General features: G+C 34.4%; 1 protein-coding gene across 1 annotated transcript; it reads left to right on the top strand.

Moving 5' to 3' along the window:
* The first annotated feature begins 46,148 nt into the window (after positions 1 to 46,148).
* LOC144963740 (uncharacterized) lies at positions 46,149 to 49,423 on the top strand. Its single transcript, XM_078897687.1, has 2 exons — positions 46,149 to 46,355; positions 46,946 to 49,423. Exons 1-2 carry the CDS (start codon positions 46,160 to 46,162, stop codon positions 47,827 to 47,829), a joined length of 1,080 nt encoding a protein of 359 aa, XP_078753813.1. The 5' UTR covers positions 46,149 to 46,159; the 3' UTR covers positions 47,830 to 49,423.
* The last annotated feature ends 15,577 nt before the right edge of the window (positions 49,424 to 65,000 follow it).

The following is a 65,000-nucleotide window of genomic DNA, read 5'->3' on the forward strand; positions in this document are numbered from 1 at the left end:
TATAAACTCACTTTTTTCTACTACTACTACTACTACTACTACTAAAAATATTTATACTATTTACTCACTACATACTACTATCCCTACTATACTACTACAAACTACTACTACTACTACTACGCTACTACTACTACTACTACTACTACTACTCCTATTACTATTATTTTTACTATTACTACTGCTAGGTTCTTCTTTGCACCATCTCAACCTTTTCTTGTTTTTATTAGTTAAATGGTCCCACACGGTGTTGGCATATTCCACGACAAGTCTTACCAGAGTCGTGTACCATTCCTCGTTTAAACGATAACCATGAATCTTTCCAATGAAAAAAAGTCTATGCTGCAGAAATAAAGAATATTCTTTTTACCTTGCCAGCAGTAGGATCTGTTTACAAAGAATTAAATACATGATGAATTCTTTGTATATCGCTTCTTTTATTTTGTGGGGTTCCGGATTATACTTTAAGTATATATTATTGGGCCAAAACGTCAGTCGTTTGAAATAAGGCCTAGGCAAGAAAATGACGAATTACAAATTCCTAAATATTAAAAAAAAACCTACTTTTTAAGCGTGTGCAGCCCCACATTTTCATATTTTATATAAAAAATGGGGGATTATGGGTTTGTGAGATATAATATTTCCGCCCGGAGACAATTCTGAAAACCGCACTCACTAAATCTATGTCTTTAAATGCCAAAATTTTAAAATTTAAAAAATTTTTATGATATAGAGCTGGATTTCAGATCAGATTTAACACAGCCAGAATCGAATGTATACCTAAGTTAAACCAATTTACACCATGTCTGTGTCAGCAGTCAAATAAATTGTTCCTTAAAATCCTAGCCTCACTCGAAGATCGGGTATGAGTTTCTGCCTCCGCTCTCTGCTCTCTTCAATTAAAGGCAACTTGCAATGGAAGTAAGGATATAGTTTTGCAATATTGAAAGCGAGCGAATTCTCAAATTTTGTTTAGAAATTTGTCCAACCACGAATCATTTAGGACGAAAAATTAGAGTTCTCTATGCGTCCTTTCTTGAATGAATGATTGATTGAAATAGATTATGAAATCGCTAGCCACCAAATCATCACTTGTAACAATTCAAACACCCGGTTGTTACAATTCAGCCACACGTAAAAATATGGTCCACGAACTGATGTCACTATAGGGAATGAGATTAGCGGAAGAGTAGCGTCCCTTGATTGGACGTCACCTTACAGAGAGAACGTCGATTTAAAAACTTATAACTTTCAACTGAGGATATCTTTCCTATGGATAAGGAGATTTCACTAATTATGAAAAAGTATTAAATAATGAAAAATAATATCAAGCTTTAAAATATAATATTATTTGGGTGAGAGAAAAAAACAATGTTTAGAATTAAACACACGGTTCGATAAAACTTAAAGATCGCCGAGAAACTATTTAACTAACCGTGCGGTTTCACCGGAAGCGAGGACGAGAGACGCATGCGCAAAACCATAATGACGTTCTCTCTCTAATAACTTCTTCGCCGATGACGTCCAATCAAGGGACGCTACTCTTCCGCTAATCACATTCCCTATAGTTTATCATTCATTATTCATTATTTATGACTTGAACCGCCGTGTACTTATATACAGGTCTTTTAACCCTAATTGTTATGTTATTTTTTATGTCTCGTTCTTGATTTAGATAAATAAAAAGCTATATTATTATAAAACGACACTAATTCGAGAAGCCCTAGGTTTAAGAGTTTTTGCCAAGATGAGGGTCATTTAAATCAATCGATATTTTAAGGACGAATTTTCTGACCAAATTTTTAAATATGAGTTTTTTTTCCAGAGTACGGCAGTCTTAGACTGCATCCTTCATGTGAAAAGAAATAGGAACGGGATTAGAGCTTTAGCTAGATTTTGTCTACTTCGCTGTTTCCACATGCTCGAGACCTTATTTCCACTTAGATACAACATTGGATGTAGCAGACAGGACCAACCCATACACAACAAAACTCTTAATAATCTTTAGAGGTTTTTTACATTTTAATTTTTTTTTATTTCTTACTTTCATCAGTTGTCTATGAATATTAAATAGCCCTATCCTGAGGTTCAGGGTGAGACTGGGAGCTAATAGGTCTGCTAGACGACACAGGGTGTCGCGAAAAATACGATTTAGCATGTGGTAAAACGGATTACTTTGTCTACGGTGTCAAGCCATCTTCACGTTGGACAAGCCTAATAGCTTTTTAAAGTTTCACAGATTTAGTTGGAAGTCTTCTTTTAACCAGTAATCTGCTAAACTCTGGAAGAACTCGCATTTAAAAATTTGGCCAGAAAACTCTTCCTTCAAATATCGATCGATTTAAATGACCCTCATCATGGCAAAGACACTTAAACCTGGGACCGGACGAGGTCCCATGTTTAAGTGTCTCTGCCAAGATGAAGATCATTTAAATCGATCGATATTTGAAGAACCAGTTTTCTAGCCAATTTTTAAAAATACGAGTTCGGCAATTAAATGGTTAAACATTGAAAGGAGTAGAACTGAAAAAAAAGACATAAGAAAATGTAAAGAAAATTATAAGCGTAAAATAACATGAAAGACACGTGGACAGGCCTCAAGCAAATTGTTGGGTTAGCCGAAAAAATGAAAGAGTCGCCATCTTATATTAACCTTGATGAATTAAACAGATTTTACAGTCGCTTTGACCAGACCGATAACTTAGAATACATTTCTAGATTAAAATCAAATGTTGAGGGTTGTCTGAAGGATGAATGCTGAAATTGAAATAAGTGAGGATGAAACGAGGCGCGTGTTCAGTAAGTTGCATGAAAGGAAAGCGGCAGGATTAGATGGGATAAAACTAAAAACTTTGAAAACGTGTACAAGTCTTTTATGTTTACGTATATATTCAACCTTTCTTTATTTTCCACAATCATTCCTTCTATATGGAAGACGTCTTCTGCTATTCATATCCCTTAAAAAATCACGCATTTCAACAATCAATGACCTGAGACCTGTGGCGCTCACTTATTATGAAATGCTTAGAAAAATTGAATTTGCATCACATTAACATATGCTTTAGTCCACTTTCAATTTGCTTACCAACCAAATAGGAGCGTTGATGAGGCATTGCTTGTATTCCCAAACAATGTGTATATCCACTTGGCTCGAGCTTAAAGTTACTGTAGGGTCCTGTTTGTGGATTTTTATATGCTTTCAATACTATGCAGCTTCATCTTCTGATCGCAAAATTGTTAGATCTAAAAATGAATAAATTCATCGTTACTAAATCTTAGAATTTTTAACAGACCTTACCCAATTCGTGAAAGGAGGACAAAACAATTCATGCCACATCATTACCAATATTGGTGCTCCCCAAGGTTGTGTACTGTCACCAGTTATTTTCACGGTGTACACGAATGACTACAGAAGCAACTCGGAAATGTCCCAGTTATAAAATTTACAGATGCAGATAATGGAAAGAATTAAGATTAAGAAGAAAGCATGTCAAATCGATAAAGGATTATAGAAAAATTTCTAATTCGATATCAAGTGGAAGAAGACCTTCAAATAGCTATTTCATTTTGCAAAGAAACCCAAGCAATTGGCTATAATGCAAAGTAGGCAACCTTTCCATTCATATATATATATATATATATATATATATATATATATATATATATATATATATATATATATATATATATATATTATTGAGCTGTCCACGTCTCTGTCCACTTATACAGCCTGAAGTAAATTGTAGATTGAGTATCATAATTCCTAACGTAATGTTTTTAAGCCCATAAGGACATTTAAATCAAATACATCTAAGGATCAAAATTTCGTAATTATTCGAAAACTAATTGCAGAAAGAGTACTCTATATACAACACACGGGACCGGTGCTCTCTCTCTCTCTCTCTCTCTCTCTCTCTCTCTCTCTCTCTCTCTCTCTCCCAGTCTCTATCTATCGATCTATCTCGATCTCTCACCCCCCCTTCTCTCTCTCTCTCTCTCTCTCTCTCTCTCTCTCTCTCTCTCTCTCTCTCTCCATCAATCCATCTGTCAATAAAACTATTTATCTACTGTCCGTCCATTTGGCAGTGATAGGGAGTCTTGATCTGTTACACCTGGCAGAAAGTACTATCTAATAAACTAATGAATAATTTTAATGGTTGCAAGTAACTGCCACTCTTTACCGATGCTACAGAAACCGAGATAAACTCCGACCGCCAATACCTATGGCTCTGAAGGACTAGATAAATGCATTAGATTAAAAAAAAAAAATCAAACAGCAGAAAAGAAGAGAGGAAACCTCATTGATATGTCATTGACCCTTGCTTTAATAATTGAATAAACCCACCCCCCCCCCCACCTCATACAGGCGCGTTAATGGGATTAATTGGCTGTCATGATGAAAGTGTTATTAAGGGTCATACTCTGGACACAGCCCCAAAGACGTTGAGTCTCCAGTACAAAATGTCAATTAGGTGTCTATATGATGGCTTGGTGGGTCTAAGCGGTTTAGAGTTATGGTACTAGACACGTGATCTTCAGTCGGCAAATCGAGTCGCACTGTGAGCAGTGAAAAGTTGAGTACTTGAAAAGTCGATTTACTCACATTTTCTGATTATTATCCAGTATAGAATAAGTATTTGGCCGGTAAAAGCCTTAACTCTATCGACAAATAATTAATTGTTATAGCATCTTATAGGAGTTATGACACATCTAGCACGGTGACTGTTTGGCTTGGGACTCCTTGCGACGCGCTTTGAGCGCATCTAGTGATATATTTTGTGGGTATTACTAGAGTTGGGCTTTATGTGCCAAGACCTGTCGGACGAATAAGCTGTATTTAAAATATATTATTATTATTATTATTATTATTATTATTATTATTATTATTATTATTATTATTATTATTTTATTATTATTATTATTATTATTATTATTATTATTATTATTATTATTATTATTATTATTATTATTATTACCTTTATAATTATTAGCATTGTTTTTCTTCTTCTTGTTGTTACGAAAAGTGCAACACCAGCCTCGTACGAATCAAATATAATATTCAACATCTAATTGTAATCATCGTTTTGATATAAATACGTCTTATTCGTCTTTTTTTTTTTGTCACAAGATGTCCTTCAATAGTAAAATGTAATTTGCTAAGTTGACATATGTTGACAGGGAGAGGATAAAATGGATTATCATCCATCTGTGATCAAGGAGGACTTTGCCGTTCCTGAATACATCATTATTTTTTGAAAACTTGTCATTTTTAAGATCAAGGCGAAGAACAAAAGCTAATGGACATACTATATTATTTAGGACACATGATATTCAGTTTTGTAACTGCTCAATGGTCCTATTATAATAATGTGAATAATATATTTACAAAATTCATTTTTGAATGGGTGGCTTTGCTCGAATCGTTGCAGCTTTTACCCCTGAGATCAGAATGGAATAAAAAAAAATTAAAAGTTAATTATTATTGAATGTTCTAATCGTATATTTAATCAGTTTGTAAATTAGTGAGCTCAAGCCCTGGTTTGTTTGTTTGTTTGTTTTTTGGGTTTTTTTGGACACCTTATGCACAAACATACTTACACATACAGACAAACACACAGCACACAACACACACACACGCACACACACACACACACACACGCACACACACACAAAGAAACACAATATCGTGAATTTGAAATTGTTTCTGTTTGTCATAAAGGCAAATATTATCTCAGCTCCTTTGATCCCCAGTTAAGGCATGCTGATTTTTTTTTTTTTTTGGGGGGGGGGGGGGGGAGGGAAGGGGCGGGGGGATGTTTATTTTTTCTTTATTTTTCTTGCTTGCTCTGTCAGGCACTGTTTCATAGACACTTTTAGATCATTATCTTACACTAGTGCCTCCTCTCTAATTTATCTCTTTTGATATTACAATATTACGGACACATCTTTGCATTGCCTGGCATGCGGGTCTATAATTATCTAATCATACATACATTGGCAAAGAATAACATAATAAAACTAGAATAAAAAATGAAATTCCCTTCATTCATCTCACAGGGGAAGCGAGAGATAGAGAGAGTCGAGAGAGAGAGAGAGAGAGAGAGAGAGAGAGAGAGAGAGAGAGAGAGAGAGAGAGACGTTTTATCTATTTATGTTTTAGACGTGCCAAATGAACCAGAAAGAATAATACAAGGGAAAACCATCCCTAAAAATCAATCCCTCAACGACTGGGGGTCGAATCTTAGATCGGTAATCGAATACTCGGAGATTTTATCACAACTATTTTTTTTTCTTCCTGATTATCTTCTTACTTGTGTTTTTATTTCTACCTTGTTCACCACTTTATCACACAATCCTTTCTGATACTTAAATTTCTTCCCAATTATTTAACTAATATGGTAATGACCTTAAGTAAAAGCTACGTGAGAGTTATAATGAAAGTAGTAGTATCTTATTTTAACCACTTAACTGTCGTACTCTAGAAAGACACGTATTTAAAAATTTGGCCAGAAAACTCGTTCTTGAAATATCGACCGATTTAAATACCCACACCACAACATGGCAAAAATTCTTAATGAAACCTGTAACACGCCTCTGGAAAGATTCCTATTAACATGCCGTTAATGAAGACGTGACAAGTTCTATTATTTTTCATTTATAAAATAATTAATAATAAAGTGAAACAAAGCAAATAGAATGCCGTTCAATCAAAAACTAAATTTTTACGCGCTGCGCGAAATGTCAGATCAATACTTAATTGACTCAGACATCACCAGCCTCAGATGTTTTGTTTTGTTTGTCTTCACCGAAAGTTCTATTCTTTTGTAGCTTTCTGGTTCTTAGCAGTTAACCGCCATACTCTGGAAAAACATTTATTTAAATATTCGGCTAAAAATCTCGCCCTATCGACCCATTTAAATGACCCTCATCTTGGCAAAACTTCTCAAAACTGGGAATTTGCAAATTCCCGGGTTTGAGTTTTTTCAAGATGAAGGTCATGAAAAGTCATATAGATTGATCGATATTTTAAGGATGAGTTTTCTGGCCAAATTCTAGATTACGTGTCTTTCCTGAGTACGGCCGTTAACATGTTAAATACACAGACGTTAAAACAACTTGGATATCCGATCTGATCTGTACTGGTTTCCTAGAAGAAGGCTGTTTGCGCCTTTGCAGCATTATCAGTATTTTTAAAAAAAATTACGTTTGAGTTTCTAAATCGTTTTGATAATTGATTTTTATTTTCATTTTTATTTTATTTTTACGTTAAAAATGTTTTGAGATCGTCATTATTTTCTGCGGGACATCCTTCAAGCTACACATGTCTGAATTTTACATTTAATCTATGTTTTTATACAAAGGTTTTTGTGAGAATGTAATCCTTCAATCCCAATCCTTAAAGGCTCGGGGTTTGTTGCTTTAAAAGAATAGCAACAAATTATTGCTTACCTTTGGGTAGGACAGCGTCAATCGTTTTTAAGTACAGCGCCGGATCCAACAAACAAAGCTACTCATTAACTGCTGGGTAAAAACCTTTTTTTCCGAGACTGAGCGAGACTGTTCTTTTCGTGAGGGATGGGCTCTACCTACACTATTTTAAATAACATTTTAGATAAATTTATACCAAATGTCTTCCAATGTCTTAAGTTTGCGTTTCCAAACGTCGTAAAGTCGATATTTTCCCTTTTTAAACATTATAAATTATATTTTGAGTATCCATTGACAACGGGGTTCCTTAAATTGATATCAATTTTCGATTGAAAAAGAATAATAAAATACCCGAAGAGAAATTCTAGGTGAAATAACCCTTCAGTTCTCAAAATGGAAAAAAAAAAGGATAACTAGTTTTAGAAAACAACTCTTTATTTAATACTCTACAAAATTTAGTAAGATGTACGACGTGTAGTTAATGATAACAATCACCAAGGGGAAAAACTCGTTAATGGATGATGTAATATGTGTTATTATGTTACAAAGAGTATATTTTCAATGAGAATGGCGTGATGTAAGAAAGTCATATTATGTTCTCTTAATATTGATACCAAGAGGTTTTTGTTCATAAAATGAATCACAATTTTTTATACACTACCATTTGATTAATGGAAATTTTTCTCTTTCTTAAATATATGGCTTATTGTCTCAGAACAGCTTTGCGTTGAGATACAGCTAACGAACATGATTCAATTCCTGATACCTTTGGATAACTCCAACAACTACCCCCCCCCCCCTCCTCTTCCCCATCATTTTGCATATTCAGACGAGGCTAGGAAATTCTATATAATTTAGATCTGCCGAAAAATATTTTTCCATAAATATTTTTTCTATTCAATGTGCAGCAAATGTCTGTCAATCTTCCTCTTCAGGGTGGGAAATCTGGAATAACCACATTGCCAATTTCAATGACTTTATCTGGGCACATTTGACCCTAAGTGTCACAACGACATTAAACTTTGACATGTCTTTTTTTTTAAAAATAACATGATATCGCCATTTCTACTTTCGATTTATGAACTAGTTTAATTAATTATCGTTGATTAATAATTCAGTTGATTAATTTTTAAAAATATTTATTAATTAGTTAACAAACTAATCCATTATCAATTAGTAATGATGATGATGATGATGATGATGATGATGATGATGATGATGATGATGATGATGATGACGATGATAATGATGATGAAACGTAAAATGACATGCACAATCACAAATAAAATACAAGCAGACTTAAATACTCACAAATACAGCGAATGCGTTAAAGATCCAATTTTAAGACTAACATAAAACACGCACACACATACGCACACACATAACCACACACATATATCCATACATACATACATACATACATACATACATACATACATACATACATACATACATACATACATACATACATACATACATACATACATACATACATACATACATACATACATACATACATGCATACATACATTCATTCATACATACATACATACATACATACATACATACATACATACATACATACATACATACATACATACATACATACATACATACATACATACATACATACGTACAAACATAGATCAACTCACTTCTGCCCTTAAAATATATATATGAAATGTTAACACATCAACACACCTTAATTTTTAAGAGAACAAAGAAAAATATATGTCTATACACCACCCCCCCCCCCCCCCCCCCCCCCCCCCCCCCCTTCCCAACCGTGCCCTGTGTGGACTCGTTGTACATCCTACAAAGCGGAAATGAATGACTGGCAAAATTGAATTCTTGATTGGACGTGAGAATGCGTTCAATCTGACGGACGGTAAAATGTATTCTAATTTTATTTGTTTCATTATTTATACCTTTGATTTCGCGGACACCTCTGATTTGGAGATGCATAAAAGACATGTCTGTATTCATAGTTAAGTGCTAATTTGATAGCCGACATCTGGTATTTCTGGTATTTGCTTTTTAAAATTATTATGTTGATTTATATATTATTTTTCACACTTGTAATTCAATCAAGCTGTTGGTATCATTTAGATCTAGCTTTCTTTGTACCGTTGAAAGTGTTTGTTGCCAAAATTATTCGAAAACATTTTCGCTGTTTGCAAGAATTATGTAAAAACTCCTTTGCTGGGAATTGCGTTCGATGAAAGCTTACAAACTGCAAGCGAATAAGTAGTATGTATTATTTTCTTATCGTTTAATGAACAAAGCATTGTGTGCACGCGAATACGTGAAAACCTTGAAATAATCTTAATATTTTGCGACCACTATCAACCATTCAAAAAGTGACAGTTTAAATTAGCTTAACTTTCTTTCATAATAGAAACCTTGCATACTTGTTACTATCATAAAATATTTCTGATAAGGTTGTAAAAATATGTCTGTCCCGTGGCCTGTATTGGGAAAATGTTTCACAGAGGGTACTAAACAGTCTAGACGATTAATTCGAGGCTTATTTCTTTCATTATAACGTTTGTACATAATGCACACATAATTACAAAAACAACACAAAGCTACATGGTGCAGATTTTTGTTTCTTGTTTATCATTTATTTATTTTTGTTGTTTTTTGTTTGTTTTGTTTTTGTTCCTTATTTTTTGTTTGTTTAGTTTTACTTTTATATTAATGTTTTTGGGTGGTTGTTTTGTTTTGGGTTTTTGCTTGATTGTTTGGGATATTTTTCTTATTTGTCTGTTTTGTTTTGTATTTCAATAAAGAATGCATGCATCAGATTTTCAAATTATCTGGTGAACTTTGTAATGGGATAGTGGTTCTTTTTTCGTGGGTTTTTAAACATACATGTCAAGTAACTAAGACCGGCATAAACACTGACTTTGTCCTTCAATGCCCTGAATGCCGACTTTTCCCAGTCAAGCAGCAAGGACTTTGGTGCTCTAATTTGGCGATTTATCTCAAAGTCTGCCCCTTTGAACACCTAAGCGGTTATAATTTTTCATTTAAACGACGGGATAAAACAACCCAAAACATAATAATAACAGAATAAAAGAGATGGGATTACACTCATAAATATGATCTTTCAGGAATCTCCGACTGAGTTGAAAATTGGAGCTCAATTTATGAAAAATATATCTTGTAAGAACGGGGCTTCCGTCCTAATGATGTGTTATTATATGTTTAGAAAGTATTTTACTCGTTCTTTGATACAGTTGTCGGTGATGTTGATATTATTGTTGGTGTTATTATTAATATTGCTTTTTGTTTGTTGTTGTCTGTATTTGTAGCTATTTTGTCTGATTTTCTTTTCCTGTTTTATAATTGGTTAGGTAACCTTTTGGTGTTTTTCTTATTTTTTTTTTTTTTTGTTATTGCTGCTGCTGATCTTACTCTGTCTTTTTTGTTATTTCTGTACCAGTGAAGAACATCTAACGGTTTGCGATTTGAATCAGATGTAATTTATTTACAAGAAAAACATATACTGCTCTTGTGAAGGGATTATATTTTTATGTTATCTATCTTCCTTTTCAAATGGTTTTTGTTTTGCTTGCCTCAAGGCTGTTTTGTTTTGTATATATATATATATATATATATATATATATATATATATATGTGTGTGTGTGTGTGTGTGTGTGTGTGAGGGGGGGGGGTGCGTGTGTGCGTGGTAGTGTATCTTTTTGTGTTTGTTGTGTATTGTAATTCAAATAAGATATTCCTCTTAATACAAATCACTTTCATTCAGGAGTGTTCCTGATATGAAATGTGCTCACGGCAATACATTACTATGCTTTTTAGATTATTAGATAAGAAGTACATGAGTCAGTAATCAGCTTCTTATATTTCAACATTCAGATGTAAAATTGTCAATAGTAAATTAAAACCACAATAGTTAGAATGCCATTAATGGAATGTCCATTTAATTTTGTGATGATCCCGATGAATTGTGGACCAAGATAAAATATTTAAAAAGTTAACATATGACACAAAACGGAATTTTAAAAAAACACGGAAAATTCACTTCGGAAAAATCAGGCTTTGATGCAGCATTCAGTCGTCCAATTTATCAAATAGCTTATGTGATTTAATTCTTGCACGTCCCACCGGTAATCAAAAGGTCTGAGGTTGGATCCGCAGTCGAGGTGAGGCAATTTGTTGGGGTTTTTTTTGTGTGGGATAATTTTTTCTTGTATTTATTTCTGTTTTATCTGGTACTGTATGAAACACATCTTTTCAGGTTGTTGTAATGGATATCAACAAATAAAAAATGTGAATGAAGGATATTGAGATAAAAGTAACGAAGAGAGGTTAAAATATTGAAACCTCCCTAGACTTAGGTCGTGTCTTAGACTTCGAGGTGTTTTTATAGAAATATAATATACTCATGACAGTGTCGGTGACAATCTGATAATCATTATTTTAACTAGAGGAGGTTTAGAGCTTTTGTGACTGGATGAAATACAAAAATATGAAAAGATTTTCATATGAATTAAATCGGTCCAAACCCGGAATAGTATACGGTTTGAGATTAAATATTCCTGCTTTCTTGGTCGTATCAATATTCCTATCGTTCAATAATGAAATATTTAATATTTTCTTGATGGATTGAAACATGGAAAGATTAGAGATCGTAATTTAGAATACATATCAAAAAGCAATATTTTTTTGACAAATTTCTCCACTGTTTCGATTTTAATTGTGTTCTAGCGAAGCGATCATTTTCAATTATCATTAACTGGAGACTAAATTTTAGTCCCGCTCTGAGAGGCGCATAGTCGAGTCCTTGGAAAACGCTCTTTACTCAGGTGTAAAATGAGTGCATAGTTAACAACGTTATCTCTGTCGGAAAAAATTATAGAAAGCGTCATGTTTCGTCTTACATGTTAAGTTTTGCTATTGGCTAGGGACACTTGTAATGTGCTTTGAGCGCGTTTAGTGGATATTTCTCTATATAAATGCTCAAGGTTGTTTGTTTTTCTCTATACATTCAATGTTCCTGCGATTTTACGAATAGTCATGACTGCATAGATTGATAAAACTTTATATATGCTATTCTTAGAACTTTATAAAGGGGAAAAATCAAATAACAATATGGAAAAAAGGATATTGTATACGTCTGGAAATTGTCTCTTGAAAAATGGCAATCAAAGGATAATAGGAAAATGATGGTCTTTTCTGGAGAGCAATATTACCCAATAGAATGGGAAAATGGGGTTTATGGTAAATAGGTACCACCAAATATCGAATAGTGAGAAAATTCCTCCGCCCTTACACTCGCTTCCTTGTAATTGAAAACGTGACAATAGACTGTCGAATTTTGCTGAAAATTATAAAATGTACTTGAAAACGAATTCCACAGAGACCACATAAACGAAAGGCCTGGTGGGAAAGGAGAGTAATAATGTAATAATACATCCCTATTTATAATTAACAGATAGCCTAAGAGAATAATTAAATCTGTCAAAATATTCAAAGTAGACAGACCGGGGTTGAAAAATGGTGTATTCATTTTTACTAAGAAGAGCAACCAAATAAAAATGTCACATGGGGTAAAGGAAATAATAATACATCTATACTTCCAATGATGATTCAACGTGATACTAAGCTGCTAGAAGTGGTGAACTGTAAAAGGTCATCAACAAAAATGAATATAACACCTTCAAAAAAAAAATAACAAAATACCAAACACTGAACACTTTGGGCTCAGGCCCCTTCTTCAGCTGACAACAGTAAAATAAACCCAATGAAAACATAAATACATTACTAAATAAAAACAGATCGGCTGTGATTCAGAAGAGTCAAATACCACCTGCTGTTTAACTTGGATTTATATGAGTTCATACGTATTTATAAGATGGCGTAAAACATAAAAAGAAGACAAAATGAATGAATGAATGAATGAATGAATGAATGAATGAATGGGTTTTGGACCATAAGTGAATGAAAATAAAACTGAGATTTTGGTCCTTCCATATCGGCCTTTCAGGTAACAGTTGAGACATATCCTATCTATACTGTAAATGTTTGATTGAAATGGCCCCTCGTGTTATTTATCCATCTTCGATCATGTCCCTTTTAACAAAAAATAGTTTGGTGTGTGGCATACCAAACATATTTACATATGCATATACAAAAACGCACACACATGCACACACACATGCACACACACACACACACACACACACACACACACACACAATTAAGTTGGAGGAATCATTCCCATAACACGTATTCAAGTTCAAGTCCATAGGATGCAAAAGGCACACTGGGAGTTATCTTGTTGAAATACAGTTCTCTTCAATTGATCTTTAACTTGTTCAAAAATCACACACCTTCTTTCATGATGAGGATTGTTTTTATCTGTCTATCTTTGAAATAAAATTTTGTTTTTCTGGTCAAAATGAACAAAAGTGTTTTTCCAGAGTATGTCAGATGTTATTTTCCCTCCACTGACTAACGTAATCCGGAAAACACGTATGTAAAATTTTGAGTAGAAAAAAATGACACTCAGCTTGGAAAAAAATCTCAAATCTGGGACTTAAATTCTCAAACCTGCGATTTAAAAAACTCTAAAACATGGAACTTAAACTCTCGAACCTGAGACTTAAACTTTCAAACCTGGGACTTAAACTATCACACCTGGGACTTAAACTCTCAAACCTGGGACTTAAACTTTCAAACCTGAGACAAACACTCAAACCTGAGACTTAAACTCTCACACCTGGGACTTAAACTCTCAAACTTGGGACTTAAACTCTCACACCCGGGACTTAAACTATCACACCCGGGACTTAACTCTCAAACCTGGGACTTACACTCTCAAATCTGAGACTTAAACTATCACAACCGGGACTTACACTTCGTTCCAGGTTTGAGAGTCTTTGTCAAGATGACAATCATTTTAAAACGACCGATATTTAAAGAACGAGTGTTCAAACTTGTTTTTCAGATTACGACATTACAGTACAAAGCAGTTGCCTTAACTTCATCCTCAAGGGAAAGGATCATTTTGTCATTACCACTTAAAACTTTAACACTTTGTATTTTCACGTCCTCATATATCTATTCTACATCCTGTTATAAAACTTGGGTGGGCCAATTGATGGCATGTTTTTGTCAACATTCGATTGTGAAATTTGATTGCTGGATCTTTGCACATCCTGTAAATGACTTGGAATGTTCTCATTTATCCATGATATGCATTCATCAGCTACTTTCTTGGCAAGTTATCTTACGCAGAACAATAAATATGCTTAATATAATAATTAATGCAGTAGCTTTAAATAAAAAAATCTGAAAAATAAAAAATATGTTTTAATATTTTTGGCCAGAAAACTCGTCATTCAAATATCGATCAATTAAAATGACCCTGACATCGTCAAAAACTTTCAAACCTGGGACTTCAATGAAGAAAGGTCATTTTAATCGATCGATATTTAAAGTTCGGGTTTTCTGGCCAAATTTACAAAACAGGCTTTTTAAAATATAAATGACATGTCCATTCCTTACAACATTCAGCGGAATACAACAAAAATATTTGACCCACGGCGTCAATTTAGTATTATATCAAAATGAACCAGAATATGAAAATTAAGTTAAAAGCCAAAATTATCAGAATTTTGAACTTAAGCAATGTTTGATATATAAGAAACTAAATTCGCTGTCTTCAAAATTCAATTTCCAGGTTCACCCCGACATTATTCTGTTTTGACATTATCGATGACATATGAGTTATGATTCAATAAATTACAATATTGTAATGACCAACACAACCCGTACATGACATTCTTCTGCTGAATTGTGGGCATTCCCTTCAAATTAGTTGTAACGGATTGATATGAAAAATGCAGAATTGTGCTACAGCTCGTGGGATTTTTACAGTCTGTGGTCGAATAGACAATTAGAGATTTCCATCGATTATTTTGGGGAGGGGGGGGGGGATCAAGTCAGGACGGACAGCAGAAATCTACATTTGTACATGATCTAAACAATAAAAATACAAATTACTTAAAACTGTTTAGGGTAATTTTCAAGTTAATAGAATTATGTTGCCAAATCTCATTGTTATTCCTTCTACTTTTCTAAACCGTTTGAAATGCTAATGTCTAGGCGTCAAACCCAGGAAAGTACATCTTCCTTTCGTGTTAACCTCAAGCCTCAAATCAATTAACGACAGTATATCCAGCCAATGATATTATACTCGTTGCTTATTTTGATGAGAAAAACCACGGCTTCATTTTACTGTAATTGCTATTCTTGGGTTTTTTTATAAAATAAAGCTTAGGATACAAAGGTGCATTTTAAAGGATGCTAGAAGTTGAAATTTTCTAATGTCTTAATGCTTTATTTTAATTTTTAAATACCAGAAATATTGACATGATTATTATTATTATTATTATTATTATTATTATTATTATTATTATTATTATTATTATTATTATTATTATTATCATATTATTATTATTATTATTATTATTATTATTATTATTATTATTATTATTATTATTATTATTATTATTATTATTATTATTATTATTATTGTTATTATTTATTATTATTATTATTATTATTATTATTATTATTATTATTATTATTATTATTATTATTATTATTATTGTTATTATTATTATTATTATTATTATTATTATTATTATTATTATTATTATTATTATTATTATTATTATTATTATTATTATTATTATTATTATTATTATTATTATTTCAAAAGTTTTCACTACTTAATCTTGATTTCGAGAATGAATTTTGAGAATTCAGATGGTCAAAATTTCTGATAAATTCTTTAATTCATATTTTTTTTCAGCAATTTGGTAGTTTAGAATGATTAGACCATTTGAAAGAAACTAGTTTTATTCTACAATAGGGTTCAATAGTCGTGACGTCACTTCTCTCGTAATGGCACTAAGTAACTTAGTAACTGGTTCTAAACTATTGGGACAATGGCGGACACCCTTATGAAATACTTCGCCGAGCATAAAAGTGTATCCAGAGGAGAAAACATTATAAATCTGATCATGTTTGACTTTATACATTCTGATCACAAGACATGTGAAAACGTTCTAGCCAGCATGAAAAATAAAAAGGACATATTTTCTTTGTTTAGAACCAAGTTGCTCGTTGCTGGGCGGACGTGACCTCAGACTATTGAATCATATTACTGATGAATTAATCCAAAAAACGATTAACTCTTTGATTTGCATTAGACATGGCGACAACTGTTGTAATAATGATGATAGTTGTAAACGGATGAGACCTACATCTGTCAGGATCTTGTTAGAATTCTAAATAATGCAATCATGAAACAAGTAAAGGAGTTATAATATTTGCAATTATTAATACGTTTGCCCTTTAGAGGTCATGAACCCCAATTTTATCCCGATGTCTGTAACGTTTGACGGAGAGAAACAATTACTTGCTATCATTTGGTTATGCAAAAATGCTATCCAAAAATAATTCCACCAGCTCTTACAGTAACAGACCCAACTTCTCGATTACTACTGAGTGTACAAGTGGGTTAGCAAATATCCCGGGATCCATACAGGTCCCTTTGATTGTGAGGCGAGCTATTTACCAACTGAGCCATTAGGGCCTTCATCGTTAGCTTGTCATGCTAGCAACTGTTGTTTAGAAAGTCCACGTCACTTATGTATTCATCTATTAAGCCAATTTCTGTCCTAAAACTGTCAATCACCAGTATCCCCCGCGCTGGTGGCTGTCCACAAGTTGGCTTTTCCTTGATTTTCAGTTCATTACTGGCTCAGAATTAATGACACGTGATTATTTCAATGAGATCGTAATGAAATGGTTTCCGGTCTTGGGATTTTCAATTAACCATTCATAATCAAAATCACGAATATTAACATGTGATTGACGAGTTGTCGGATAAAATGTGTGCGTGTTGTTTGTGGTTGTGTTCTACATTGGATTCAATAGTCTGATGTCAAGTCACCCAGCAACGGCGAGCAGCGTGGTTCTAAACAAAGAAAATCGGTACTTTTTATTCTTCATGCTGGCTAGAACTTTTCATATGACATGTGATCAGAATGTATAAAAGTCAAAACATGATCATTGTTTATGATGTTTTTCTCCTCTGGACACACTTTTATGCTCGTCGGAGAAATATTTCATAAGGGCGTCCGCCATTGTTCCGATAGTTTAAAGTCAGTTACTAAGTTACCATGCGTTATTACGAGGGAAGTGACGTCATGACTGTTGAAGCGTACTATGAATATAGTATTGATGTTATGCGTTTAATTATCACAACATCCGCAAAACGGATATAACTTACCAATGCGCAAAACTGTGTGTAATCTTGAACGTTTATAGTCTGATTGATATTTAGTGAGAACTAATCACCAAAATGCTGTCTAAAAACAATAACAAATATCTGAGTGACGTCAATTTCGTTCCTTCTATAGAAAATTGACGTCACTTATTCTTTGTTTTTGTGTTTAGACAGCCGTTTTGGTGATTCGATCTCACTAATAAATTAAATCAACCAGACTATAAACGTTCAAAATTACACATAGCTTTGTGTATCGGTACGTTATAACCGGCTGGCCGATGTTGTGAGTATTTTACCGAAACGTATAGCATCAATACGGTTTTCGATCTGAATGGCCGTTTTTCTGTAGCAATTTCTGCATTAAATATTTTACTCTCTACTTTAATGGGTGGCTGTGTTTGTGGTGTTTTCACACACAAGCTGTTATGGTAGGAGATAATTTCAAAAGTATTATGAGTGCTCGGAACGACATGCAAATTATCATTGCCAAATTTCTTATTTTATGCGTTAAAACAAAAAATGAGGGTAAAATAAATCTATATAATTTTCGTTATGTCATGGTAGCTGGCGCCCCCCCCCCCCCCCCCCCTTAAAAAAAAATCTGTTGGGATGTTGGCAAATGTCGAAGCTTTTTAAATGCTTTTCTCTTCACTTAGATACATCACGAAGGCTTTTATACCACACTGTATAACTACTTAACTCCGACGTAGTGTTGCATCTCATGGTCAGCAGTCTCGTTGATGTATTAATCCTTTAATGGCAAAAAACAATGGCTTTTATTCAATTATCTATTCAAATGGGGCCTTAAATGAAGTCAAAATCGCATCTCTGTCCCCCATCGTTGGTGAGACTGGTAATATTATGTTATGACGTCAGGCTAGAGATTAATCGATCGCTGACTGTAGAAGAATACTTATAATAACAAAGAACAAAAGACCCATTGCGATCAGAACCATTCACACGGGTTAACAGCAACTGTCCCTCGCCGAGAGAACTTTTTCAAAGCACTTTTATGAAGTTATTTATCATGTAAGTAAACTCTTGAACTTCCGCCGAATTTCATCTCCGGCTAGCGTCTCTTTGCTTTGAGACTTTCCTTTTGAACAACCGATGATGGCAATTTAAAGAGATTTGTTGTTGCAAATAAAATAAAATCACAAATAAGATATTATTTACACCCAACGGAACATGTGTGCTATTTGCTTTATGCGTTTCAAGTTACTCCTGCGTATGCCCTTAATTCCATCTCCGTCGAACCAGAAGTTTGCTAGGTACGTGATTAGACACACAAATCTTTGCACTTATGGAATTATAATCTGAGAGCTTGTAATGTGTACAGAAACATTTACTCTAATGATGTCATTCCTTTTTATAAGTTACAAAAACCCGACCCCCCCCCCCCCCCCCCACCCCCCATCTTATCTTTTGACATTGAACCGACCTTCCATTTCCAAAACAGCTACAGGCTCAGAATAGTTTTAAAAAACAAGAACACGCTGCTCTCTGGGAGATCTTTTATAATTGTTTGCTTTCGTGATTTGGCGAAATTGTCCAAATAAGTACCGCCTCCCCATGCTCAAGAATATATCCACCTACGCTTGAGGAAATTCCTGTGACCCAACACGTCTATGATGTTGTGTCCTGGCGTAAAACTACGATCCTAGACTGATCAATTTTGGTCATCACAAAGAAAGATCGTTGAGAATTGAATAGATAACTTGCTTCCAGTCGCTAACGGAGAGATAAGATCGAATCTTTAAAAATCATTATTGTGGCGTGTTGTAATGATATATTGATTTTTAGTTTGTGTGGATTGGTCTTTATTTCTATTACAAAACAGCTTATGTTCTTGTGTCTTGAATTATTGAAAGCTGCTGAAGCTCTGGACTAGTCTTAAATTATATTAATCCAGAAATATATTCTCTTGAAATTTTATTTTCATTCCAGCTGGAAGATGGTACTCATTTTAATTGCTAAAAAAATATAAACAACCAAAAGCAAATAATAAGTCATATTCTGTAGTCTCGAATACAAGGATAGAAAACACGCGAAGTTCATGAAATATTCTCTTTGATGTCAACCCTATGAAAAGATCAACGCATTGCTCCTACTGACCTTTAAGATCGAACATCTCAATTTTCTAACATCTCATTTCTGGTCTCGAACAATTGGCATTTACATTTATCGGTTATGTTATTTGCTTTTGGTGGCATGTTGTGGTCTTGTGATAACAACAAGAAATGAAGTGAGTAGGAAAGTGCCAGAAGACAATAGAGAATAAACATTTCGCGGCGGCGATGGGGGTTCGAACCCGAGACCGTACTGGTACGACAACTCCGCCTGGCCGGGGAGAGCGTGACTCTACCGAATGAGCTATCCACGATCCCAAAAAAGATCGTCTCTAACCCTAGTCTTTGATTAGAGCGTTCTCTTCCCAACTTCTTGAGGTCACGGGTTCAACACACACAAACGCCGCGAAGTAAGTTGGCCAGCATTTAAGCTTAATAGCCTGTGGTATGACACTCGAATCTGACCTGTGAGTCCCTGATTCGAATCCCAGGCAAAGTCTCTTTACTCACATTTTCTCATCTTGAAATGAGCATCAGGCTTCTAACAACGTTGTCTGTTGAAACTAAATTGTGATATTCTCTTACAGGCGTCATATCTCGTCTTACATATTAACTGTTGCCGTTCACTTGTAAGAGTTTTCCGCAAATTTATTGAATATTGCTAATACACTTCACCTTCTGTTGTTTTCCTCTAATTTTTATGCCAAGTAATTAACATATTCTAAAAGCAAATTTTTAAAATTATTTTTTTTTTGGGGGGGAGGGGGCGGTTATGGAATAAAGATATATCATAAGATTATTCGAACCATTTGCATTAGATCATTGCAGCGTTTAATGGGGATGATCTTTGTTACCTTTCCATGCTCTCGAGTTCATTGGTCACATTGGAATGTGTGCTCAAAGTGACTCACATAGTGGAAAGTGTTCACAGCTTTTGAAATGCCTAACATCACGATTGGTCATTTTGTTCAGCTTGAAACATGGGCATGGTTACAACTTTCATACACAAAGCAGCGTGTTTATATTTGTCAAGAAATATCCAATCGTTGTACAGCAACAAATCATGTGATTGATGACTCGGTTGGACGAAAACCTGAAAATAGATCGCTCCCATTGGAGTCTAGGTCCAAAGATATGAAATTGTGTCGCAATAAATTGTGTGAAGAATTTAAGATGTGAAAGGTGAATGTTTTTTCTAGCATATCGCTCTCTCTCTCTCTCTCTCTCTCTCTCTCTCTCTCTCTCTCTCTCTCTCTCTCTCTCTCTCTCTCTTTCTCTTTTTCTTTCTCTCTCTCTATCTATCTCTCTCACCCTCTCTCTCATCCTCTCTCTCTCTCCCTCCCCCTCTCTCTCTCTCTCTCTCTCTCTCTCTCTCTCTCTCTGTATGTGGATGCGTACGTGTCATTGTATTCCACAATTGTAATACAGAGTTGAAAAAAGTAGTAGTCCTTCAGATTTGTAGGGGCTGTAGACCGGAATTGATTTATGCCGGTTGCAATAGCGTGAAAGAGACAATAGCAATTGCCTGTTATCCTTTGGATAGGACGCCAGTCTATTTCACCGTTCTTTCCGCTAGATCTAACAGATCCAGCTACCGACTCACTGCGGGGTAAACAAAGAGTCAGAAAAAATCTCGAATGCACCTGGGGTCGACATCGGTCCTTTTGCGCGTAAAGCGAGTGCTCTATCAATTGAGCATAGTTTTAAAAGATGACTGAAATGATTTGACGACGAAGAAAATAGCCCAGATGAAAGTGATAAGAAAAGGATAAAGATCCAATATTTGTATCAGACAATATTTCAGACGAGAGTTTGTCCACACACAAAACTAGAAACAAATAATAATAAAAAGTGACGGCAAAATTGCCGGTCTCAAATCACCATGACTCCTCCCACTATTCACTTCCTGTACAACACAGACAACGGAAATAAGGATCAACAGAAGGCAGGAAGGATTCCGGGAAATTCATTCAAACTTAGTCGAATCGGTAATAATCACAACAAAAATCAATTTATAACACCTTGACAGGAAATGATTGGTGATAAACATAGGATGGTCAGATTTTGCACAAAGCTCGTTTCCTATCAAATGTCCATTCTGCTTTCGACGGATACCAAAAGCAATTTAGATAGGCCTTAGGAAATCAGGGCGTGGATCTCATATGACAAAGAGTAAGGAGACAAAACGGGCGACTTATATTTTCTAAAAACAAGGATAATTTACGAACCCCAAAAAGGGAAAAATAAGGTGAGTAAATATAACTGTTTTGAATGAAGACAATACAAAACTACATCCCATAACCGTTTATCAACATCGTAGTAGAATATTGTCATGAACTTGATCCACTCCTTGTTGTCTGTAGTGAACACTACTCACTGTTTATCCTATCGTCTGGTGACTATTATTCACTCTCCGTGAACGTATCATCGATGGTATTACCTTTCTCCTCTTAGGTGTAAAAGATTTCTTACACTCTTGCGTTTTGGAATTCGAACCTTGTTGCCAACGCTACACGTCCGGAATTCCAAAAAGCAAGAGTGTAACAATTGTATATTATCATATGCATGAACATTATAATTGAGTAAGAGAGGCCTAAAACTGTTCGTAGCAACTGTAATACTATTAGCGTCTAACGTACCGTTCATATTTTGCGGAAAGCAACTCTTTGCAAAAATCGTCTTACAGATCATAAATTTATGGACATCAGTCTCATCTAAGTTTTGGTTAACCCTTTACGGTTGAGACTCTCCAATTCAGCAGTACTCTGGCAAACACATTCATTCGTCATTTTTAACTTTAATCGGAAAACTTTCACTTCCAACATCATTCGATTAAAATGACGCCAGACTTTTGACAAAGTTTCAACCTAAGACTTGAGAGTCATTTGAATCGGCCGATATTTTGAATAAAAACTTACTGATAAAGATAATAAGAAAGAGAAAAAACATGTGTGTAGTCGGGCTATGGCAGTTATGTTCAATTTAGTCCTTTAGGTCAAAAGCTGCAATAACAGCCAGGAGATTCAATCTTCATTGAGACTGTTGATACTTTCTATGTGAAAAAAAACGAGTTTTAATATAGTAGAATATCAACTATATTATGTGCTGAAAGCGCTTTACCCTGAGTCCCACGTTTACAGCAACATTTGACATGTAAGTTGAGACATAAAGCCTATAAGCAGCTATTCTACGGAATTTTCGTAGTAGTAAGGAGGTCTGTTGTGATAGGTAACTAATTTTTAAAAACGAGAAAAATTGATTGAAAACGTAATAATGATGGTGATGGTGGTAGTGATAATGGTAATGGTGGTGGTAGTAGTAATGATGGTGGAGGTAGTAATGATGATCGTAATATTATTATTGTTATTATTGTTATTAATATTATTATTAGTAGTATTTTTATATTATTATTATTATTATTATTATTATTATTATTATTATTATTATTATTATTATTATTATTATTATTATTATTATTGGTGGCATTAGGATTGTTGTATTTTTTGTGATTATTAATAGTATCAGTTTATGTTTTGGTTCCATTTATTATTTTTTCCCCAATTCCATGTATGTTGTCATCAAAGTGTGTGATTTATTGGCGAAAGCCTAAGATTGAATTAACTTTGAAACTTTGCTATTACAAAGACAACGCTTTTTAAGATACTCATTTTCCACTTGAGCACGTCTAGAAAAGTATTTTAGTAAAGATTCTTCTCTAATGATTCAACTTTGATAAAAGGACTCGAACCAGTGTCCTACAGATTAGAAGCTGAGTGTTGTACCACAATTCCGAGAAATGTAGTCCTCCAGAAATAAACCGGAGTTTATCTGGGTTTCTATAGCGCGAAACAGACAATAGCAATTGCTTGCTACACTTTGGATAGAGCGCTAGTACTGTCCTCCAGGTCCCTCAACCACTGCTGCAAAGGGGGGGGGGGGGGGTCAGAAAAAATCTCGACTTCTCTAGAGATCGACTCGGTTCCTTTGCATATGTAGCGAGTGCTCTACCAACTGAGCTGTCGAGAACCCTACGAGACCAAAAGGCCGCCATGAAAACGGTTAGATCTTAGTGACAGCTTAGAAAGAAATCGGCCCCCGCCTGAGATGGGTTAAGTTATTCGAATTGGAGAGTACTATCAGATGTCGGAGGCTGATGTCAGACTGTAGATCTGAGAGATCCATCAGACCCATTATTAAATGATCTCGTCTTTCTTCGTATACGCCCGTTGCCCTCCCAAGGGAAGATAACTTGGTAAATAACGTGACGTAATAAAACAGATGTATTAGAGATCTTAATCGAAGTGCTTGAATTGTACACCTAAGCATCAAAACAGATCAAATTAAGTAAACGAAACGATTTTTCAAGACAAAACAATATTCAATTGTGATGACATTGTTTGTATTTTGCATTGAACAAAGCTTTAAGAGCAGAGCTTAACTTGAACTTAGTCTATTTATTGCTGCTGTTGTTGTTGTTGTTGTTGATGATCATGATGATGATGATGATGATGATGATAATGATGATGATGATGGTGATGATGATGATGGTGATGATGATGATGATGATGATGATGATGATGATGATGATGATGATGATGATGATGATGATGATGATGGAATCTCTCGAACAATATTTCCGCTTTATTCCTAATAAATATCGTTTTATATTTCAGTTTTGTCAAAAATGGGCTTATTGTTGAAATACTTTCAAACCAATGCAAATTATCATCTATTACATCAATGTTAAATCAAGCCCACGACTGCGTTCGGTTAATAGACTTGTTAATATGTGCACGTTTGCTATAATCTGTGAAGGTTCCAAACCTTTGTCAGCGGTAGATATATCTGAACAAGAATAAAGAATGTGTAAACCCATCTATAGTTGTGGAACATTTCGTACTCAATACAAGAGAAAGAAATAAAGCATGATAATGGGCCCAATTTGCATCAAAACTATTGAATTCTATCGTCAGGTCACGTCTGAAGCTTACAATGGTAAGGGAAAGACTTTTTTCATAACATTTATATGCGAAGAAGCCCCATCAGCTTGTCAAAATTTTGATTAGTACCTTCCATTCTAAAATTAGATTGTTGTAGTGACGTTTTTTAAAAAAATATTTACAAGACTGATACCCGTATTGTTGTCTTCCCATTGTGGTCATCGAAATCTCAAACCAACGCAAAATATTGTTCATTACAACGAAAATCAACAAAAAAATTGAGCTTTTATATAGCACAATATCCGCTAAACATGCTCAAAGCGCTTTACAAGGGGTCCCTGGCCAACACTTAAACGTAGGACGGGTCATGACGCTTGTTAGGCGATACTATAATTTTTTTTGGACAGAGACAACGCTCGCTGTTAACTGCCAGGTACTCATTTTACACCCGAATCCAGTGAGAGAATGTGAGTAAAGAGCCTTTTCCAAGGACTCAACTATGCACCGAGCGAGGCTCGAACGCAGGACCTTCCGATCCGAAAGCGAGTGTCATACTAAAAGACCAAATTGTCGCACAATGATGTTAAAAGAAACCAGTAATCGTGCTTGGCTGTCAAACCTGCAAATAAGTGCACGAAGGGTTCAAGGCTAGATGCATATATATGCAGGTCTGATAACTGGACGTGATCATGGGCTTGATTTAACATTGTTGTAATGGACAATATTTTGTGTTGGTTTGAGAGTATTTCCATTACAACAATGAAATTATAGCAGTTTGGGTTATCAGACCGACCATTAAGTACACGTTGGTTTAAAGTAATGAAAACAAAGAAAGAAGAAATGTTTTGATGGGCGGATGCATTTTTGAGAATAAACAACTGAGAAAAACTGTCATTCCAGCATTTTACATTTGATATTAGATAGCCATTAATTTTATAAACATAAAACATATTATTATAGTCACAAGGGTCAGAAACTAGAAAGAAGATAATCATGATTGAGATAATAGAGATAAAACCAAAACACAAGTAAATAAAAGGACAAAGCTCCTTGTTTTTGTCACCACCCAAGACTGTCTATCCTTCAATGCAGTTTATAAGTTATATATAATCACTTTTTTTTTAAACTAAAAAAAAGAAACAATCATTTTGTACGAGGGTATCGGCATTGTTTCTAGGATATAACAGGATGTCTGATTTTGACGTCATTGAAACATTATAGTTAAATCAGACGGTAACTGATACAATGTTAAGCAGTCAGTGTTTTCCAGTGTTTATGTGTTTTTTAAAGTAATTAATTTTTATCCCTTAAATAATATAAAATAGTATTATATCTAGATTGCATTTTAAAAATATTTATACTTTTACATATTCATTTTGAATGTCTCTTATCGATTATAGTAAAACAAACCTTTCGCTTTCAAGTCTCGCCACAAACAAAACTAATTATGTCCGACATCATGCGGAGTCCAATTTTAATGGCCTCGTAGTCTATCAGTGGGGTACCAATAACTCAGTGGTCGCTCACTCGCCTCACAAACAAATGGTTTGTTCATCCTTTGAAAAATACAAATAATTAATTTTGGCCATAAAACTCGTCCTTCAAATATTGATAGCATGCATCTTGACAACAACAAAAAATTTAAATCTGGAACTTCAAAATGATCCTCGTGAAAATCTCTTGAACCTGGAGATTTTTAGGACATGATTTTACTAGTTTAGACCATCACATTTCCAAGGTGAACGCTCACAATTTTTGTAATTTCAATAATCAAAATATGCTGATTGAAGATTTAATTGAAGTTAAAAACGATTCATCTGCCGTGCTTTTCATCGAAACATCCATTTGTTTTCTAACCCGTTCATTTATTTGTTTTGATAAAGTGGGAGCCCTAAACGTTTACAATCATCACCAATTTTATGTTATCGATTGAAACTTACAACTTGACCAATTTGCTTATAATTAATCTTGATTAACACAGCTGCGTATTTGACCGACTTAAAAATGATCCAATCATTGAACAAGACTATCCCACGTGTTAATTGACTTTTAAGGGAAGAAAACTGAAACTGAAATTAGATTTGCAGGCATTGATCTGAAGGCTTTTTCTTCAGATAAAGTTGGGACTAATTGAAATGCGACTACACAAAACGCATTTTTTTCATTTTGGACCGAAATTGTTTATTTCACATTTTGACAAATTGAGAAGACCCTAACTTGTTATGACTTTTTTCTTCTCGGTTTTCGTATTTAAGACTTTTTGACACTTTTGAAGGTCCCGGGATTGAGAGTTTTTACTATGATGAGGGCAATTTAAATTAAATTGAGCTTTTATATAGCGCAATATCCACTAAAAGTGCTCAAAGCGCTTTACAAGGGTTCCCTAACATTCAGCAACACTTAGCATGTAAAACGAGACATGACGCTTGTTAAGCGATATTGCATTTTTTTTTTCGGACAGAGACAACGCTGTTAACGACCAGGTACTCATTTTACACCTGAGTACGGTGAGAGAATGTGAGTAAAGAGTCTTTTCCAAGGACTCAACTATGGGCCGAGCGGGGCTTGAACCCAGGACCTTAGGATCCGAAAGCGAGTTTTCTGGTCAAGCTTTGAAGTACGCGTACGGGGGGGGGGGGGGGGGGGTGGAGTGGCAACACTCAAGGGTCATTTTTTTATTTCATGAAATATCCTAAACTTCTATGCACAGTCATAATGTATTTGTTTGGGAAGGATGATTGCATATAATTTTTTTTCGAAAAAAGTTGCCCGTTGCTATGGAAACGACGCCATATTGGAAAATAAACAACAAATCTTAAAAAGTCAAAGGCTTTTTTGTTTATCAAACGATTGCCAATATATTTTGTCCAGAGGTAGCAAAAAGGAAAATAAAGAGGCTCTAGAAGCCCGATTTTTTTATTTTTTTAATTAGAAACTTTAAAAATTAAGTTCAAAGTTATTACTCGATTATTCCCCTTGAAAAAAAAGTTACATAATTTCAAATTACTCACAAAATAATTTTTTTTTCAAAAATTCGACTCCTAGAGGACTTGCGTATTTGTATGACACTCATTTGTAGAAAGTTTGAAGAAGATTGGTTGTAAACTGAGGGAGGAGATAGGTTTTTAGTGACGAAAATTGCAGTTTTGAGAAAAACGCATTTAAAAGTCAAAGTAAACGAGTTTAGGGAAAAACTCTCCTCTCGCTCTCTGATTGGATTGTGACCACATGACATAATTAAGAACAAAGTTATTGGTTGTTGAAGATAGATGAGAGTTTTTACTTTTCATTGATATGTTTTTGCCTTTACTTAGTTGTAAAGACTATTTGATATTCTTTCATGAAATCAGTCCACTGAAACTAAAAATGGGCAGGATTTAACCATACTATGGGTCACAAAATACGTTATTTTGAGTCGAAAATAATGAAGATGAAGTTCTCATACAATTTTTAATGCAGACATATAGTCACATGACACATCCCACCAAAATCTAATTTTAGCAAACTGGGTCAAAATTCATCATTTTTATTGTCGCTTCCCCCCCCCCCCTCCCCCTTAAAGGACGAACATTTAAATTTCCCATTTGTGTCCCACCGAGTCAAACTAGTATGATGTAAAAATGAACTAGGAGAGGAAACTTGAGTTTAAGTTCACAATGATCAGAGTTCGGACATTTAAAAGTCCTAAAAAATTATTTTTAAGTTTAAAAAATAAAACTTACTCTCCAAAATTTGAGGTATAAGTTTTTTATTTATCTATTTATTTCTTTAAACATTTATTTATCTATATTATTCTTGTTTGCTTTGGTAAATTATTGAGTTGACCGCGTTATGTTGGCAATTGCCTAAAAACAAACATTTGGAAATCGATTTAACTCAAATGTTAATAAACTATAAAAATTGTATTTTAAGCATTTTGTTCATCTTGACATGAGACGACCGTCTGGTCATTTTAAGTTTAATTTCCTTTTTTTTTCTTTTTTTTTTTGGTTCTGGTTCACTACAATAAGTTATCCTTTTTAGACAATATATCAGAATATGAAATGAACTATAGAGATAAAGCATCATAAACGTGAAAAATAATAAACAAAAATGAATATAACAGCTTTAAAAAAATATCAAACACGGAACGTTTCGAGCTCAAAACCCTTCTTCAGCCAACAAGAACAACAACAAAAAACCATTAAAACATAAATACTTAATTAATAACCCCGATAGACGGCTATTTCCCGAACGAAGATGACGTCACTCAGCTTTTTTATACTGTTTTTTGACAATCTGTTAGTGGTAAGTTCTCATTATATCATATCAATTCAACTGTAAATGTTAAAGGTTACACACAGTTTTTTCGTATTTAATATGGATGGCAGGCGGATGTTGTGAGCATTTTACCTTAACGTATAGCATCAATCTGAACTAAAGGGATAATGATGAGGACTTGTAACCGTTACGTAATAGTCAAAAATAGAATAAATGAGAGGACTTTTAGTTATTAAATAAAAAGAACTACGATACATATAAAACTAATAAATGTAAATTCTCTCAGATAAACGAATTCTGTGTCAAATTTCCAAGAGGCAAGAGACGTAATGAACAAGTACAGCTTGTCTGGGATACAGTCAACAGCTATTATTTATATAGTAACCGGAGGCAGATATGACGTGATGCAATAAAACCAGTATCTCTGAGCTGAGTACATTTGCATAATCTACGGTCAATTCTGTGTCGTTATTACTTGTGAGAAATATATTTTGATTTCTTGTCCTTTTGGCAATGTGTGTTTAGCTCTTCTGACCTCAGCAAATAGAGGTCAAGGTCAAGGACAATGTATAAGTTTGCTTGATAAAATGGCAACTTTTAAATAATCCGGAAGTAAACATTTAAAGACTCTTCCAAAACAAAACAAAAATAATAAATAAATAAAATACAAGTCTCATCAATGTTTCACGATCTAAAATAAATGAAGTTTTTACTGTAGTTATTTTTCTTTGAGTTGGGGGGGGGGGAGGGGGGGGGGTATACTTAGTCATGTCTGTCTGAGATCTTTTATTCTTTAATGAAAAATGCATCACTGGGGACCACCGTGCAAATAGCTTTCCGTTCACCAGGAACACGGATTCGTAAAGTCATTGATATGGGTCATTAATTCCCAATGACTATGGGAGACCCTACATTTAGTTTTCTTTTAAACACGAATTTTAATGTCTATAGAATATAAATTAATTCAAACCTCTTACGCGTTTTGGTCCAGCTTTATACAGTACCTGGAACGTATTTAAAAGAGCTGTAGTTTTAGGATAGGACTATAGACATGAAAAGACGGCCAACGAAGAAGAATTTCCCAGTAGGTCGATCAGCTGTTAATACTGTGTCATACCGGAAGTGGCTCTTTTCGTTTGAGGAACAGGAAGATCGACTCTATCAATACATTCTTCTTGTCTGATGATTAGTTAAGCGTGGCGCTATCTTTCGCTATCTTCTCTTGCCGCGATTCAAAGTTAATCGACTTTTTCAACAATTTTTTTCTCACAGAGTAATTGACTTTACAAAACAATCATGGTTCATACAAGTTGAGTTTATAGATGCAACAATCGAGCTACGAGTGGTAGTTGTCGCCATTTCCATTGATAAGGCAAGGGAAATGATAATCATTATTTCTTGTTAAAATATCAGTATCGCTGCTACATCGTATCGTATTGATGTAAAAAGTTTCTTATAGAGCAGTAAAGTTAGGTGCCCCAAACGTAAACAAAGGTCGAGAAGCACGTGGCAAACCACATGTTCCTGTCTTGACAGCTCACGTTCCAATGTAAATAATAGAAAAAAATAACCTTTAAAATTTGGCTGTTAGGTGGCAAAAGAAACACATATTCATAAATACTCGATCATGCATCAAATAATGTCTAGATATGGATATTTTATGGAACAAAAGGTAAAATTTCCTCAAATTTATCAAAAGTTACGTCTATCTATTTTTAGACCAGAGCAAATTATTGCGCTGGTGTGAACAAAACGAGAATTATTCGGAGCCTGATTTTCATAATAATTTAGCCTTATATTATTATTTCTGCAACTGTTAGATTTTATGTAAACATATTTTCAATACTGAAAGTGTATTGCCTACAACTCAAACTACAAAATTGGGAGACCTATATTGTGCGTAAATTATTCCGGTCCCTAACGGAAATCACAAGCAACTTGTTATTGTTTACGTTTGGGGCACCTAACTTTACTGCTCTATATCGCCCAACACTAGTGTAAAAACAAGGCGGAGTAACTTCGGAACTGTTGACTGTAAACAACTTGATTTTATTTGCCACAAAATGAATACTTTATGTTCTTTAAAAACAAAAAAGAAATTTTTGTGACAAATATTATTTGGAAAAATCATACATATCATATATATATAAGTTTGAAATGAAACTTTTAAAATTGACTTGCTTAAAAGTCTGCAACAAAAGGGGACGCGTCCATCGTTCTACAGCAAACGATTTCCTTATAATGGACTTTTTGAATCTAGTTTTTAAATACTTTAGCGTTTTAATAGGAAAAGTAGTGTGAATTTCATAAGCCTACCATATTATTATTATTATTACTATTATTATTATTATTATTATTATTATTATTATTATTATTATTATTATTATTATTATTATTATTATTATTATTATTATTGTTATTATATTATTATTATTATTATTATTATTATTATTATTATTATTATTATTATTATTATTATTATTATTATTATTATTATTATTATTATTATTGCCCAATTTTACTAATAATTCTACTACCCAAGAAAATAAATAGGAAATTATTGGTAACTGTTGCATCTTTTCACTTCATGTAAGGAGAAAATTCCATGAATCATCCAGTCACCAAGTTTTGAGTACGAATTAAGAATAATGAATAAATGGGGACGTTTTTGAACAACATTGTTTCCATTTAATCCCTGTGTGCCTCACATAAAAAAAAATTCATCTGCAGACAGTCTGATTGTATTCTATTTGCATACAATGCACGTGCCTGTTAAGCGTCCAAAGTGTAGCGTTGTTTGGCAATATTCATCATTGCCTGCAACCAAGTAGAAACTCAATCACGCCTCAGTCGAGTGAGGCAGTGTCAAGTCATTTATTCAAAGAGACACATACACATCGAACAGTTAACTGATGTCTTATTACCTCAAGGAAAATATCCGCCTATCTGTCTTTGGACCAAAAATAGCTACAACAACGCTGATATTACTTAAAATTCTCAAAATCTAAGGACAAAATTTCCCGTTGAAAGGTACACCATTTGACAATATGCCAAAACTATGCAACTATTTCTACCAATATGTGAACTGACAACATCTATCATCGCTTTAATGTTCTACTAAACAATCATTAGCCTCGAATGAAAAAAAAAACAAAAAAAAAAAGAACAAAAAAAAAAAACAAAAAAACAAACAATCTAAAAACACCTTCGATGTTTTAACTTAGGTAAAGCGGCGATATAAATTGGCGTAATAAAATGTGATTGTTATAACATTTTAGAAAATCTTCAAAAGATGAACTGCGAGAAAATGGGGAGAGAGAGAGAGAGAGAGAGAGAGAGAGAGAGAGAGAGAGAGAGGGAGAGAGAGAAAGAGAGAGAGAGAGATTGATAGAGAGAGAGATAGAGGGAGGGAGAGAAAGAGAGAGAGAGAGAGAGAGAGAGAGAGAGAGAGAGAGAGATATATATATAGAGAGAGAGAGAGAGATTTTTTCACTAAATTTTTCACTAAAAGATAGTTTAATTTGACTTTTACAATGTATATTAAACGATAGCACCAACAACCTCCATCCCTAAGCTAATCACCATTTTCAACGGTTATATTATGTGTACCTGTTACTCAAAGAAGGGCATTCTATTTCGTGGTAATAATAAGACAAGATGACATAAGCTACACTGGCATATTTATTTTGGTGTTTGTTCATGTTTATTTATAGAGACAGGTCTATCCTATCTGTAATAAAATATACAAAATCCATGCTACAAACCGTGAGCAATTATTGTTCTTGTCAATGCGTCAGTGGCAATAAACCTTTGGTGGTAGTAAAGCACATACCAGAGGGAAGGTTGAGATAGATACCGCCAGTTAATTGGACTAAGAAGATGAAGAATACGATGGAATGAGCACAAGACATTAGATATGCCAGATAAAAAAAAAACACGAAAAGTAACAATCAGAACATTTGTGACTAATTGTCTTAAGAAGAGGTGAACTTGGTCCCAAAATTGATGTTATCAATAGCAAAGTTTCAAAGTTTATTCAATCTTAGGCTTTCGCCAATAAATCACATAATTTGATGACAGCATACATGAAAGTGGGAAAAATGGTAAATGGAACTAAAAATAAACCGATACGATTAACAACCACCAAAAAAACAAAAAAAAAACAAACAATCTCAATACCATCAATACGTACAATACTAATAATAATAATAATAATAATAATAATAATAATAATAATAATAATAATAATAATAATGACAATAATAACAACAACAACAACAACAAATAATAATAATAATAATAATAATAATAATAATAATAATAATAATAATAATAATAATAATAATATAATAATAGTAATAATAATAATAATCATAATAATAATAATAATAATAATAATAATAATAATAATAATAATAATAATAATAATAATAATAATCGTAATAGTCAAATATAATGGCAGATTCAATTCAATTAATCGAAGACGGATAACGTGGACGTTTTAGGTTCCCCCTTTGTCAAAAAAAACATGATGGATGAAACACTAAATACGAACGTTTTCTTATCGCCTTGTTAAAGGGACTTTAGTGAGAACGAATCACACAACTGCGGTCTAAAAAAAAAAACAACAAAGAGAAAAATGAGATCAAATTCATTAATCTGAAAGCGATTTAGCATACAGAAAACGTGTGTGTTTGATTTTTCCTATTGGGGGGAGAGGGGGGGGGGGGTGTGGCTAGCAGAGAACTCAGGAGCGTTTTACTTAACCTCACGCACATTATCAATAAGTCATCAACTAAGAATAAGACCTAGCTTTAAATAACCATGGAGTTTGAAGATAAAAAGCAGTAGGAATCTCTCTGAGGCATGAGCAGGCAAATCCATCAGGAACTGTTACCCTCCGTCATAAAACGGGTTTAAATTAGGATGGACTATCTAGGTGTTGAACATTGAATTGATAGCCACAAATATGAATCTTGAGATCAGCCTCTAATCTTATCGATGAACAAAAATAAAATTTCGTTCATGTGAATAAACCCGCCGGAAAGTTTATAATTTTTTTCTCAAAAGCAGTTCAAATCTGGAATTCTCTGTCTACCACAACTTGAAATTCTCCAACATTGCGCTATTTCAAGTCAATTTTAAACACTGAGTTATTTCTATTAATCTAATTAATTTAGTTTCATGCTTTTAAACTAAATCATTGTACTCTCTATTGTATCTATTCACCTCTGTTGTGTATACGAATATTATTGTTATAAGCATTAGAGCATGAATTAATTGAATTTGCTCGTGATTTTATTATTATTATTATTATCATTATTATTATTATTATTATTATTATTTATTATTATTATTATTATTGTTATTATTATTATTATCATTATTATTATTATTATTATCATTATTATTATTATTATTATTATTATTGTTATTATTAATAATAATATCATAATTATGATTATTATATTATTATTATTATTTATTATTATTATTATTATTATTATTATTATTATTATTATTATTATTATTATTATCATTATTATTACTATTATTATTATTATTATTATTATTATTATTATTATTATTATCATTATTATTACTATTATTATTATTATTATTATTATTATTATTATTATTATTATTATTATTATTATTATTACTATTACTATTTCTTATCATCTTAATTCTAAATACCCCTTTCAGGGCCCAATTCAGCCAGACCGAATCTTTGAAAAATAGCGCGAACCCTTCATAGTAACATGAAATATATATATTTAATTTAGTTTTTAGTAATCCAAATTCCGTGGGGTTTTTTTTTTCGGGGGGGGGGGGGGGGGGGCATACAGACATATTACCGTTTTCAGACGAATGGTCACATATATGAGACCTGGCTGTACTCTAATTTTGCTGTGAACTTACCTATGAAAATCAGGTGATCTAGTTTCTTTTTACTTAAAGAACCCCATTAATCATTAATTTGATGAAAGTAATTATCATGACGTTTAATTCTAAGAAGGCTTAATTGATTGTTTCTTGAAAGTTGACGCCCTCTAGCTAATGTAATTAATTGCAATTTAAACGTGGAAACAATACGAATAATGACACCAGCACTACTTATAGGTATGGTTTCTACTTTACGTTATCAACTGATGACAAAATTGCTTCTTGTCTTTATAGCTGGGCTATACAGACTGATGCTGGAACAAAGAGATTCTGATGATGGGCTCGATCAATGTTTACAAATAATTGCCTAGTGCAATCATCATAGCCTCGTCATCTTTGTCTACCACATCCCCCGCCATGGCCTCTCCCATCCCCGCGGTCTTTTCTCCCTTTCTAGCGATTTAGCCCACTCGATTCCTCTTACATTACGTCCTCTCTCTCTCTCTCTCTCTCTCTCTCTCTCTCTCTCTCTCTCTCTCTCTCTCTCTCTCCTTCTCTCTCTCTCTCTCAAAGACACACACATACACACACGCACACACACACACACACAGAGAGAGAGAGAGAGAGAGTGTGTGAGTGAGTAAGTGAAAGAAAGATATAGACTGTCAATCTGACCGTTGTACTCCCAAAGCAGTGAATGATGTCTCACAGAGCACTTATTCAATTACATGAGATAAAGACGCATGATTTCAGTCTGTTTTCGTAAACCACAAACATTACACCCCAACCACTCAATGTCCATTAATGAAATCTTTCAATGGAGGGGATTCCCGCCTGTTCCTTTACCATTATCCCACATATATTTCAAGTTAAAATAGAAAGTAATTCCATTATAATTCAACATTGTGTAGTTTATCACTTAATCATTTCTGTGTGCGGTTATAGGTCTTGTGGTATGACATTCGCTTTCGGATCGGAAGGTCCTGGTTTCGATTCTCGCTCGGCGCTAAGTTGAGTCCTTAGAAAAGGCACTTTACTCACATTCTCTCACCATACTAAGGTGTAAAATGAGTACCTGACCGTTAACAGCTTTGTCTCTGTCCGAAAAACATTGCAATATCGCCCAACAGGCGTCATGTCACGTCGTACATGCTTAGTGTTGCTATTGGTAGGGACCCCTTATAAAGCGCTTTGAGCACGTTTAGTGGATATTGCGCTATATAAAAGCTCAAGTTTAATCATTTCTTTTAAAAGATAGTCGTATCTCTATTTAAAAAATATTAATCAGGCTCCATCGTAATTTTTGTATGTTGTTTCATTTTGTGCATAAATAGTAACTTGTTTAAAATAAGGGATGCATTCGGAATATTGATTTGTTGTTTATGGAGAGATAGAAAAAACCTGATTTAATCCGTGATTCCTTGGATTTTTGGAAATCTCTCACTATCAACCCCACAGCGATCGGGTAGCTCGATATCTAATCAAATTTGACAAAAGGTATTCTGAAACTGAAAGTTGTCCCAGTTTTGAGATTTTGTAGACAAGACTATAGTCTTTTTAATAGATCGATATAATTTGAATGCAAAAGTTTAAGTACGTGCTTTGTTCAGAGTACGGCATTGTGGGGATTGTCATAATTCTGGAACGTATAAGAAATTACTTGGTTTCCGTTGACTCGATCACTAGTTTTTACTGTAGATTTCTATTTGTGAAAGTAACGTTTTGTTAACCCAACAGTTAGTTTGTAAAATTGAGTGACTCCATTTTTAAAAATTTAAAAATCATTTTGATTTTATCAAACGATTCTACCTTGCAGTTTTGACATGTTGCGAGTCAATTGAAAGTTTCAAGTGCTAAAGGATGTTTGTTTTGTAAAAGGAGTCACTCAACTTTACTAACCGAGTGTGTTAATCCAACGTTACCTTTTTGTACCGACCTAAATGGAAGGCTTGGCTACCCATTCACTGACAGATGGAAACGATTCAAAGGTTGGCAACTATCTATTGTCCATTTAAAGTGAAGAAACCGGAGAAAAGTTAAGTCTGTATTCTTTATGAAAAAAAAATCTGTTTCCAGTATTCTCCAGGGTTTTACATGGCACAGAATTATGTTGTTTTCTTCCTACTCAGCCTATACCGAGTTCGAGCACCCGCTCTGTGTGACTTGATGCAATTCACCTTGCCTAGCTCACGACTTGGCGGTGTTGAACTGGGACTGACGCCTGGGCTATTCGAAGTCTTATTGTTGAATGGACTCTAAATACAGATAGCTTTTTGAGAATGAATGAAAGGGATTTTTTTCGTTTATCTATTTATCTTAAAAGAGTAATAATATAGATATGTAATAATATTCACACTGTCTATATAAACTAGAATGGTATCGTATTCATTGTAGCCATATCCTAATGCTGGTATTTTTGCATTGGACCAACAAGTGGTCACTATCTGAACACTTTGATAATTCTAATATATGATTTTACTCCCAAAATATAATATTGCCACATCTTTTAAACAACAATCTATCTGGATCTGTTGTTTTTTGTTGGGTTTTGTTTTCTCTCTTTCTTTTCTTTTTTTTTAGTTCGTTTATGGTTGTTTTATGTTTGTTGTTGTTGTTTGTTTAGGGTTTTTTGGATTGTTTTCTTTGTCGTTTGTTGGTTTTATCTTCTTGTTGTTTTTATTTGTTTTTTTTGGGTTTTTTCCTTTGTTCTTTTTTTTTTCTTTGAATTCTTTTTGTCTTTCCTTTTTTGTTGGGGGTGGGGGGGGGGGGGGGGGCGGTCTGTTTTTCCAGATTTTTAAAGACTAATATTCTCTTTTGAAGCTGTTGATGATGGTGTTGTTGTTTTTGTTGGTGGTGTTGGTAGTGATGGTGGGGCTTTGCTGTTTAGAAATGCGTGAAATCGATGCCATCCAGACGTCATTACGTGACCTCCCGCCTCAGTCTTGTATTATGGCGAGATGAACAAAACACTGGTATTGACTTTACAGTCTGAAATTCAGACTTTGAGATGATTCAAATTATATAACTTTATTGAGAGGAATAAATGTAATTTTCTAAAGTATAATAAAGCGACGTTTACAAATATTATGTTGGTCTGACATCCGAACACAAATATGGGCCTAGTTTAACATTGTTGTAATGGACAATATTTTGCGTCATTTTTTTTTAGATTTCCATTAGATATAACATTCAGCCCATAATGAACTGGGTTATCAGAACTGCAAATAAGTGCACGTCGGTGAAAATCCAATCTTTATATTATTATGTATCGTCGTTTGATATCAAATTCAATTTCCAGGGTCTGTTTTATCCAGACAAAATCTCACATATGGATGGATGGAGACATAATCTGACGTAAACTAGGTTCTTCTTTCTATTGCGACCATATGAGAAAAGACGCATATAAATTAATTATTGTGCCAAATCCCTACATAACATTTATATTATTGAATTTAATAACTGGATTACTTTGACCTCATCATAATATGATTCCACCTACGTAAAATTATGCAACATGTGACTCAGCGTTTCAAAGCTGTAGAATGTTGGAGTGAGTTGACCCCGATAAGGGAATTTAGAATTAAAACCAAAAAAAAAAAAAACCTACTTTGAGTTTTTATTTATTTATCTATTATTTATTTATTTATTTACTTTTGCTATGGAAGAAATGTATTTACTCTCACCGACGTGTGCATATGCAGGTCTGACATTCGAACGCAATGATGAGTTAGATAGTTTAGCATTGTTGTAATGGACAATAGTTTGCGTCATTTTTCTTTTACATTTCCATTTCAACATTGAGCCAATAACAAAATGGGTTATCGGACCTGCAATTAAGTGCACGCTGACCCTCACCCATAATGAATCGATCATAACCCCAAGTTTCATCATTTTGACTAAATTCAAATGCCATCAAGTCACCGAGTTGATTCTGACATTATGTCGCTTCGTGGCGGTATGTTAGATATAAATATGAAAGTAAATAAGATCATACTAAAATAAGAAATCGTTGCAAGCACCAGCAAATAAGAATGCATGACAACTAGAAGGAACTAAATTGAAGAAACTCATCTCTTTGTGTAATTGTTTTGAGACAGCCATTCTAATTATTAATTCTGACTCAATTAAATAAATCCGACTATAATATACGTTGAAGGTTACATATCGTTTTGTGTGTTGCTACGTTTGATCTGACTAGTGGATATATGTTGCCAGTAAACGCATATCATCATAGTGTACACAATCCTTATTATAGATATAGAGTGAAGGGGCAATATTTTCTGTTAAAACGTCATTATAGACAATCAATAACTACATCATATTTGAATTGTTGAGTAGGTTGTATGGCGCGCTTGGCCATTCATAAATAAATGACAATGGTTAGGTTCAGCAACCTTACAGTTGATCACTGTCTTAGAAGCGTTTCGCTTGGAATGACCGATCACCTATCAATATTGATAAGTCGTAACAAGCAAAGCAACTTGTCCACGAGGTCATCACCTCTCGTGAAACCTATTATTCCCCTGGCAAATTGAAGATTCCAGTACTAGATAGAAAAGTACTTAAGTCACAATATTATCATTTTCGTTCGGCCAATCAGTGATGACTTTTAAGCGTAAGCTCTATAGTTCATTCACAATTTTTTTTCATACAATAAAAACTCGAAGCCCCGTAATTTAATACCACTATGATATATTTGGATTTCCTCTATATCTGAAACCAAACTTAAGACTCAATTTTATAAAAACTGGCTTCTTATTTTGGCAAGAGGCTCTTCAATTATCTCCCTTTGTTCTGTTGACGATGTTTCAATAATATAATTTGACATTCCGTCTCCCTCATTTCCGAATGGTCACAAAGGACTGGCTTGGACACCAAGGAGAGTCAATGACCTATAAGAACACAATATTATTATAATTCTGACGATCCCCGTACAACTTTATGGGTTGATCCATTGTTGTTATGAGAGAGTACAATTTATTTAGACTGAGAGTAATTTTCACTTCAACGCTGATAAGAGAGTATCGTACTTAAAAATAAGTATTCGATACGGAATTGATATTTCAACTCTTTAAAGATAGGTGAGATTCATTTGTAGTTTAGTGCATTCCTAGTTTGGATGTTTAAGAATTGGTGTATTGGAATCTTGATCAAGTTAAAAATTAGAGCGTTCTTCTTCTTCTTCTTCTTCTTCTTCTTCTTCTTCTTCTTCTTCTTCTTCTTCTTCTTCTTCTTCTTCTTCTTCTTCTTCTTCTTCTTCATCATCATCATCATCATCATCATCAGCAGCAGCAGCAGCAGCAGCAGAATCTTCTCCTTCTTCTTCTTCTTCTTCTTCTTCTTCTTCTTCTTCTTCTTCTTCTTCTTCTTCTTCTTCTTCTGCTTCGTCTATATTTACGCCAGTTCTTAAATTGGAGCAATTACTTTCGATCGATATAAATGGCCTGTTCACGCCTCATAGAGAGAATACGTATTTATAGATTAGGTATCTTGAGTTTTAAGGCAAGATTTTATCTCAAGGTCTTAAAAATCAAGAGCGTTATCATTCATTGTTTATATTTTCCCGCTTATGTTCAAGTCTTATATTTGTAAAATCATATCTGATAGTCTACTTACTGCGTCAGCTCAAAAGAATGGGATGATGTAGAAGTATTATTATTATTATTATTATTATTATTATTATTATTATTATTATTAGTAGTAGTAGTAGTAGTAGTAGTAGTAGTAGTAGTAGTAGTAGTAGTTGTAGTAGTAGTAGTAGTAGTAGTAGTAGTGGTGGTGGTGGTAGTAGTAGTAGTAGTAGTAGTAGTAGTAGTAGTTGTAGTAGTAGTAGTAGTAGTAGTAGTGGTGGTGGTGGTAGTAGTAGTAGTAGTGGTGGTGGTGGTAGTAGTAGTAGTAGTAGTAGTAGTAGTAGTAGTAGTAGTAGTAGTAGTAGTAGTAGTAGTAGTAGTTGTTGTTGTTGTTGTTTACTCGCATTCTCTCACCGTATTCAGTTTAAAATGGATACCTGGTCGTTAACAGTGTTGTTTCCGTCGGAAAACAAATATATAATTTCGCATAAAAGGCGTCATGTCTCGTTCTACATGTTAAGTGTTGCTGTTGGCTAAGGACCCCTTGAAAAGAGATTTGAGCACGCGGTGGATATTGCTCTATACAAAGGTCAAGTTTTTTGTAGTTGTAGCAATAGTAGTAGATGTAGTAAAATAAGTAGTGTTGGTATTTTTTGTTTTAATGGTAAATGTGGTGACAGCAACAACAGTTGGTGGTCACAATAGCAGTAGCAGTAGTTCTTGTTGCTGTTGTTTTATGTTGTATTCTAGTTGCTGCTGCTTGAATGTAGAGTACGATAACACCCTTCACAAAAAAAATCAATCATTTGCCTCGATTTGAACCTCCTAGGATGAGAGGCATTGCCTGTGAGAAATAAGAGTCATGAAATGCACCCCGATTATATTTTCATTGTATCTGTGTTCTTTATTGTAAGGTGTAATTCCTTCACTTCTCTAATTCAAAATGGCAAGTCATATATTTCAGAGAATGCTCAAATATCATTGCAAACAATTATGTCGAATCATAAATTATTATGTTCGAATTGCCCTCTGGGGTTTTATACGTTGTTCCTGTGTTGGATATGATTCCCTGTTCTACTTTTATGTTTAGAGTTTTGTTTCTGCTATTTTATGTTTATTAATAACTCAACTACTTCTCGGTTATGGTTTGTGGGGTAAAGCATTGACTTTTCGTATATGTCCGTGTATTAGAGGAAAGTGAGAGAATGATGAGAACAGTTGCGTATCTTTTATTGGGCATTATATTCAAACTGTACATCTTTTAAAATAATTAATTGTTTACGGCATTAAAAAAATATCGAGGACCTCAATCAGGTCCAATACTTTTCAGCCTAGTCTTTTCCATGACTGAAAATAGAACTGGAGTCGGAGCCTTCTCGGTCATAGTGCAATGAAAATAAAGTTTACCCTAGCTTCTGCAGCATGAAGCGGACAGTAACAACCATTGCTTGCTACCCCTTTGATAGGTCGCTAGTCTATTGAACAAAACTTTTCTCCAGATCTCACAGAACTGATTGCCTAACTTACTGCTTCGTGGATAAGAATGGGGAAGAAAAAAAGACAATCACTGTGCCCAGGAGCGATAATCAATTAAATATTAGATAGCGAAAACACGGAGCAACGTTTACCACGTATCATCTAATAAATTGTTAGCTCTTTTTGTAATTTATTCTTTACAGTATTAAATAAGTATCTCATACTTCCACTCAACTGTTGAGGTCAGTTTCATGACCAAGTATTGCGTTAAGCATAGTCTTTTTCGAGGAAACATCCCACATCTTTCATAATTCCCGTTTCATGACCTCGAGAATCGGTTTCAGCTTACACTGATAAAACCAAGTTGTAACTAAATCTCAAATGCAAATGAATGATGTATCAACAATAATGCGATAATTGTCATTTCGTGACTTCTTAATGTCACACACACACAGAGAGAGAGAGAGAGAGAGAGAGAGAGAGAGTGTGTGTGTGTGTGTGTGTGTGTGTGTGTGTGTGTGTGTGTTTTGTTTCGTTTTGTTTGTGTTTTTAATTTTATTGGTCTTTTTCTTTCGTACTATTTTTCCTTCCTTTTAGTTTGGTGCTTTTTTTCTGGAATACTTGCTGAAGTTTTATTTCAATTTTTAGACATTCGTGAGTGATGCCTTTGGCGAATTCACTTTCATATATTTTGCAAAACATCCTACAATCACATTTTATTTTATTTGTGATTGTAAATTAATATTAGTAAAACCCTTGTGTATTTGACGTGTTAAGTGTTGGGGCAAAATATTTTACGGACAATGATAAGAAATACTGGACTTGGGTATCTATTATAATTGCCGTCATTTGGAAGGCTGGATTCCTTCCTGTTATTCCGTAGTCTTCTCTTCTCCATTTATGGAGTTTGTCAAAGAGAAATGTTTTTCGGTGATAATACTCTCTCTCTCTCTCTCTCTCTCTCTCTCTCTTTCTTTCTCTCTCTCTCTCTCTCTCTCTCTCTCTCTCTCTCTCTCTCTCTCTCTCTCTCTCTCTCTCTCTCTCTCTTTCTTTCTTTCTTTTTCTATGCGAGTTATATGTCGTTGACCTCAAACTAAACAGTCTCAGCTCAATATTGATTTAACTTGTGTTTTATGGCATTTCTATCATGTTGGACAGAGTGGTGCGTGTTACTTTTGAGAGCCCCTAGAATTTTGCCTTCATGCCTTGTCTACTATTTTGCTATGTCCATTGAAGTCTGCTATCAATAATTCTAGCGTATGTATTCGTGAAGATACATCGAATATACCTTAATGTAATATGTAACATAATGGCAATTATCTGTCAGATTTATCATTTTCGGTCACTGATATTTTTCATAAGTTATCCTCATTGGATGGTCCGGGTGGTTTACATCCCAAACTTCTGAAAGAGGTTTCTACAGAAATATCTACTCCGCTCTCAATAATTTTTGATAAATCCCTTTCTTCTGGGTCTCTTTCGTATGACTGAAAGATTGTAAATATCACAACAATTCACAAAAAGGCAACAGGAATGAACCTAGGAACTACAGGAAAATACGTTTAACATATATTTTATATAAAGTTCTTGAATCACTAATTAAAATTAGCTTTGTAAACTTTCTTGATCAGAAGAATATGTTACGTAAATGTCAACATGGATTTTTTTAAAAACAATCTTGTGTAACGCAACTATTAGAGGAAATTGAAAACTTTTCAAAGCTATTTGATGACGGGAATAGTATAGACATTATATATCAGGATTTTAGAAGGCCTTTGACTTTTGTTACTCATGAAAGACGAATCAGAAAATTAAAATCATATGGGACAAATGATAACTTGTATAAATGGATTAAATTTTTTATTAGCAACAAGAAGCAAAGGGTAACAAATGGTGGGGAATATTCAGGGTTTAAATCTGTTTAAGTTGTGTTCCCCAGGGCAGTGTCCTGAGACCCTTGTTATTTTTTTTATTTTCAACAATGATTTGCCTAACGCTATTGATTTTTCATGTAAACTCTTTGCAGGTGATACAAAAATATATGGATCATTTCGAAATTATGATACATGACAACATGATATATTTGAAATACTCCATTGCCCTGAAATGCAGCAGTTAGATTTTAATGTTGATGAATGTAAAGTTTTGTATATTGGAAGAACCAATCCCTATTATGAATATTTTACTGACGTTTGTCGAACATTACCCATCTCAAACACTAATTCTGAAAGGATCTTGGGGATCATTTTTGACAAAACATTTAAATTTTGATTTACATATAAAGGACTGTATTAACAGAGCTAATAGAATGATGGGTATGGTCTTCAGAAGTTTTATTAGTCTTGAAAATGTAGTTCTATAAATGTGTACAAATCTCTAGTACGGCCTATCCTTTAATATGGCGATTGCATTTGGAGTCCAACATACAAAAAAATATATTAGCATTGAAAATGTCCAAAGAATGGTAACAAAAAGGTTAATTGTCATTGAGGGCCTTTCATATCATGATATGTTACAGCATTTGGACTTACCTAGTCTTAAATAAAGGAGAACTCGGGCAGACCTCATTCAATTGTATAAATTAGTCCATCGTGAGGTTAACTTGGATACTTCTGATTTTTTTTTCATTTTCGAGTACAACAATTACCAGAGGATACCAGTTTAAATCTTTATTGACAGATACAAAACTAGCATAAGGGAAAAGTGTTCGTAACAGAACTGTAAAACTTTTGAACAGTATCTAGAACGAATCGAAAAATGCTTCTTTGTGGACATATTCAAAATAGTGCTTGGTAAAGAAATAATCAATTCCCGGTTTATTTATGATTGAATTTATATAGACAGGGTATTAAAAGGTCGGCCTAATTCACCCTTTATATGATATGATATGATATGATTTGATAATGATATCAATGTGTGGTTTGAACCAAGTCTATATGATATTTATATAACTCGAGTTACCTAGCATCAGCGACCAGGCCAATTAAACCATATTGGCCATAAATTGTTTTGGACAAAGCTGAATCAAAGACACAAAATCTATTTCAGTATTTCTATTTAGAAAATATAAATTACGATGACGTAAGTTGTCATATGTGTTATTGGTGTATCTTCTGTAAAATTTATCAGGTCCGGAGACTCTGTTTAAAAGATGAAACGTATATGATATAGATAATATCTGACAGTGAAAACAAACTCCGACACGTCTTTGGCAAGGCAGGAACTCGATCTCCGTCACGTGATGTAGAAGGCTTCTGCATGTATACACAAAGGCACACGTTAACGAAAAAAAAAACGAATATATATTATGTTCTTTCCTGTTTGTACATATCATTTACATGTTTGATTATTTTTGGTCAGGAAAATTTTTTGTTTGTTTTTTTTTTTCGATGGAATATGTACCACTGCTTGCGGTTATGATTTTGAAACAATTTGGATTTTTGTAATTGTTATAAGTTCAATATTAGATATTCCTCGAGTTTTAAAATGTGACTCACCATTAAACTCAATTTTCATCACCTAGTCCGTCCCAACATAATACTGCTTTGATACGATGGGTCACGAATAAGATGTAAAATCCGAAATCTCTAAAGTTTCTTTCAAAAAGTGATTTTTCATGTATTCAAAGGCGTGGCCATTGAGTGCCAACTATTAAGTTCCGGACAGTAAGCTATTGGGAACTAATTTTGATTCGTAAATTTCCTTTACTCAATCAAACATGCGATAGATTTGTTGCAGACTTCGACGATCATGCTTCTTCAATTATCTCTGTTATCAACCATTCTAATAACTCAACATCTCTCATCCGCCCAACAGTAATCACGCATTGAGGCTTCCTTTACAATGTATAATTTTTTATCTTTCTCTACTTCGTATCCCTTCTACAATTTAGACGAGGTATAGATGAAATACGAGAAAATACCATCTAAAAAACCCAGCTTCTCGACAGGTGACGGATCCTAGGGTCACATACATGCTTACCATCTGAAGTTTAAATGGATTTAAGGAAGGCTATATTTCTTTTAGATAATTTCTTTCTTTTTTATTCTTTCTGATTTGCCTGACACTGCATCATGATCACATTTGCAGTTTAATATCTTACACCATCGCCAGCTCTGAAATCTTACACTCCATAGTATTTTCACACTTTGTCTTTTTATATTTTATTTCTACAGAATAACGAGGGGGAAATTCGATGCAGAGATGACAGCTGAGCCCGACATTTACTCTTTGTATCCGGTTTTATTCTCCAACTTGACACAGCAAATTCCACAACAGAACGTTTCCCATGAGTATCACGACTTTTGGGCTTTCTACGAGGCCCATGAGAAAATATTCAAGGCTGCGGACCTAATTAACGAAAATTACCTATGGGTAATATTTGCGATAGGATTTCCAGGTAATTATTTATAGATACACTGAAACCTCGTTATGAGATACGCCAGTCACTTGATTATCACCTAGGTCAGTGTTGTTAGATTGTTTAACGTTCACCTTTGTAAATTAGTTGTTTTTTTAAACAGTATTATGCTCAATGATGAAGTATATGTCAGAATGTAAATATAGGAGTGATGCTATTTTTTAAGATAGGTCTAACGTTATCTTCATGGCTCCACAAAACGCATTGTTGACTATTTTCATAAGTATCATTTTCTAATTTTTATGGCTTAATCTAATCTTAAACCATCCACATAATTGGAAGTAGGATCCCAATAATTTTTTTTACCTATTCCACCGCCCCCCCCCCCCCCCCACCCTTTACAGCACCAACCTTGTCCGCTGTGAGGAGCGTACTTTGATCAGTTGCAATAAAATGAAAAATATAGAGTTTGTCTTGATGAATAAGAAAATATAGATTATTGATAAGAGAACGACATTTGAAAAATCGGAAATCATGTAAAAACAAACAATTGAAATAATATGAAAACCCATGTTATTATTGTGAACAATATTCTAACAACCTATTTAAACTTTTTTCTTCTAATTCAGGAAATCTTGCGACTGTCATTACAATAAGTAGAATGAGGCGCCTTGGGCCTTTCATCTTATACGTGGCTCTACTTGCCATCATGGATAATTTAGCCATTTCTGTGAAACTTTTGTTCTACCAGCTTCTCTCCAAAAAGGTTAACGTTGGAAGGGTAGGATGCCAGCTTTTTGAATTCTTAGGAACGTTTTTAATGACATACTGCAACTGGATTCTTGTTTTGATGGCGGTAGAAAGACTGATTGCGGTTAAATTTCCTTTCAAGATTCAATTCCAGTCATTTCTGAGCAGTCGAAAAGCAGGATTGATTCTTTTATTGATGGCAGTTGTTATCGGTGGAACTTCGATCCCCGTTCTTTGGGTGTCCACGGGAGTTACTGACAACGGAACTTCGGTGGCATGTGTCAAAAATAACGAAGAACTTATGAACGCTATGCGTTGGACATCAATTATTCTCTATGCATTTGTTCCATTCATGATCCTAACTGTGTGTAATATTCTGATCATTCGGGAGATCCGCCTTTCTTTTAGACTGCGTAGTGCTTTCCACAGCATCAATTCCTTTATGATGGAGAAGAAGTGCTGTGACGTACCAATTCAGAGACAAATCATGCTGATGCTATTTACCGCAACTTTCATGTTTTTAGTTCTTCATTTCCCTATCTGTGTCATTTACCTGATGCAGATCCACTGGCAGCCGACGAGCTACGACAAATCATTTGCGATCAACTACTTGTGTGGACAAATAGCTTACGCCCTCTGTGATTCCAATCATGCTATCAATTTTTACCTGTATTTTTTCAGCGCAAGAAAGTTTAGGAGTCATTTCGAAAATAGTTTTTATTGTTCAAAAAACGGAAATAAAAGGAGCAGAGTTGCTCTGTGATTTGGAAGTGAAACGTTTCAAATGATAATATGGTAGATTGGCAATTCAAAGTTATTTTTGCAAAAAGTGGGGTAGCTTTTGTACTTTTTCGCTGAGTGTAAGACAATTAGAACGTTGAATACATCAGAATATTATGTTAATATGATTTCAACTAACTATTCAAAGGATGAGTAATAAAAGACAATTACAAGTTTGTTGAGTTTTCAAAATGCGATTTTGATCTTGCATCATTGTTATATGTTAATTCGTATAAAATTTGGTGATGGTATGATCGCTTTACTTTAAAAAAGTAGCTTGTTTTCATTGAAAGTTTTTGTTTTCTCAATACAACAATAAAATATTCGACTACTTACACAGTGGACCATATGAAAGAATGATATAATGCGATATTGTCATGTGCCTGTCATTTTTCACAAGAAGAATGTAATAATTAAATTTTGACACCGATATGCAACATTTCTGATACTTTTTCAATTACTGTTTGTTAGATGTAGCATTATAAAAATTAGTCACCAATTCGGTAGGGGGGAAAAGATAATAACCAAATGTGTCATCAGACCTCTTTACGTTACTCGTGTAACAGATAAGCTTTTTAAAATTAAGCATGTCGGAAGGAATACTCTGGGATGAATGAGGAGAGGGGAGAATAATTTTTGTTTCAAAACTTTACAGCCAAAGGCCAGTTGCCTGATAATATATACTTGCATAAAAATAGATGGCGATGGACAATTATATTGACTTTTTTGAAATTTCATGACTGTAGCATCGTAGATTATTTCATTTCATTTGACTCCATGATTTGTCAAATTCTCTATATCATTTTCTCTTCGAGTTTAAATGAGAAATCTGCCTCAATTATTTGGACAGCACCTTGATCATCTCCTCCTGTCCCTCAAAATCATAAGATGCTATCGGATTATATTGCATTACTCTCCCATCCACTGAAAATTACCCATTTTATTTCATTTAGACCAGGAAACGTTTACATCAAATATTGAGTGATGAAGATGAGACAAAACATGGCAATATATTGAGGCGCAGTGTATCATCTTCTCACAACATTCAAACCATGATATGCGTGGTCATTTGCCGGACGGGTGCAATGAACGCAAAAAATTGGGGTACCGTTGACAATTCACTATACAAACATGAATAAGTCAAATCAGAGAGTGTTGGTACAAATAGGACGTCTTGCATGTGATGTATGAAATGGAAATTGCTTCTATAAGATTGAAGATTTCGTTTTTCAACTATTGAAAGGATGAATAATAAAAGACAATTACAGGATTGTTGAGTTTTCAAAATGCGATATTGGGAATATGGAAGAAGCGTTCTGATACCCTTTGATCACATGTTTATTTTTACTTCCATTCAAAACAAACCCGCCTGCTTTTTGGGTCGTTTTGTTTGGTTTAGTTTTTGCTTGCTTTTATTTTCATTTGATTGGGGGCTTTTTGTTTTGTTTAACTCTGCGTATGTGATGTGTGTATGTGAGTGAGTGTGTGTGTGTGTGTGTGTGTGTAGGTGTGTGTGTGTGTGTGAGAGAGAGTGGGCGGTGGAAATCCCATTAGTTCTCCGCCCCCCGCCCCCACCCTTTATACAATCATTGCCTGGTTCTTTCTCAAAGATGCTGCTATATTTCCATCTGTTTTTTAACACTTCTCTGCTCGTTGTATTCATGGTATCCTTTATTTCGAACATCTTCGTTGCTGATGTAATGTTCTTTCATAGCTCTATTCTTAATAAAATAGTTTTTATGACTTTCCAGGATTCTGGTGCAGAATAACAAACTAAAAAATGATTTTTTCAGTATCAGACAGAGCCAGTAAAAGTAGTTTAAAGCCATCGGGGCCTTTGAACTGGTCACATCTTGGTCCCTGTTTCGTTACATGGTCATTAAAATTACTTTTTGGATTTAATGCTTGTTTACACTAAGGTACCCTGCGTCGGATCTGACAGACCTAGCTTCTCAATCAGTCCAACTTTAACATTAGTGGTCAGAAGGAACCTTCGAGAGCAGGCTGGACTCTTTACAAGCAAGCTCTTTGCTTGTGAGGCGAGTGGTTGACCAACTCAGTTTATCGACCATGATGCAGATGGAAAAAAAACCAATATAGAAATAACTATTCCAGAGTATTGGGTTTTCTTGGCTAAACATGTTCAAGCTAAAATTTGGCTACCTCGTTATTTATCCTTAACACTAACGAAATAAACGGGTACACTGCTGTTATTTTAAAATATTTGCACATCGTTAGAGCTTAAACTCATGCCAACAACTTGTCGTGACCTACTATTTTATTGGCCTGTCAATCTGATCACACTATAGATAGAATGCGCTTGGCCAAGGAGTTCACAACATTGCCATCCGGAAGTATAACGGACCAACACACAAACTCTGTGTAACCATGAACTTTTATAGTCTGGTTAATACAGTTTAGTGAGAACAACTCACAAACGCGGATGGCAAAAACAATAACAAAGGCCTGAGTGACGTCATCTGCATACTATCTATATTCCTTCAATAACAAAATAAAGATGGTTCTGACGTCCCTATGCCGAACGACACTAGACGTCTATGTCCTGTCTTGTAACTAGTCAAACGATATTGAATGTGGCAAGTGACCAATTTGTGTGTGTGTGTGTGTGTGTGTGTGTGTGTGTATGTGTGTGTGTGACAATTATTGCAAATCTCTATTCTCGGCATCATGTTTTATGGTAAGGCATTTAATGTATATTATCTGCCTCGTTAATGAGAAACTTGTTGCAGGAAAGTTCGGATATTATGAAAGTCTATGTATAAAAAGGCCACCTAACGGACGGTGTGCTAAATGAAATGGAAGATAAAGTTCAATGGACCTTATGCTGAATAATGCTGAAGACCAATGAAAATATTGCAACTGTAAAAATTCTCTGTATATAAATGTAAATATTGTTTACTGTGTTTATTTTCATTTAATGGCATACGGTACTTGTCTCCAGTTTAATGTTTTTCGTCATTCATTTCGTATAGTTCACTATTGAAAACATCTTGTTCTGGTTTATTTTCAAAGGGTTGAAAATAATTATTGGACTAAGTAATCAACAGAATTATGTTTATTCATCTTGCTTGCTCACACTCCGTAATAATGTCATGATAAAGATAGAGGACATGTTAATCACATTGTAGAACTGTGATTTTCGACATCACAATTCGCAATTAATTAATTGCAATATTAGTTGGATTTTGTTTGTTTGTTTGTTTGATTGATTGTTATTTTTTGAAGGGGGGGGGGGAGAGGGTGCTTTCTTTTTTAAAGGGATATTTTGGTTCTTTTTGTTGTTTTTAACACGAGTATTATGTTCACACGTGTAATATATTGATTTGATCTTCAGTTTTTGCTTCTCATTGAAAAATAATATCCTGAGACTTTATTTATGTATGATAGAAATAAAATGGAAGCTGACTGGTGCAAAATCTAAAAACAGAATTATGATAACGTACCAGAAAATCAGACAGTACTCGTAGAATACAGGAAAACGATCATTGCGAAACGATTCAACATTCCAGGATAGGGATAAACAAAATATGAGCATTTATATAGCGCAATATCCACTAAATGTCAAAGCGCTTTACAAGGAGTCTCTGGCCAACAGCAACATTTAATATTTAGGACGGGACATGACGCCTGTTAGGCGATATAATTTTTTCAGACAGAGACAACGCTGTTAACGACCAGGTACTCATTTTACACCTGAGTACGGTGAGAGAATGTGAGTAAAGAGCCTTCTCCAAGGACTCAAGTGCTCCGAGCGAGGCTCGAACCCAGTACCATCCGATCGGAAAGCGAGTGTCATACTACAAGACCACATAGCCGCACAAACTGGCGGTATACTTACCTACTTGCACATATTATTATTTTAAGATCTGATGACGTGACGCAATTAGGGGCTTGTTTTAAAAGTCTTGTGATGGAAAATAATTTGCGTGAGTTTGGGAGTATTGTATTTCAATGACCACAATAAGGCCATAACCATTTGGGTTGTCAGACTTTAAAAATATGTGCATTTCGACAAACACAATTTCATATTTAATTTTAATCGACAATTTTGTACATTTTATATTGTGTCACATTATATCTCATCGTTATAACGATATTGTTGTTTGACGTAATACATTTATGTTTTTAAAATCAAAATATGCTTTCAAATGTTGATATATCTTGATAAAATCGTAAATATCTGTTCTGTATTGACATATGCTTTACTTGATCACGATACTGACCATGAAAAGATTAGACAAAACTCACCAAATTTCTGGCCATTTATTTGTTCACTAACATTGATTAGTTGGGGGCTCGAAAGCCCAGTGTGCAGTGAATCTATTCAGGCATCCTCCATTCGTCTGCCAGGCAGTGATTGGGTAGTGGTAAGTACTTTTCGATAAACTGGCATTTTATCCAAAAGGCAGCAAGTAATTGCTACGATCTGAATAGCTTCAGAGGTCGTGACGTCACTTCCCTCGTAATGACGCATAGTAACTTAGTGACTGTTCTAAACTATCGGAACAATGGCGGACGACCTTACGAAATATTTTTCTGACGAGCATAAAAGTGTATCCAGAGAAGAAAAACATCATAAATCTGATCATGTTTTGACTTTTATACATTCTGATCACATGACATGTGAAAAAGGTCTAGCCATCATGAAGAATAAAAAGTACCGATTTTCTATGTTTAGAACCAAGCTGGTCGTTGCTGGGCGACGTGACATCAGACTATTGAATCCTTTTAGATAAGCCCCAGTTCCCAGGGCCCTATGTTTCCAATTTGGATCTTTAGCGATAAGATGATTTTTCGACCAATGTGCCTGACACTCAGTAATTGTACGACACAAGATAGACTTCATGTAAACTAGGAGAACATCTAAACTTACAGAGAAAAGGAAAGATCATAGGGATGTTGGATAACAAATGTATTATTCCTTTTTCATAAATGAAGTAATTTCCTAAATGTTTATTGAGTATGTGTTGTGTGCGTATGTATGTGCGTGTGTGTGTGTATGTATGTATGTGTTTTATATATATATATATATATATATATATATATATATATATATTATATATATATATATATATATATATATATATATATATATATATATATATATATAATCAATGTCGGACCTGTATATTCTCAGGAATATTTTTAAGGCTGACTGTGACGTGAACAATTTACGTTACAATTCTGTTGAACTGAAAATCATGTGTCCATTTATTATGGCAATTGTTTTAATGGTATATCATAATCGATGTGGTTCATCAATCTAAATTAATGAAAAATTGTTACAACATCCCAAATAAAATTTTAATTACGAATCACATTGAAGGCTGTTGTTTGACTTTTTATAAGATTTTCAGAGATTTAGAATATAGTCAAAATATTTGACTTGCTATGCTAAGTTGATCGAGAATAAACGCACCTTCGTGTATATTGTGTGATTCCGAAATCAACACATGCCGAGCATTTAACCATTTGATTACCAAGTTGACAAAACTCTTTTTTCAGGTTCAAGTCGCTTGTCGTGGCATGCTAAAAGTTTAAGAAATAAAAAGTCGTTTATGAAGCAGTGTCAAACAGAGCAGCTAAGAAACATTACTTGAAATTATGAATCTAAAAAATTATGAACATATATTGACAAAGTAAATATTCAGTAACAAAATGCAGATGGTCTAAATATGATTATTTTTACATTGAAATAATAGAGGATAAATATTTATAAAATCATCATTCTCCAAGAATCTTGTTAAATGCTCGCTGCCCGTTTCCATTTCGAGAAATGATTGCAAACAGGACTCACAAGTAATGCTCCATTTAAGAGATCGATCTTGGGTCATTTTCTTACTATTGTTTGTTTTGTTTGTTTTTGTGGGTTTTACGGCGCTTGCAACACATTTAGACCACCTGTCTAGGTCATATCAGTGCTAGTAAAAAGGAAGAAAATGGGATAGTGTAAAAGTTCTAGAATTACAATTAAAACACCATAGAAGTAAGACAAAGGGGAATTGTACAAATGGGTAATGGGTGTAGATTCCAAGAACATACCATCAATGTACTTAGTTTGAGATCACCTAAAAGTCTCGTCCTGACACGACAAGATTCCACTAAGAGCAATACACTCAAATGCTTACATTATAAATTCATAACAACAAATATAATTATAAATAACAGAGAGATTATTTACAAAGGAAAAAATCATCTCCCAAAACAAGAACTATACTGTTTTCCTCCAAGGACTCCAGCCAGGGCCTGAATAAAACAAAGTAGTCTCATTCCAAGACAAAGATATAATGCCAATTGAAAAGTAGCTATAGAGGGATAGAATACAAAGTAAGTGTCTCCCTGTCCACTATGGGAGGCCAGGAACCCACGCAGCCTTACTATTGTTATCGCGAAGCAATCAATTGCAGTGAAATGTAATTTGATATCAGCATTTTGATTCAGATTTCGAGTGAGAAAATGTAAAAATGTGCTTGCAGTAAATCTAATCCGATACTATGTTTAAAGGTAAACGTGTGTCTCCCCACTTTGGGGGTAATTTTCAGATGATATGCACGTGATTTTTCAACAGTTGTGATTGGCTCTCATTTAAATTTGTCGTGAAGTATTATATTATAGCTTTTGTCATATATACATATATATATATATATATATATATATATATATATATATATATATATGTATATATATATATATATATATATATATATATATATATATATATATATATATATATATATATATGGTAGTCTTCTATGAACAATCTCCTTTTCACACTACAAAAAAATCGGGATACATTGTCGTATGATTACGTGAGCTCGAAGGCTCTCTTTCATGAGATTTTTATACAAAATCTTCGATTGATTGAATAAAAGATCAAGCTCACGGACAACCCAAGCTGGATTAAAGCATCTGAGACTGATCATTATATTCCTTAAGATGGATTCCGCGACCGAGCATCACCACTAAGTGCAGATATATCCTCTTGCCGCCTTAAAGCTTCGGGTATTTAACTTACAGTCTTCATTAAAGAAATTATCCAGACATCCTTCTCAGACAAGGCTTACATTGAGCTCCCTCGAGAGATGGGGGGGGGGGGGGGGGGTCTGCTCTCTTTCCGGCTTGACCCGATATTAGAATTAGGTCGGATTTGGTTAGAATGAGCGAGGCTTTGTTAACACGTCCTCGCGGAAATGATTATAGGTAATAAAAAGACATCAGAATGTGGTGGGAATTTTCTCAATTGGTTTGAATCAAGGTGTTTTTGTTTAGGGGTCAAACAACCCAAATAGTTGAGGTGCCATTGGCGATTAAAACTTAAACCAATGCAAAATATTGTATGCAAAATACATTACGAGTACAACAATGATTTACTTTAAGACAATAATCTATTTTGCCTATTAGGTTTGTAGCGTGGTTCATCGGTGCAGTATACGTCTTGTAACCAAAAAGTAATTCTTGTCCAACTTCGGCCTAGTACATGGGCCCGCTGGCCTTACGGCAAGAAAGAGCACTTCTCATTTTAAAAAATAAACCCCAAAAAACTTGAGCTTTTATACAGAGCAATATCCACTAAATCACCTTAATCTACTCTACAAGGGGTCCCGATTCAACAATACTTAAATGATTTACTTTCTCTGGATTCCATATAAGAATTGCATGGTAAATAAAAACATTGGTTTAATATGTGGATCATCTCAAGGCCTCCTTACGCAGATTCTGGCCTTTAAAAATGAATTTCATACATTTGTTGGACGGTTCAAAAATATTTAAACTAAGTACAACCAGTTTTGAACTTTCATGTAACGCAATATCCAAAGCGCTTTACTCGGGGGCCAAGCCAACAGCAAAATTTAACATTTAAGACAAAACAAGACGCTTTGTAAAGTGATATTAACTTTTATTTTTGGACAGACACATAGCTGTTGCTGGTCAAGTAATAATTTTACACTTGGGTATATTGCAAAATACAAGAACTCGACTTTGCATCGCCCACATTCCAGTGTTTTGGAATGATAATCGTTATAACATGTTTGAAGTGACCATTGGAGAGTCATGAGAAAACGTGACTCATAACATAAAGCAATAACAGTGACTAAAGATAATGTTATTGGGTCCCGATAGCTCAGTTTGTAGAGCACTTATCTCAAATGACAAAGGAAGAGTTTCGAATGGTTGGGGCGATGTTATATTCTGACTCATTCAGCCATACAAAAGTGAATTGGAAACGTAACTGGGTCTATCAGATCGAGTGCATGAAATGCTCTGCGGTGAACTAGCTTACTTAATTATGTCCACGGAGCATAGGTCGTCCACCTTAGCACTCTTGTACTCAGAAGAAAAAAAAAACGATTTTGAGATTTTGGCCATAAAACTCGTCTTTCAAATACCAATCGAGGAAAATAACCTTCGTCTTGGCAAAAACTCTCAAACCAGGGACATCCATGAGGTCCCAGATTTGAAAGGGGTTTTTCTATCTCAAGATAAGTCTAATTTTAATCGATCTAGTCCCAGGTTTGAGAGGTTTTGCCAAGATGAGGGTCATTTAAATCGATCAATATTTGAAGGGCGCGTTTTCTGTCCAAAATATTTATAACGGCATCTTCCTTTTTTCTGAGCTGTCTGTTCCAGTTTTGTTTCCAATTGGTTGAACCATATTCTCTGAAAGTCAATTTTTATGACGTCATAATACCATGTTCTTTGCCAGAATCTGGTCCATCATGTAAGCCATTGGTCTAAAGGTGGGTGTTCAGAGCAATAGGATGGGGTTGTGACTTGTTTATTATGTTTGGTTCTTTTCTTTTTATTGACTAATATTTCTATTTAGAAAACATTTTCAAGACATGGCTTTAAATTCGTTGATATATATTCGTTAACAAATATTACCACTTTTTTTCCGTCCTTTTGAGTTATCCAACACCAATGGCTCATGTATACAAATAGTCTGAAACTTAGGAGATTTGTAACCAATCTATGACTGATATCCTATTTATTATTTAAACAAGTAACAGCATGAGCATTTTTATGGCAACAAGTAATATAAAATAGGAAACACAACCCTATAAGGCGATATTTCCTACTTATTTTTAAAGAGAGAGAGAGAGAACTCTGTTATTTTCCAGTAACTCAATTTACCCTGGAGTATGGTTAGAAAATGTGAGCAAGGAGCCTTTTGCAATGATTGTTCTTTGTGTCGCCCACAACTAGACTCGAACCCGGGACCTACAGGTCACAAGTCTAGTGCCATATCACTAGGCTACAAAACATATGTTAAGGTCTCAATTCGTTGTTGTATCAATAGGTCAAATGCTAAAATGAGAAGTTTAAGTTAAACTGGTTACTTTTTTAAAATGAGTTTCTACACTTAATGAAACTCGATTTATTCTCCTAAAGAAAATGATTCAACTTAACCCGAGATTCATATTTTTTACAATAGATTCAATTTTGAGCAGCTGAATTACCTTGATATTTAAGAGTACTATTTCTAATCTTTATCGAGCTATGTCATCACTATCAATAACTCACGTCATAGACGAACATTAACCTAGAGAACAAATTAGTGTAACAAAAGTATGAAAGAAATAACTCGACATCTTGATATTTAGAATCGATAATAAATACCGTAGTTGAAAATAAGAACTCTTACTCGTTGAAAATGAAATAATTATTACGTATGGAATAAAATAACACGCAACAAAACAATCCATTTACATATTGGCACGTTTTTAATCATTCAATGACATCCTATGATACCCAAGTCAAATTCACTTATAAAAGTAAACACAAAGTATATATTCCAAAATAGACGTAATGGGTGGCTATCATTTACATAGTTTCGCAATATTATCTTCTCCTTCCACATAAAATTTAAAATTTAAATTGATAATTATAGCCATCCATTTTATATATTTATATTTTATATAATTACCCAACCAAAAAAAAAAAGAAGAAGAATAGCCTAATTTTTTTCTGCGTGCCTTGTATTTCTTTCCGTCTATTGATCCGTCTTATCAATTCGGTTTTGTGTGTTTCTAAACCAGACGTTCGTAATTAATTATAATATATTAAATTCTAAATAGATCTTAATTGTGATATTAAAGAATTTATGGCACTATAGACCACGCCCATTCTTCAATAACAGTGAATAAATTTAACACGTGTTTATGATATAGCCTTGCCTTTAATTCAAATTTTAGCTTTGGAATTTCTTCGACATACCACCGGATTGAGTCATACCATGTGACCCAACGTCTCAAATCGGTATTACGTAGGGATGGTTTTGAATAGTGTTAAAACATGATAGTTGAGTTAATTTCATTTGTCTTTTTAAGGTCAATAAGCACAGTTTCTCTAAGTGACAAATACTAAAATATATATTTTCTGTCACTTTTACTTTAAAATGACTTCTTTGCATCTGATTTACCCCGATATAATACCTTTTAAAGTGATGGGTCACATATGCATTTCAAGTGCTGTCTAATGATGTCTCAAGTTAACCAGCTAACTGTCGTACTCTAGAAAAATCGAATTTTAAAAATTAGCCAGAAAACTCGTCCTTCAAAAATCGATCAATTTAAATGACCCTCGTCTTGGCAAAAAAAAACAAAAAACGCTCAAACCTTGGACTTCTCTGGCAAATTTTTAAATACGAGATTTTCTGGAGTAGCTTACGGTAATTATCTGGTTATGCCAGACAAACTCGAACGTGATTATCTTTATTATTACCAAAAATAAATTTATTGAAGCCATTAACAACGAAAGTAAGTTCCCTTTAGACAAATGCAACACAGCAATCGTTGAACTTTCATGTTAAGTGCAATTGTTTTATAGTTCAAAGCGTATGGGCCTTACCAAGAAAAGGGCCTTACCAAGAAAAGGGCCTTATCCACGGACAGAAACATATTTTCTTTTAAAATGTCATCGTAAAAATAGTTTTAACACAGACGTGAGCTGAGAAATTGGTGGGATTGTTCTGTTTCAGTATTGTAGTTCAATGGGTCATGTCTGTAATTTATCTTTACATCTTGACCAGTTTTGTTCTTCTTTCTACATGTCAGGTAAAGATCAAAAATTGTATTGTCTACATTTTTAATGGTGTATAGTCATTGATCGAGAATAGAATTGCATACTATAACATACAATGAATTTTCGAGGTATTTTTTGTGCGGCTATGTGGTCTAGGTGTATGACACTCGCTTTTGGATCGGAAGATCCTGGGCCCAAGCCTCCCTCTGCGCATAGTTGAGTCCTTGGAAAAGACTCTTTACGGTACTCAGGTGTAAACAGAGTAGCTGGCCGTAAACAATGTTGTCTATATCGGAAAAAATGTAATATCGCCTAACAGGGGTCATGTCTCGTTCTACATGTTATGTGTTGCTGTTGGTCAGGGAAGCCTTGTGAAGTGTTTTGAGCACGTTTAGTGGACATTGCGCTATATACTAGTTTTTTCCCTTTAACATAAGGATAAGTATCGATAATTTCCATCCATGGATAAATGAATTTTAGGTGCCCGTCAAATAAAGTCTCCATATATTTACTTTTCTGTTTCTGAATTGATATATGACGGTCATTTTGTTTGTAGCTGCCTTTTAATCTGTCATTTGAATTGTATTATTATGGTTACATAAATTATATTTATAATGTGTCTTTAAGACAGACAAGAGCAAATTACACCGTGTATGATTTTAAAAAATATAAACATTACGCTGGTCATTATCAACTTTTTTTGGGCATGTTTCAAATACAAAACCACTCTACTGACCGATTTATTGTTTGTTTATATGTGGAAATTTTGTGGAAATAATGAAATTGATTATCGTTTGTCTAAATATTATGTTGTCCAATACACGTTACCTCTTTCTAAATTTCAGAGCAATGAGAGTCAGAATTGACACATATCGTGAACCAAATGAAAGTTGAGGATATCAGCTTAATTAAAAAAATGTCCTTCAGAGCCGTTCGGCCCATGGAGCCAGAGTTTATCCCGGTTTCAATAGCTTAAAAAGTACAATAACAATTGCTTGCCACCCTTTGGATAAGATGCTAGTCGATCGCAAAGTATTTTTCGCCAGATCTAACAGACCCAGCTATCCAGTCACTGCTGGATAGACAGGGAGGGGGTGGGGGGGGGGTCAGAAACAATCTCGACTGCACCTGGGAACGACCACGGTCCCTTTGCGTGTGAAGCGAGTGCCCTACCAACTGAGATATCAGCTTCCCCGTCAGCTTCATAATGACTTATTTATTTTCCCACTAAAATCTCCCTTCACGTCTATGTACATGAGCCAATGCTTAGGTAGTTGTCGCATCCTGTTGGCAAAGAAATTGAACAAGGATCGGCGGCTGATTCTATTCAAGGCAGCAGACATGTCTATTTCTATTTTTATGATAAGGATTTGACACCAAGCCATTCGTGTCACCAAACTACATCTGCAGTATTTCTCTGGGTCATAAATCACCTTTGACTGTATGACAGATAATTTTCAGCGCACACAATCACTATCTTCCCCGGAAGTCTGTTGGAAGCATATCTAGCTTCTCTTTTGGTGATAGGTTTGAGTTACGGTCTGGGATCATCTTCATATGAGCTAATTTATGATTCTTTGTTATCTTGGAATTTTGATTTGTAAAATGTAAAATTCAAAAAGAACATTTGAAACGTTGCTGCGTTTAAGAATTAATTTGCCCGAGTCACCTTATACCTTTGGGTTCAAATTCTGTTGTAAGATTATATAAAACAAATTCCAATTGAGTCGCGTTATCTGCTGGTAACATAATAAAAAATGCAATAAAGAATAATAGACTTCTAATAGAAGTAGAATCAAAGACTACAACTCTCAGGGACCCTCTTTAACATGATCTATTGAATAGATATTTTCTTTTTTAAGCCTCATCTTACTACCCATGTAATATGTTATAATCAAGAGGCGACTAAGGCAGGCAGCACTGGTGTAGTTATCAATATGGCTAAGGAAAGTTGCTTTACGCATGCTTATGACTGCCATACTTGATCAATGGGAAGGGTCTCCTTTATGCTTTTTTGTCAGAAACACTCTCGACTGCACCTGGGATCGACCGCGGTCCCTTTGCGTGTGAAGCGAGTGCCCTAACAACTGAGATATCAGCTTCCCCGTCAGCTTCATAATGATTTATTTATTTTTCCACTAAAATCTCCCTTCACGTCTTATGACTGCCATACTTGATCAATGGGAAGGGTCTCCTTAACGCTTGTTGTTATACCTTGTTGTTTATCAAGTATCTCTATAATTTGTTTATATATGTTTCACAATATTTCTCCCCACAGCATATCCCTACTCTATAATATTATCTTTTTTAACACAATGAGAATATAAAATCACTTTATGTAATGACCAAATACTCCCCTCTCAGCCTCAGCCAATTTAAATCCGCTGTTCGTATTTTATCCATCTAAACTCAACAAACCAAATACTACAACTAAAAAACAAACTAATAGCTTTGGTTTTTGTTGGGGTTTTTTTTTTTTTTTTGGGGGGGGGGGGGTTGTTGATCAGGGAAGAGAGTAGATGCATAACATCGTATTCAAGTCTAAGACGTTCTTAGAATTTAATTTCCAGTAGTGGTTACTGCAGAAAGCCCAGATAAAAGGAAAGTAGTTTTTTGTGGTTTAAGAGATAATGGTGTATTTCAAAATTTCTCAATCAATATTCGTTTCATCTTTGAGATATTTGATCCACACTTACAGTCCATTAGACAGTAAAGACAACATTGGGAAATTAAAAGACAAGAGAAAAATCATCATATTATTGAACCCCATTCATGTATAAATAAACTCAATAAGTATAAAAGCTATATAAAATGAATATTATACATTCTCTTTTGTAGACACCAATATGCCATTAACATCATTACCAATTATTGATTTATGATTCATCGCATCAACCTGGTATACTGTAGAAATGAAGAATTTTTAATTAAATATTAGACCTGCTTATATGCAATAGAAAATGCCAAGATTTGACCTAGTACCACACCTCTGCAAACTAAACCGTCATGGGCCACTCACTGCCAGAGCTAATAAGACATGGCGTTCCTTTACCAACTAGACAGTCAAACAAGAAGAGGGGAAACAAAGTTGTAGTAGTAGGAGCAGTAGTAGTAGTAGTAGTAGTAGTAGTAGTAGTAGTAGTAGTAGTAGTAGTAGTAGTAGTAGTAGTAGAAGAAGAAGAAGAAGAAGAAGAAGAAGAAGAAGAAGAAGAAGAAGAAGAAGAAGAAGAAGAAGAAGAAGAAGAAGAAGAAGAAGAAGTATTTAACATCAAAATGATCAGAATTAGATAATTTAATTTTTATTAAGTTTAAGAAACAAAACTCGCTCTCCCCAATTTTAACTCATTTTAAAAATAATTTATGCTTTAAAAAACAATTTTTAATACCAAGTTCACCCCGACATCACCCGTTATGACACGATAAGTCACATATATGATATACACAAATAACTGCAGCAACGGTTCAACGAAACAGCAAATAGAACGTATGTGCACATTAATTGTAGATCGCGTTTATTTAAATTACACCATGCTCATTGCGAGTAGTCCCTACTGCCAGCGCTTTTCCTCACTGAGTCCTTACTACAGGGCAATTACTATTAGCCACCAAATCCCTACCGCCAGGGGGACAATATAGGCTAAAATTAGACCAAAAAGCACCAAAATTTCTTACATTATTGTATCCTTCAGCATTTGGCTATTTGGTACCAGATATAAACACAAGATACAATGTTTAACATGAGTTTTTACAGTGATATCACGATGATATCTGTGACTCTTGTGTTTTTTCAAACTGAGTCAAGATAGTCAAAGTGTATAAAAACAAGACACTCCAAGGACACCATGCTAAAACAGGAAGTTGTCCTTGCATGGCGTTTTTTCACCTGGTTACCCTAAGGAGACAACGCTTTAGCCAAAGTGGGAGCCCAAGTTGGCTGGGAATATTATGACTTGTTAAATCTTGGACCCTCTTGATAATGAATGAGTGCGGTAAGTGATGGGGTGAGTGGCAATGTTAACAATGCTCTGACACTGATGTGGTGTCATTGGTTTAGGTGCTGCCGATACACGGATACACTCAAACCAAAAGTACTCAATAGGTAGAACGAAGTTGACGTCACTCGGGTCTTTGTTATTTTTTTTTTTTTTGCCATCCGTGTTTATGAGTAATTCTCACTAAACTGTATTAACCAGACTATAAAAGTTCATGGTTATACATAGTTTTGTCTGTTGGTCCGTTATACTTCCGGATGACAATGTTGTGAGTTTGTTCGCCAAGCGCACACTATCGATAGAATGAACGAACTTGACGTCACTCAATTGAAATTGTTTTTAACCATCCATTTTTATGAATTGTTCTCACTAAATTCTATCAAACAGACTATAGATAGTATGCGCTTGGCTAAGAAGCTCATAACATTGCCATCCGGAAGTATAACGGACCAACACACAAAGCTGTGTGTATCCATGAACGTTTATAGTCGGGTTAATACAGTTCAGTGAGCATTACTCATAAACGCGGATGGCAAAAAACAATAACAAAGACCTGAGTGACGTCATCTTCGAACTATCTATAAACGTTGACTGTAATACATAGTTTTGTGTTGGTACGTCATATCCGACTGACGGATGTTGTGAGCATTTTTGGCTTAACGCATAGCATCAATAAGCAAGTATGAGGGGAAGAGTAGATAGAAGGATCAACTGGAATGGGGGTCTTGTGGTATGAAACTCGCCTTCGGATCGAAAGGTCTTGAGTTCGAGTCCCGCTCTGAGCGGCACATAGTTGAGTCATTTGTAATGGCTCTTTACTCGAACTCAAAACGCTGTTACCAGGCAGGTACTCATTCTACATGAGGGTATGGTGAGAAGATGTGAGCAGATAGATGTTCTGAAGTGGTGACATATTTAATAATTAGACTGTCTAGAGTATTTTATACCAAAATCTGAGCATTTATAAAGAACAATATCCACGTGCTCAACCGTAGTCATCGTTAAGTTATAGATAGTATGCGCTTGGCTAAGAAGCTCATAACATTGCCATCCGAAAGTATAACGGACAAACACACAAACTCTGTGTAACCTTGAACTTTTATAGTCTGGTTAATACAGTTTAGTGAAAACAACCCACAAACGTGGATGGCAAAAACAATAACAAAGACCCTAGTGACGTCATCTTCGAACCATCTATAGTCTGGTTAATACAGTTTAGCGAGAACAACTCACAAACGCGGATGGCAAAAAACAATAACAAAGGCCTGTGTGACGTCATCTTCGTTCTATCTATAGATAGTTCGAAGATGACGTCACTTGGGTCTTTGTTATTGTTTTTTGCCATCCGCGTTTGTGAGTAATGCTCACTGAACTGTATTATCCCGACTATAAACGTTCATGGATAGACATAGTTTTGTGTGTTGGTCCGTTATACTTTCGGATGGCAATGTTATGAGCTTCTTAGCCAAGCGCATACTATTTATAGCCTGACACTGAGACCCAAAAGGACTGGTCTCTTGACGTCATTATTTGGTTTTTGCACCGCCTAGTGAGTTGTCGTTAGTAGTGCTCATGGAAGCAAGTGGTCCCATTGGTTGAACTATTGAATACAACTCACGATTTGTTTTCTTTTGTGGCGAAAGACTGGTCTTTTGACGTCATATTTTGGTCAGTGTCTGGCTATAAGTTAAAGATGGCTACGGCTCAACGCACTTTACAAGGGGTCCCCAACCTGCAGCAACGATAACATACAGGACAAGACATGACGCCTGTTAGGCGATATTACATTTTTTCCGACAGAAAAAACGCTGTTAACGGCTATGTACTCATTTTACACATGAGTACGGTGAGAGAATGTAAGTAAAAAGTCTTTTCCAAGGAATCAACTATGCGCCGTTTTGAGCGGAATTCGAGCCCTGGACCTTCCATTCTGAAGGTGGGTTTCATACCACTAGATCACATCGCCAAATATCTTATTACGAGGCAACGCATGGAAATGAATTCAATCACCAGATTTCTATCGAATTACAGCATGAATCTCTAGAAGGGAAATGGACTCACAATGAAGCAACCTTGGGATATATTTGGTAGGTATAGAGAAGAAATGATATACTATTAT

Source organism: Berghia stephanieae, chromosome 2, assembly GCF_034508935.2.
Source record: "Berghia stephanieae isolate SIO BIC M18660-M18661 chromosome 2, UCSD_Bste_1.3, whole genome shotgun sequence".
Taxonomy (NCBI): Eukaryota; Metazoa; Mollusca; class Gastropoda; order Nudibranchia; family Aeolidiidae; genus Berghia; species Berghia stephanieae.

Bases quoted from the DNA above. Each gene is read 5' to 3' on its own strand.
- LOC144963740 (XM_078897687.1), top strand. From the start codon at position 46,160: ATGACAGCTGAGCCCGACATTTACTCTTTGTATCCGGTTTTATTCTCC. The intron at 46,356-46,945 runs GTAATTATTTAT...CTTCTAATTCAG, and splicing joins ATTTGCGATAGGATTTCCAG to GAAATCTTGCGACTGTCATT.